The 60948-nt window shown below is 33.7% G+C and overlaps 4 protein-coding genes across 5 annotated transcripts; 2 read left to right on the top strand and 2 right to left on the bottom strand.

The window, feature by feature from the left end:
- Positions 1–2974: 2974 nt before the first annotated feature.
- On the bottom strand, positions 2975–4771 carry LOC134699870 (uncharacterized). The gene has a single exon (XM_063561275.1). It carries the CDS (start codon positions 4769–4771, stop codon positions 2975–2977), a length of 1797 nt encoding a protein of 598 aa, XP_063417345.1.
- Positions 4772–4817: 46 nt separating this feature from the next.
- LOC134699868 (uncharacterized) lies at positions 4818–6614 on the top strand. Its single transcript, XM_063561274.1, has one exon. The coding sequence runs from the start codon at positions 4818–4820 to the stop codon at positions 6612–6614; it is 1797 nt and encodes a 598-aa protein (XP_063417344.1).
- An 8762-nt stretch (positions 6615–15376) lies between these two features.
- LOC134699809 (uncharacterized) lies at positions 15377–21996 on the top strand. Of its 2 annotated transcripts, none has more exons than XM_063561225.1 (4): positions 15377–15552; positions 18732–18946; positions 20498–20641; positions 21709–21996. In XM_063561225.1, the coding sequence occupies exons 2-4, from the start codon at positions 18739–18741 to the stop codon at positions 21912–21914; spliced, it is 558 nt and encodes a 185-aa protein (XP_063417295.1). In that variant the 5' UTR covers positions 15377–15552; positions 18732–18738; the 3' UTR covers positions 21915–21996. The 2 variants fall into 2 exon arrangements, with proteins under 2 accessions (XP_063417295.1, XP_063417294.1); XM_063561224.1 differs by having other exon boundaries at positions 15377–15556.
- An 824-nt stretch (positions 21997–22820) lies between these two features.
- LOC134699867 (GATA zinc finger domain-containing protein 24-like) lies at positions 22821–23435 on the bottom strand. Its single transcript, XM_063561273.1, has one exon. It carries the CDS (start codon positions 23433–23435, stop codon positions 22821–22823), a length of 615 nt encoding a protein of 204 aa, XP_063417343.1.
- Positions 23436–60948: the final 37513 nt, after the last annotated feature.

Below are 60948 nucleotides of genomic sequence, written 5' to 3'. Positions count from 1 at the left end.
CTGCGTTACAAACCATGTACAATGACGGTCACATAAATGAGGATACAATTGGTTATTTAAAGCCAGAGAATGCCAAGCCTGGTCGATTGTATCTTCTTCCCAAAATACACAAGGTTAACAACCCTGGTAGACCCATTGTATCCGCAAACGGCCATCCGACTGAGAAAATCTCGGAATTCGTCGATTTTCATTTAAGATCTCATGTAGAAAATCTTCCTTCCCACATTCAAGACACTACAGATTATCTTCGTAAAATGGAATCCATGAACCCTCTTCCTCCGGAAACCCTCCTTGTCACTTTAGATGTCACCTCATTGTATACCAACATACCTCATGATGACGGCATACAATCTTGTAGGGAAATATGGGACTCGCGCCACATTTTAGAACCACCTACTGAATGTTTAGTCCAGCTGCTTACTCTGGTCCTGAAATGCAACAATTTCACCTTTAATGGTGAGCATTACCTTCAAATTAACGGGACAGCGATGGGGACGAAAATGGCACCGTCTTACGCCAATATTTTCATGGGCAAATTAGAAAAAACAAATTATTGCAACATCTTTATCCAAACCTTTGTCTTGGTTCCGTTTCATTGATGATGTTGACATGAAATGGATTGAATCTCAACAAAAACTGGATGATTTCATCAGACATGCAAACAACGCCCACCATTCAATTAAATTTACGTATGAAATTTCCGACTCTAAGATATCTTTCTTAGACACAACCACATCTATAAAGGACGGTGTCATATCAACAGACCTCTACTGTAAACCCACAGATAAACATCAATACCTTTCTCCCCAAAGCTGTCACCCAAAACACTGTACAAAAAGTATCCCGTACAGTCAAGCTCTCAGAGTCAAGCGGATTTGCTCCTCTGAGGAGGCTGTCACGAAACGGTTACAGGAACTTCGCGGATTTTTGACAAAACGAGGTTATAAGAAATTGGACATAGATAAGGGGTTTGCGCGCGCTAACAATAACAGCCGCAATGACCTCTTACAGTACAAACGGAAGAGGCGCAGCAAAATAGTCCCGTTTGTTCTTACATACAATCCAGCCTTTAATAACCTTTCACGTTTGATCCGTGCCAATTGGCAAACTATTGCCAAACACCCTAAATTATCCAAGATCTTTCCCAATCCTCCTGTCTTAGCTTTTCGGAGACCAGCAAGTCTGAAAGACTTATTTGTTAGAGCTGACGTTTCCTCAAATAAAAGCTGTTCAACTGCAGGATGGTGCAAGTCATGTGGTAACAGACGTTGCCTGACTTGTCAACAAATACTGAATACTCAAACATTCACTTGCCACTCGACTGGGTCTGTGTACACTATATATTGCAATGTAACTTGCAAAACCCAGAATGTTGTATACCTCCTTCAGTGTCGATGTGGCATGCAGTATGTTGGCGAGACAGAGCAGCCATTTAACAAACGCATGAATGGTCATCGAAGTGACTACACTTGCAAACCCGACCTACCCGTAAGTCGTCATTTGAGATCACCTGGACACACACAAGCTGATCTCAAAAACCTTACCATCACGATCATAGACCACAACGAGTGTTGGTCGAAGGTCGACAGAGTCGCTCGGGAAAGATTTTGGATAAGAAAGTTACGGACAGCCTCCCCAGAGGGCATAAATGAAAAAACATAGAACGAGTCCCTCATTTTCTGTGACCACCTGTTTCAAACAACGCCAGATTTAGTACTGGCTTTACAGTTCGAAATTATTTTTAAAATTACCGTTTAAATTACAGGTTTTCATTGATTCGGGATGATGTATAAGTACGTTGCCACGTTCAATTATTTACGCTCAATATACAAAACTTATTTTTTCAATCACTATTAGACTGCTATTCGTTTGAAAGGCTTTAATATGTAGTTTCCGTTGTAATTGCCCTACCGTTGTCTAATCTATACCATCCTGGATCGGTAAGGACATTTTTGATTATTTTGATTTTTAGTTTGAGGACTGCCCTCAATGCAGTTATTACATCTCAACTGTCACATCCTTTGGAAATCTAAAGTTGTGCCATTTCACATCGTAAATAACTATTTTTATTTTTGGCATATTTCTGTAGTCTTTGCGGTGTGTTTGGAAATTTTAAAATTGTTCCAGCGTTCGCTTAAATTGTATAAATCAAGATTTTGATAGTCTCAATTTGAATTGACACGATTCATTTGACATCGTGCTATTATTGAAGAAGGATATCTGTTATCCGAAATATCTAATATTTGTATATTTTATAGTTATTTTATGGTGATGTTGTACCCTTTTTGACTTGTTATATATATATATATATATATATAATCGAGTCTAAATTGAAAACTACGTTCAAACCTATGACTGCGTTGGATAAAAACCGCAATTTTTATACGTGTGCATGTCAAACAAATTTCGTTGTAGAAGGGTCTAAAAACAGCACAAACAACATTTTCCAAAAGACCAAAAGAGTGAAAAAGTATATTTAAACAAAACGCATTTGACTAACAGGTCGAACAACTGATGTTCTTTAACCCTGCTGACTGCCATTGGCGATATATATATATATATATATATACAACTCGTCTAAACATCAACCCAACAATGTTAGATCTGTAAATTTGCTTTCACGTACTTATATATATATATATATATATATATATATATATATATATATATATATATAAGTGTCTAAGAATGTAACTTTAACACACTAATGAGTGTTATAAAATTTGGTGTTATATTTTATATATTATTCACGCAATATTTCGCTAAACAAATTAGCTTCATCGGGCGTGTGCATCTATCTAGGTGAAATCGGATGCATGACAAAAAATATCTTTGTAGCTTGAGCTACACAAAAGTTTAACATATTGATTAATGATCTGTATAAAACAAATTTTTGCCGTTTATTGTACATAAACATTTTTTCAAAAATTAAAACAAATAGTTGTTTTAATTAAATAGAAGTAAAATTTATGAGTTATTCCTTTGGTTTCGGGTAGAACTGTTTTTCATCCCTCTCATTAAGTCCATCAGGTTCAAGAGTACGTAGCTGATGCATCCAGAACCTTTCTCTCTTTTTTCTCATTTCTGAGTCCCAATTTTGGTTTACCTCAATTATTTGAAAGGTGATATTTTCAAAAGTATGTCCTGTTCTTAAGAGGTGTCTCGTAATTGGACAGTTTCTTCCTTTAGTATAGAACGACCGATGATTGTTTAGTCTGATGTTGAATGTGGTTTCTGTTTCACCAACATACTGCAGCTTGCAAGTTCCACAAGTAAGAATATAAATACTATTTTCCGTTTTGCAATTAGATGTAACATAGATGTTGTATCGCTGCTTTGTTACTGTGCTGCTGAAAGAGTGGTCAGTGTTGGCGGCTTTACAGCACTTACAGTTCCTTCTACCGCATTGTTTGTAACACCCAAATTTTGAAGTTTCTTGTTTCTTTACTTTTGATGTCACAAGTATGTCTTTGAGATTTTTGGGTCTGCGATAGGCAATAAGAGGAGGTGATGGGAAAATTTCTTTTAAGGAAGAGTCATTTTCGATTAGACTCCAGTGCTTTCGGATAGAAGATGAAATATTTGTCAAATCGGGATGGAAAGTTACAACAAACGGAATTCTATCTGCACGGGTCGCCTTATTTTTATATTCCATGAGGCTAGCTCGATCTTTTTCTTTAGCTTTATCAAAAGCGTCTGTGATGTTTTTGGTTTTATATCCTCTTGATTTCAGCTGTTTTTTTAGTTGTCCCAAACGATAGTTAAGTTTGGATTCAGAGGAGCAAATTCGCTTTAGTCTGATGGCTTGACTGTAAGGTATACTCCTGGAGCAGTGTTTCGGGTGACAACTTTTTGGAGAAAGGAACTGGTGTTTATCAGTTTTCTTTGTGTGGAGGTCAGTTGTCATGACCCCGTTTTTTACAAATGTGGTGGTGTCGAGAAAAGCAATTTTCTCGCTTGAAAATTCAGATGTAAATTTAATTGAGTGATGGAACTGATTACAATGATCTAAGAAATCTTGCAAATGTTCTGCAGTATCGTTCCATTTCATGTCAATATCATCAATAAAACGGAGCCATGACAAAGGTGTGTATGGCACACTCAAAAGGATGCGTTCTTCGAGATCCCCCATAAAAATGTTGGCAAAAGAAGGTGCCATTTTTGTTCCCATACTAGTTCCGTCAATCTGTAAAAAGTGCTTGTCGTTGAAAATAAAGTTGTTATTTTCAAGAACTAGCTTGAGCAATTGAACTAGACAGTCAGTTTGGGGATGTTTATCCTTTCGAGTATTCCATACTTTTTCACACGCGGCTATTCCTTCATCTTTTGGAATATTTGTGTATAAAGAACACACATCCATTGAAACCAAAATTGTGTTGTTGGGTAAAGGACTTAAGGAATTCATTTTCTTCAAATAGTCAGTCGTATCTTGAATATGAGATGGTAGTTGTTGAACATGTGGTCTGAGATGGTAATCAACAAATTCTGAAATTTTTTCGGTGGGATGGCCATTCGCTGATACTATAGGTCTCCCTGGAATTCCTTCTTTGTGAAGTTTTGGAAGTAAGTAAAATCGACCGGCTGTGCACATTTCGTCTGGGCGTAGATAATCGTACGTATCGTCATCAATTTGTTTATCTTTATTCATTTCTGAGAGGGCGTCATTAATTTTTTTGCTGATTTCTTTTGTTGGATCACATGTTAGTTCTTTATAAAATTTAGCGTTTGAGAGTTGACGATTTCCTTCTTCGATGTAGTCTGCCTTGTTCATCACTACAACGGCACTTCCTTTGTCAGTTGGAAGTGCCGTTGTAGTGATGAACAAGGCAGACTACATCGAAGAAGGAAATCGTCAACTCTCAAACGCTAAATTTTATAAAGAACTAACATGTGATCCAACAAAAGAAATCAGCAAAAAAATTAATGACGCCCTCTCAGAAATGAATAAAGATAAACAAATTGATGACGATACGTACGATTATCTACGCCCAGACGAAATGTGCACAGCCGGTCGATTTTACTTACTTCCAAAACTTCACAAAGAAGGAATTCCAGGGAGACCTATAGTATCAGCGAATGGCCATCCCACCGAAAAAATTTCAGAATTTGTTGATTACCATCTCAGACCACATGTTCAACAACTACCATCTCATATTCAAGATACGACTGACTATTTGAAGAAAATGAATTCCTTAAGTCCTTTACCCAACAACACAATTTTGGTTTCAATGGATGTGTGTTCTTTATACACAAATATTCCAAAAGATGAAGGAATAGCCGCGTGTGAAAAAGTATGGAATACTCGAAAGGATAAACATCCCCAAACTGACTGTCTAGTTCAATTGCTCAAGCTAGTTCTTGAAAATAACAACTTTATTTTCAACGACAAGCACTTTTTACAGATTGACGGAACTAGTATGGGAACAAAAATGGCACCTTCTTTTGCCAACATTTTTATGGGGGATCTCGAAGAACGCATCCTTTTGAGTGTGCCATACACACCTTTGTCATGGCTCCGTTTTATTGATGATATTGACATGAAATGGAACGATACTGCAGAACATTTGCAAGATTTCTTAGATCATTGTAATCAGTTCCATCACTCAATTAAATTTACATCTGAATTTTCAAGCGAGAAAATTGCTTTTCTCGACACCACCACATTTGTAAAAAACGGGGTCATGACAACTGACCTCCACACAAAGAAAACTGATAAACACCAGTTCCTTTCTCCAAAAAGTTGTCACCCGAAACACTGCTCCAGGAGTATACCTTACAGTCAAGCCATCAGACTAAAGCGAATTTGCTCCTCTGAATCCAAACTTAACTATCGTTTGGGACAACTAAAAAAACAGCTGAAATCAAGAGGATATAAAACCAAAAACATCACAGACGCTTTTGATAAAGCTAAAGAAAAAGATCGAGCTAGCCTCATGGAATATAAAAATAAGGCGACCCGTGCAGATAGAATTCCGTTTGTTGTAACTTTCCATCCCGATTTGACAAATATTTCATCTTCTATCCGAAAGCACTGGAGTCTAATCGAAAATGACTCTTCCTTAAAAGAAATTTTCCCATCACCTCCTCTTATTGCCTATCGCAGACCCAAAAATCTCAAAGACATACTTGTGACATCAAAAGTAAAGAAACAAGAAACTTCAAAATTTGGGTGTTACAAACAATGCGGTAGAAGGAACTGTAAGTGCTGTAAAGCCGCCAACACTGACCACTCTTTCAGCAGCACAGTAACAAAGCAGCGATACAACATCTATGTTACATCTAATTGCAAAACGGAAAATAGTATTTATATTCTTACTTGTGGAACTTGCAAGCTGCAGTATGTTGGTGAAACAGAAACCACATTCAACATCAGACTAAACAATCATCGGTCGTTCTATACTAAAGGAAGAAACTGTCCAATTACGAGACACCTCTTAAGAACAGGACATACTTTTGAAAATATCACCTTTCAAATAATTGAGGTAAACCAAAATTGGGACTCAGAAATGAGAAAAAAGAGAGAAAGGTTCTGGATGCATCAGCTACGTACTCTTGAACCTGATGGACTTAATGAGAGGGATGAAAAACAGTTCTACCCGAAACCAAAGGAATAACTCATAAATTTTACTTCTATTTAATTAAAACAACTATTTGTTTTAATTTTTGAAAAAATGTTTATGTACAATAAACGGCAAAAATTTGTTTTATACAGATCATTAATCAATATGTTAAACTTTTGTGTAGCTCAAGCTACAAAGATATTTTTTGTCATGCATCCGATTTCACCTAGATAGATGCACACGCCCGATGAAGCTAATTTGTTTAGCGAAATATTGCGTGAATAATATATAAAATATAACACCAAATTTTATAACACTCATTAGTGTGTTAAAGTTACATTCTTAGACACTTATATAATTCAATTTAGTAACTGCATCAGTTTATTTACAAACTGATCCACACCTAGATAGATTGAATGTTGATTGTTGCTATTTTTAGACACTATATATATATATATATATATATATATATATTAAGTAAAAATAACATTTACTTCTACCATTTTTTACGATATTTTAGAGTATGAATGTTGAACAGGGCGGTCTAGGGACAGTCCCATGCCATTTTGGTTGTTTTGGACCATTCAGGAATCAATATCTTAGCAATCCCTTTAAAAAATTAGCTGTTTCTTTGCTTAAAAATGTTAAATCTAATTCAATGTTCTGACTGCACAAAAAATTACTTGCAAAGATCAAACACATTTTTTTTAATGTAGCTAGGACAAGAAAATACTTTTTTTATTAAAAAAAACGCCCATATAATAAGAAGAAATAAGGTGCATTTAACTTGTACTGACTCGCTGCTGAGGGGAAGCTTTTCTAGGTCGTGTACTCACTGGCAATGAAAAAAGACCACATGATGAGCAAAATTATTTATTCCAATCTTTTTTTTAGCGAATTGAGAGAAACAAACAATTTTGACTAGAAAAGTTTATAACAGTCGATTGATGAATGAAGTTTTTTGGTAAAATATTCACTCATAAAACTCACCTTACTCTATGTACTACACAAATAACACCGATTGATGAATGAAGTTTTTTGGTAAAAGTTACAAAATATTCAGAGTCATAAAACTCACCTTGCTCTTAGTACTAAACAAATTACACAGATGGATTCATGACAAATGATTGTGTTTTAGCCGGATGGTGATGTATTTGTAGATCGTACTTTACTGAACATTCTTGCTACTTACAAATTTCTCCATCTATAATAAACTTGGCCTTTTCGTTACAGAGGAAAATAAGTTTTGTAAAATTTACCAAATTAAAACTAGAGGCTCTTAAGAGCCTGTGTCGCTCACCTTGGTTTATGTGAATATTAAACAAAGGAAGCAGATGGATTCATGACAAAATTGTGTTTTGGTGATATTGATGTGTTTGTAAATCTTACTGTAATAAACTGTCTTGCTGCTTACAATTATCTCTATCTATAATGAACTTGGCCCAGTAGTTTCAGTGGAAAATGTTAATAAAAATTTACCAATTTTATGAAAAGTGTTAAACATTGACTATAAAGGACAATTACTCCTTAGGGGGTCAATTGACCATTTTGGTTATGTTGACTTATTTGTCAATCCTACAAAATTTCCTTAAAATTACCAATTCAGGGGCAGCAACCCAACAAAGGGTTGTCCGATTCGTCTGAAAATATCAGGGCAGATAGATCTTGACCTGATAAACAATTAAACCCCGGTCAGATTTGCTCTAAATGTTTTGGTTTTTGAGTTATAAGCCAAAAACTGCATTTTACCCCTATGTTCTATTTTTAGCCATGGCGGCCATCTTGGTTGGTTGACCGATTCACGCCACACATTTTTTAAACTAGATACCCCAATAATGATTGTGGCCAAGTTTGGATTAATTTGGCCCAAAAGTTTCAGAGGAGAAGATTTTTGTAAAAGATAACTTAGATTTACGAAAAATGGTAAAAAATTGACTATAAAGGGCAATAACTCCTAAAGGGGTCAACTGACCATTTCGGTCATGTTGACTTTTTTGTTAATCTTACTTTGATGAACATTATTGCTGTTTACAGTTTATCTCTATCTATAATAATATTCAAGATAATAACCAAAAACAGCAAAATTTCCTTAAAATTACCAATTCAGGGGCAGCAACCCAACAAAGGTTTGTCTGATTCGTCTGAAAATTTCAGGGCAGATAGATCTTGACCTGATAAACAATTAAACCCCATGTCAGATTTGCTCTAAATGCTTTGGTTTTTGAGTTATAAGCCAAAAACTGCATTTTACCCCTATGTTCTATTTTTAGCCGTGGCGGCCATCTTGGTTTGTTGACCGGGTCACGCCACACATTTTTTAAACTAGATACTCCAATTATGATTGTGGCCAAGTTTGGTTTAATTTGGCCAAGTAGTTTCAGAGGAGAAGATTTTTCTAAAAGCTAACGACGACGGACGACGACGACGACGGACGACGGACGACGACGACGGACGCCGGACGCCAAGTGATGGGAAAAGCTCACTTGGCCCTTCGGGCCAGGTGAGCTAAAAAATTGATAAAAATTGACTATAAAGGGCAGTTTCTCCTTAAGGGGCCAATTGACCATTTTGGTCATGTTGACTTATTTGTAAATCTTACTTTGCTGACCATTATTGCTAATTACAGTTTATCTCTATCTATAATAGTATTCAAGATAATAACCAAAACTTGCAAAATTTCCCTTAAATTATCAATTCAGGGGCAGCAACTCAATAACCGGTTGTCCAATTCATCTGAAAATTTCATGCTAGATATATATTGACTTGATAAAAAACTTAACGCGATGTCAGATTTGCTCTAAATGCTTTGGTTTTAGAGTTATAAGCCTATAAATCTACATTTTACCCCTATGTTCTATTTTTAGCCATGGCGGCCATCTTGATTGGTTGGCCTGGTCATCGCACACATTTTAAAAACTAAATACCCTTATAATGAGTGTTGCTGAGTTTGATTAAATTAGTTTCAGAGAAGATTTTTGTAGAAGATTACAAAAATTTACGAAAAATTGGAAAAATGACTATAAAGGGCAATAACTCCTGAAGGGGTCAACTGACCATTTTTGACATGTTGACTTATTTGTAAATCTTACTTTGCTGAATATTAATGTTGATTACAGTTTATCTATATATAATAATATTCAAGATAATAACCGAAAAACGGCAAAATTTCCTTAAAATTACCAATTCAGGGGCAGCAACCAGACAACCGGTTGTCTGATTTATTTAAAAATTTCAGAGCAGATAGATCTTGACTTGATAATCAATTTAACCCCCATATCAGATTTGCTCTAAATGCTTTTGTTTCAGAGTTACAAGCCACAATCTACATTTTACCCCTATGTTTTTTTTTAGCTATGTCGGCCATCTTGGTTGATTGGCCTGGTCATCGAACACAATTTTAAAACTAGATACCCAATGATGATTGTGGCCAAGTTTGGTTCAATTAGGCCCCGTAGATTCAGAGGAGAAGATTTTTGTAAAAGTTAATGACGACGGAGGACGACAGACGACGACGGATGCCAAATGATGAGAAAAGCTTACTTGGCTTTCAGGTGACCAAAAATGAATTCTCAAAGTTCCTGAGAACTAAATATTCATGAATATGCATATGAATGAATGTAACTACCTAAATTTTATGATCTTACGTGACCCCTTACGTCACACCAGCGACATATATCAATTGTATTATACATAGGCTTTATTGTTTAGTATTTGTCAGGAACTGGAAATGAGGAGGGGGAGGTGGCTTTTAATTTTTATATTCTTTATATTATTCATAATGGCATTTTCTTTATCTTTTACAATAACAATTATTCTGCAGAATTCTTATTCCAACAGAAGCTCTGGCAATAGAAGGATCCACAGTGCACTATCAACCATAATGTGCACCAGAAATCAACACCATAGACAGCAGCCAAGTGTACATAGTTTTAATTGTATATATCTCGGAACGTTTTATCTATAAAAAGTTACAAGCAAATTGCTGTCTCGTTCGTTTTCACGTCAATCCATCCTTCAAAAAATGTATTAAAGAACAGTGAAAAATGGTAAAAAAAACAGAATGAAGAATAATAGGGTGCTAAAATATATATCTAGAATTACTACAAAAATTAAAAGAATTGTATACAAAATAACTGACTGATTTCTTTCTAAGCTTTCCGGCGATATCAATCAAATTAGTTTTCTTCTTCAAAATTTTACACTATTAAGTATAGGGAAAATCCAATCTAATTAAAATATAAATCTCTGATTTCGTTATATTACGTTATACAACTCATTGCTCATATATAGTATAACGTAGTATAACGAAATCCTAGATCTATATTTTAATTAGATTGAGGAAATTTAAATCTAGATTCAGAATATTAATTTTTCTCATCTGCTTGCATGACCACACTATTTTTTATAGGAAAAAAAACCATATCCCTACCTAAGTTAAATAGTCATTCCCTGAAGGAAAAAAAACAAATATGACGATAACAACAATCAGCAACCACCACTCTAATACAGGCTCATGACTCATGGACAGGCACAATTAAAATGGGGCGGGGTTACACTTGTTTGAACGCACCAACCCTTCCCTAACCGTGGACAGTGGTGTAACAGTACAACACAAGAACAAACTATGCAAAACAATAAAAGAGAAAAAAACAAATATGTATGATTAACAGCACTAAACAACAACCACCACTCAATTACAGACTCCTGACTTTAGACAGACACAAATAGAATGTGGCAAAGTAACACTAGCTTAAAGGCGTCAACCCTCCCTCTAACATTGGACAGTGGTATACAACACAACACAAGAACACAATATAAAATCAATAAACGAAAAAAAAAAATACGTTAAACAGCAACACACAACAACCATAACTCAATTACAGGCTCATGACTTTGGATAAGCATATATAGAATGTGGCGGGGTTAAACAAGTTATAACCCGGGAAAGATGTGTAGCAGTACAACATGTGCATTTCAATTCAGGCAATCAACATTAACCCATGACACCTTTGACTACATGAGATCATCTTCATTGAATTATACGGGTATTTGAAATTGTTTAACAAACAACAATAATTTATTTTAATATTTGGTAACGTATTGATCAACTATACAATGCCATATATACGATAACATTCAAATATATTTTGGGCCAATGAAACAAAAAGGTTGTGTGGGTTTAGTCAGAAGATAACATGACAATTATATGGTACTTGTGTGTGCGTACTAAATTTGGGTTCGATATATTAGATCACCTGAATTAAAAGGCATGTAAAAAGTTGAAAATGTTTCTACTCATACAAAACTAATTATAAAGTTGTCTTTCTATTTTTTCGCTTAATTTGTTTAATATAAAAAAGAAGATGTGGATTGATTGCCAAATGAGACAACTCTCCACAAGAGACCAAAATGACACAGAAACTAACAACTATAGGCCATCGTACGGCCTTCAACAATGAGCAAAACCCATACTGTATAGTCAGCTATAAAACCCCCAAAATGACAATGTAAAACAATTTAAAAAAGAAAACTAACGGCCTTATTTATGTAAATACACAATGTAATATTCTTGCGATAGAAGAAATGTATTTTCTTATAAATTTATAATAAAATGTTTGAAAATTTAAAATACAATATGTGAAGAATTACGGAAGCCGATAAGGGCCATTAAAAAAAAAATTATGTCGTAATAACGACATCGCTATATCATTATAACAACCTTAGCCTTGTTACTTAGAGCATTGAAACAGTATGGGAAACAACATTTTCATCTTTATTTTAAGAACCACTTATCAGAATTGAATCAAACTTGACATAGGTGTGCACTATAAGGTCCTATTCAAGTGATGTTACTTATAGTTACAAATTGGTTAAAACTCATGACCGCCAAGGGACCTTAAAAATGTTCAAAATATTCTTCTCTGAGTTTAAACTTAGTATAAATATACATTGTGTACCTAGTATCCGATGTCTTTAAAAAGAGCTGTTGCGTTTGACATGATCCGAAGTTAAATATGGCCGCTAGTGAGGACAAAGTTTTATCAAAACCCTATTGTAAACATATTCATTTTCTTTTTGAGAATGACAAACTCTGAATTCAATCAAGCTTGATTGATATTAAAGTTATTTACTCTATATGTCTGCACATGATAAAACTTTATTTCATAATTAAGTCGAATAGGACCCATATAATTAAATTAACGGTACCAATTTTCTTGCACCAGATGCGCATTTCGACAATACATGTCTCTTCAGTGATGCTCGTGGCCAAATTTTTGAAATCCAAAGCTTATATAAAAGATGAAGAGCTATAATCCAAAAGGTCCAAAAAGTATAGCCAATTCCGTGAAAGGAATCAGAGCTATGCATGAGGGAGATACATTCCTTAATTTATAATAATTTCTAATATTTTGTAACAGCACATTTTAATAACACAATAAATCCGTATTTTCATGCCAGTACCGAAGTACTGGCTACTGGGCTGGTGATACCCTCGGGGACTAATAGTCCACCAGCAGAGGCATCGACCCAGTGGTAGTAATTAAATTAACGGTACCAATTTTCTTGCACCAGATGCGTATTTCGACAATACATGTCTCTTCAGTGATGTTCGTGGCCAAAATATTTGAAATCCAAAGCTTATACAAAAGATGAAGAGCTATAATCCAAAAGGTCCAAAAAGTATAGCCAATTCCGTGAAAGGATCAGAGCTATGCATGAGGGAGATACATTCCTTAATTTATAATAATTTCTAATATTTTGTAACAGCAAATTTTAATAACACAATAAATCCGTATTTTCATGCCAGTACCGAAGTACTGGCTACTGGGCTGATGATACCCTCGGGGACTAATAGTCCACCAGCAGAGGCATCGACCCAGTGGTAGTAATTAAATTAACGGTACCAATTTTCTTGCACCAGATGCGTATTTCGACAATACATGTCTCTTCAGTGATGCTCGTGGCCAAAATATTTGAAATCCAAAGCTTATATAAAAGATGAAGAGCTATAATCTAAAAGGTCCAAAAAGTATAGCCAATTCCGTGAAAGGAATCAGAGCTATGCATGAGGGAGATACATTCCTTAATTTATAATAATTTCTAATATTTTGTAACAGCAAATTTTAATAACACAATAAATCCGTATTTTCATGCCAGTAACGAAGTACTGGCTACTGGGCTGGTGATACCCTCGGGGACTAATAGTCCACCAGCAGAGGCATCGACCCAGTGGTAGTAATTAAATTAACGGTACCAATTTTCTTGCACCAGATGCGTATTTCGACAATACATGTCTCTTCAGTGATGCTCGTGGCCAATATATTTGAAATCCAAAGCTTATATATATAAAAGATGAAGAGCTATAATCCAAAAGGTCCAAAAAGTATAGCCAATTCCGTGAAATATTATTAATTCGTATATATTTTGACAAATTTGATTCGTTTAGGGATAGTCACATGTTAAACTATATTTTCGAAGGTAGAGAGAAAACGGCGGATAGCAAAAAGCATATTGACCGGCAAAAAGCATATCGCACGGTTATTTTTAGAATATCTAAAAACCCGATATACTTTGTGACGTCATGTAATATATTACAGGATATTGTGAAAAAAATCTTCAAATACATAAGGATGTCCCAAAAAACAGGTAAATGAAATAACAACTAATATGTTGTTATTGTCAAGGAGACAATGTAATATCTATAAAATTCCAACAAACCTAAATGACGATTTTGATACAAATATGGTCGGAAATTAATAATATAACAAATATAGCCTTTGTATGAGGTCAAAACAGGATATATCGACCCAAAGAAGTATATCGACCTCGGACTTCGTCCTCAGTCAATATACTTCTTTCAGGTCAATATATCCTTGTATCGACCTCATATAAAGGCTATATTAGTATAATATTAGACACAGTCAACTTCCTTAGGTGATAGGCGAACGTCAGGGGATTCATTAGGCTCGAGTATTAGGAGTCCAACGACGTTTAACATAGGCTCCAATGGACAAATCTTTGAAAATCTTCTCCATAAGAACTAGCAGGCCATATTGGACCAATCTTAGTGAATGGATGATCATAATGAGGAGTAAATACAAAAAAAAAAAGATGTGGTATGATTGCCAACGAGACAAATCTTCACAAGAAACCAAATGACACAGAAATTAACAATCAAAGGTCACCGTACGGCCTTCAACAAGTATCACAGTCCATACCGCATAATCAACTATAAAAGGCCCCGACAAATGTAATACAATTCAAACGAGAAAAACTAACGGCCTATTTTATGTACATATATAAACGAAAAACAAATATGCAACAGATCAAGAAACGACAACCACTCAATTAAAGACTTTGGACAGACACATACATAAAGAATGTGGCGAGGTTAAATATGTTACAGAATAGTTTTGAATACCCATTTTCTTTTCTAGCCTATAGGGTGAACATGTAGACCGTTGCAATCGATGGTAGAGAACTTAAAACTTTATAACAGAAAATAAACACGAAAGGAAATATATTTTCTATAAATGTATTTAAACAATGTTTGAAAATTTTAAATACATTGTTTAAAAATTTAAAAGGCAATTTTATGAATTTAAATACAATATTTGATGAAAAATTTTGAATACCGATTTTTTTTTTGCTGACCTATATATATGAAGAATGTAGACCGTTGCAATTGATAGTTGAGAATGTAGAACGTTGCTTTTTATTTCAATAACAATGGATGTTTAGAAAAGAAGTGAAGCATGATATTTAACATTTCGCTCGCTATTCGTTAATTTGTTATTTCTCTCACTCAGGTTGTCTCGGACTTTGACGTTTTTAATTTTCTCCAATAACAATATTTATTTATGCTATGACAACTGAATGCTTTTTTTTGTATAAAAACGGAACGCTTTTCAGTATTGCTCTCATCGTACTCATTCAAAGTAATAAAATAAGAACCAAACATTTTTCTGCATTATTCGGATTAACTTCTTGTGTACGTAAGTACTTCAGCATGTAGTAGATTAAGTAAACTTATGAATAAAACGTATTTTTGTAATTCACTGTACATGCATCCTTATAATTCAAATTAATTCCGTTCGACTTTATGTTTTTTTAGCGATGATTGGAGTTTTGCAGAAACGTCCTATTCGTAAAATCATTTTGGGACTATTCGTTGGGATTATCAATTGATTTTTGGGAGATGGGATTGTAAAGATTTTTTTTTTACGGATGTCATATTCATTTTCAACTGTTGCAAGGCTGCTTTACAGTCATATTCGCCAGCCAAGGGTTACGATCCGGCCAGTCCCCTCAGACCCTTAGAATAACTGGATCGTAAGCCTTGGCTAGCGAAGATGGTTGACAGTATGATATGGTTACATATAATTGTTAACTTCTAATGTCATTTGGTTACTGGTGGTGACTTGTATACTTTGCAATCTTATTTTTATATTATCTATATTCATTTTTGTGCACAATTATTCCCTGTGTTTTGTAAGGCAAATATTCATTTTTAAGCTGTGTTGCAAACAACAATTTTGGAAGTACTTTTAATGCCAAGAAAATTATATACCTCTTCCCCTAATGGCCGGCCCCTTAACTCCTCTAAGTTTTAAGCATGATTTAATGTCGCCTGTACCTTTTCAGATTTTTTTATATATCGACTTTGCATCATGGTTTCGTGCTAGTATACATCTGCGAGCTATATATATATATGCATTTGTCAGTTACTTTTTTGTATGCATGAAACGGCTTTTAACAATGAACAAATCCCATAACCGTATAGTAAGCTATAAAAAGTTCCTATTAGACAAAATAGATTCAAACGTCAAAAACAATGTCCTGGTTTATTTGTATAAAACCATTAGTTAAAATAAATAAAATCAATTAGTTAATACAGAATCAACAACAGCCATTGAATTACCATTGTATTGTTTGGACAGGCACATACAATGTAAAGCATGGGCATGTTAGGCAACCCACTCACAAACAATTTCCCAAACAACAGGCACATAAAATGTAAAGCATGGGCATGTTAGGCAACCCACTCACAAACAATTCCCCAAACAACAAAAACAATCTGAGTTATCACCCTTAGTCCATTGAGTTCTTTAATTTCCAATATTGTGTGGTAAACGATTTTGTTAAATAATCAATACTATGTAGAACGTCGTAGCTGAATTTGTCATGGAATTTGTAGAACGTCGTAGGTGAATTTGTAGAACGTTCCTGAACCACATATTGGACAACGAAGCTATATATATATATATATACGTACATTTATCGAGGAACTATTATAAATATAGTTGGTTCATACCAGGTTCAACTAAGTACTTCTAAATATAAAAAAAAGATATATAACAGTTTTTTCTTTTTTCTTATTTTAAAAACGAAATATTTCACGTACAACTTTTCGTTTGGAAGATACTGTCCTCAAAAAGCCCTCGCTTTTAGGATTTCTCTTCATAGACATCGAAGTTAATGACTATAACACAGAAACAAAAGTTTTTTCGACGACAAATGTCAAAGACATCGAAGTTAATGACTATAACACAGAAACAAAAGTTTTTTCGACGACAAATGTCAAAAACTGAAATAGTATTTTAAATGATAATTAAAAGCGGTTGCTTTCTTCTGGTTTGTGACAAACGAAAATCAATGCATGAGGAGAAAAAATAATCCAGGTTTACTTTTATGTAATTAATGTTAGTTTATCGTACATTTTGTAACTATCTAAGAAGGCTCGCCGGGGTACAAAAATTTTATAACAAATTTTATTTATTACACTATAAGTTATTACTTTATGATATGATACAAAAAATAACCCAAAAAAATCGATTCGGTTTGGCCCCAGATGACTTTTAAAATGTTTATATCATTGAAAAAGCTCCAAATTATCTCCATTTGATGCAAAAATGCTATTTTTTGGCATCAACATTGAAATATTTTTTTTTACTCATCGGTGACCTACTAGTATATTTTTTATTATCGTTTTCAAATAAGCTATACATTAACTAAATTTAAGCGATTTCTGTAATTAAATTCTTTTTTTATTTCGATATTACCTCTTTTTCTCCTATTAGTTCAACAGGAAAAAAGTACTTTTACAAAAATGTATGCTTCTTTCGAAGGCAGATTGTGAGCGTAAATGATCGGTGATCCCTCTTTTTCATTTTCTTTTTCTTTTAGGTATAAGATATATAAAGTTCATTTATAGAAAAAAATAGGGAAATCTTATGTTAAATAAAAAAAATGATTTAGACCCGCGAGCCCTTAATAAGTAATACCATTAAGAATGTTAATAGCGAATGTGTCAGCGCAAAGAAAAAACCACCGACCAATGAGCTTAAAACAGTCCAAGTAAAACATTAGGTCTTCAACACAGCGAGAAAACTCTTCAACCGGAGTTGGGCTTCAGCTGGACCCTTAACAATGATATATACTAGTTCAACGAAAATTGACGTCACACTAAACTCCGAAACATATAGGTGAACAATAATTAAAAAAAAAACCCATCACACACACACACTACTTGCAACGGCTTCATTAGAAGAAAGACGAAAAACAGATGCATTCCTTACTTATGGCCTATAGCTAGAAAAAAATCAGACTCATTATTTTGGTTCAAATCTAATTATTAAAAAAAATAATTTAGATTACATTCACCGGCATATTCACCTACATTTGTATTACTATTTAACAATTATCGAATGAGGCAGTGCAACGAAGTTAGTCTATTCGAAAATAAGAAATGAATAAAGAATAACAATAGTTCGATAATTGCTGAATCATTTAAGCGTGTATTATTCCAACTTGAGCGTTCTAAACAGATAAAATCTACCAAAAAGACATATTAGACCGTAGGTTTTCCGGATTGAAAGTTTTACACTAGTCATTTTTATCCCTAGTGTATAGGTTGCTGTTCGGTGGGCGCCTAGTCACTGTGCTGAAGGCCATACTTTTACGTACAATTCTTTACTTTTTACACATTGTGATTTGGATGGGTTTGTCTCATATGCACTCATACCACATCTTCACATTTCTATATAGCGGTATAATTTCTTATGACGTCCTTTAACATAGTTTTTTTTTCTAACAATTTTACACTCTACTGGTATTGTTTTAAATTGTAATAAACTTTTCACTATCTAATGTTTATGTCCATTTTTCCAGATAGACAATGGCTATACAGACATCGAAACCATTACTGATCAGCTTTATAATGGTTCTGGTAGCTTACCTGTTTGATATTATCGGGTTCTCCACAACATACCATACCGTTATTGATGGTACCAGTTTTGATGTCCATGGCGGACTATGGAAACAATGTGTAACAGTCAATGATGTTACAACGTGTTCAGACATTTCTGACTCCGTTGCAGATGAAGGTACTGTGTTAAAGTATTGTTTAATTAATAAATCTGTTTAAAAAGAGGAACAAAAGATACCATGCAGAGGGACATTCAAACTCATAAATCGAAAATAAACTGATAACACCATGGCTAACAAGATATAAGAGACATTTAGTCAAACAATAGAACATAAAACACAACATAGAAAACTACAAACTTAGCAAATATAAAGCCCACCAAGAACTGGGAAGATCTCAGGTGCTCCGGAAAGGTATGCAGATTCTGCTCCACATTTGGCACTCGTCGCGCGTGTTGCTCGTGTTAGTACAAACCCGAGCAAAAGTCTAATTCAGTATACCGGTATGTCACATTTTTGAAAAGGGGTCGGGATGTAGTCTCGACATTTTTTAAATTCCTATAATGTCTAGTAAACACAATCCTATCGTAAAACCATAAGTTTGTTTTTATTTTATTTGTAAAATGGTCTGAAATTAAGGGGACAAAGTTCTTTTGATTTGGATCATTATTTTCTATTCTGTTACCCTCATCAGCACCTTCTTATGAGAGTTGTTTTTGTCAGATTTGTGCATTTATTCTCTGGAATTGAATGTAGTACCGGTGTTTGATATGATTAATTGCTTAACGTCCAGTGGGAAATATTCCACGCGTGTTCAAGACGAGAACAAATTCACAATAACGCTAATATTTATAGGTCCCGTAATACGTCGGGGATCAAGGTCGGGGAAATGAGAACTGCCACTGGAAAATGGAGTATTAGAATAGGAAAACAATTAAGCCTTCCAACCGCACACTTGAGAACCCCCTGTAAGATATGTCTCAAGGCCCGTTTTCGAAAACGTGCAGAGATCGTCTCAGTCTCTCTTTTTAACGTCCCCATTCTGATCGTTACGTGGATGCGTATTTATACATCTAGCACAGCCAAAAGAACGAGTCTATCTGTCAAGGATGATTACTGTCGCGAAGTAGTACTACTATCGAAGCAGACAACATCGGGATGACACGACAATATTGGATATGTCACTTCAATGGATCGGAATCATATACATGAAAGGCAAATGTTTTGTCTCGAAAGATCCTTGATACAATTGTTTTCTGATATTGTTTTACAGTCTAAATCATATCCAAATGTATATAAATAAAATGCGATATGAGGGGTTCGTCAAAGAGAACAGCACCCAAAGACCTAAAAAAAGAACAGCACCCCAATGGCCTAAAAAAACAAAAAAACAATCCAAAGCGCGAAATGATCTCCCAAACGCAGATACCAAAACATGGCAAAATTATAGGAGCATACATCTCTTATTTCTAGCAGTAGTTGACTTTGGAACGCTACAGGACTCTACATATATATTGACAATCAGCACAATTATATAAAGATGATGCAAGCATATTTACGATATAATTAGTTTCTTTAAAGTTAAACTTAAAGGTAAAATATTTAGAAAGTTGTGAAAATTGAAAAAAAGGGTTGACTATAATAAGGGTTTGTAATTTTAGGTCTGACACCTATACACCATTGCTAGTCCAAAAACAGACTTTAATGATTTTAATTTGTGTTGTTATCAGATTGGTTCAGATCTTGCCGAGCTCTAAGCATCATTGCATTGATATGTTTCCTAGCTGGTGCCATTTGTACTGGGTTAAAAGTGTTTGCTCTGAAGGAGAATAAAGCATTACTCATCGCTGCAATTTGTACAATACTAACGGCAGGTAGGTAAAATTTATATTAAAAGCCATGTTATATGTGTTAGTGTAAGTTAAACACAAGATTAAACAAAAATACAACAAAGGTAAATCTTAAAAAATGAAAACAACTGTCATATTCCTTACTTGGTACAGGTATTTCCCATCAGAACGATGTGCTAAACCTGATTTTATGGCTATCTAAACCTCCTACTTATATGGAAGTTGATGTAAATATCATTTAAATAAACATCATCATGTTCACGCGTAAAGAAGGAAACTCCATTTATTCAGTCACGTTGTTGAAATAGATTTTAATGACAGTGTACATGATATTTGCAGAAAGTATATTTTTCCTCCGTTAAATGCCGACTCTTATTTGAAACAATTTTCTTTTAAATGCTGACCATTGCGCACACCGTTTATGGTGGCATGCAGAACAAAGCATAGTGTTCTGTCTTTATTAGTGGTGACGTTCTTGGGCATTGTTCTTGGGACTTAATTATCAAATTAATTATACTAGTAACTATTACCGCTTAAAAAATAAACAGCTAAAGATACAAACAATACTTATCTAAATGGCTACTCGGACACCTCACTGTCAATAACAATAAAATAGTACTATATGGTCGACACCGCTGGATGGGACGTGCTAGTCCTTGGGGCATTTTAAGTGCAATAATATTGCATAGGAACTGACAAGATTGATAGTGTGATACATCTGTTACATTCGCATTTATAAGAAAGTTAGTTTCTAACTCCTTCACGCAAAAGTGACCATAAAATGCAACAGAATAGAAACCATGTATACATGTAACATTTTGGTCAGTCAATATAACCTCTAGCTCCGACCCTGAGACAACTGTGTTATAGTAGTCCTAGACTGAGCTTAGATGATATTTGTTGCTTAGGAAGATAATCAAAATAAATTGCAGTGAACTTTTAAATTTATAATTGCTATCAACTTGCATTTTGTATATAGTAAATATTTGCTGAGGATTATGTTAAAGTTGTAATAACTTGTATCAAATCCATAATAGTTGAAATTAAACTAGTAAATCCCAATGCCCAAAAATCACGTTTTTATTTTGTAGCAATTTGTATTCTTACGTCAGATATACTTTTAACACAGAACATCGATGATTTTTCGGTCAATGGAGTTGATGCTGTCTACGGATGGGGTTTCGCTTTAACACTTGTAGGAATGGGTATCGCTGTGATCGCCGTAATCATAATGATTGTAGATCTGGTTAAAAGAGGCAGTAGCGGGAAAGTGAACAGTAATGATGAAGAAAAATAAACTACATGTTTACTTTTTCGAAAACAGAAAACCAACAGAAGACTCTTATTTATCATATTCATTTTTTTATCAATCAAACGTCTTGTACCCATGTTCTTTAATAAAAATATGAATACAAGGGAAACTTGCATATATGTATCAACGACACGGCAACACAAACCATGATTTGATTATCAGGATTCAATATTTCTATGTAACTTTAAAATGCTAAAAAATATGTTCACACTATTTGACCAATGCTCGGACAATTACGTCCTCCATCTTTTGGCCTCGATGATGTCATCGCCGGAATTTTAAATGACGACGGGTACCACTAGTGGAGCAGATCATATCTCTATTAACTGATATCTGCTGAGGTTCGTGTAGCTCAATCTTATTTTTGTGTGTGTGTAGTTGTTCATTGTATGTCTTTTGGTCTTCCGGTTTTCTTTCATATGTTTGCCTCCATTAGTAGTTTTAAATGCCCTCTTGAAATATCCTGCCTTATTATATTACAAGGAAGCCGCATAATTAAAACTTCATTTAAAAAATAAATAAATTCAGCTTCTATTTTTATAAGTTCAAAAGCTCGAACTAAGGATATGATTATATCTTGTCATTGGTAATCAAATACATATGATATGACACACAGTTTTCATTTTCATTATCTGAATATATTTATCCTGTTTTGGTTTTAAAAGTAATGTTTAATCATATAAACATAAAAGCGAATCACAATTTTCTACGAAAGTTATAAACCATAACGCATATTATATGTATTTTTGTCTAGAAGATATCAAGAGAAAGCAGCAAGCAGCGGCCAAAAAACAACATAATTAACAAACAAACAAACAAACAAACACACACACAAAGAAATAGCGTACGATGTTTTGTTGAGGAGCATTAGTAAAGATTATAATGAGTGTTTTAATTATGATCATACACAGAGTCATCTCCCTTGTCAGCTCTTCTATAATCTGTTGTATTGTATGTTGCATCATAGTCGTCACGAAAACCGAGAGCACTGTCATATAAATTGTTTGAACCTTTACCACTTCGAGGCCTCACATGATTAAGCTTGTCATATTCACTCTCTAACATATCGTCGGAATTTTCTCCATTCGTGCTACAATTCTGCTCAACCTCCTGATTACTTGATTGGCTCTTCTTTACCACGACCGCATACTCATTATTTCGGCTGTTGCTCGAAATATTTCCACTTTGAGGCCTCACATGATAAACCCCATTGTACTCGTTTTCTACCAGATCATTGGAATTTCCTCCATTCATGTCACAATTGTGCTCAACCACCTGATTAACAGATTGGTTATTCTTAACCACGACCGCATATTCATTATTTAGGATGTTGTTAGAACTGTCGTGGGTAACGTCTAAAAGTCCAAACCGTGTATCATCTCCACTAACTGTGTGGATATCGTACATTGTATTGCGAACATCTGGAGATGATTGGTTGGAAGTGTCGTCGATGTCTTGAACATTTGAATCATTAATTGGATTATCATCACCAAATCTTTTCTTCATAAATGGCCCAAGGCGCCTTAAATGAGTTACAAATTACAATAGAAAATAAGTATCATGTATGTTCGAAGCTCATTTATTTATTTGGAACATACAAATCAAAGTAAAAAAAGAAGGACTTGTATGAGTAAAAAAACTTACTGTGTCGATAAAGTAAATATCTCATGTTATGCATGCATCATCCACCATACAATCATGCAGTTACTTCACAACACGGAATAGACACTTAGTAAATTTACAAATCAGACGATTATTCTGGTATTTAAAAGATCTATGTACGCGAAAATTTGTCGTTCAAATTGAGACTCTCAAGGCCATTTTTGTATTGATCAAACAATTCACGATGGTGAACGTTCGTCCTTTGTTGTTTCATATCATTTGTTCTTGTTCTTCTGCATAACAATCTTCGGATAGTATTAGTGCTATGAAGGTACATACCCCTGTAAATGAAGTCCGTACAATGTGTACATGACGCGGTTACCTTAGCTATTTATATTTCCCAACGGTTCGATAGTATAGTGGGAAATTATTGTAACAACGGTACTAGTGAATACTATTGATACGGGTAATTATGTTCACGTATATACATACATGTATCACGTGATACTGATATTTAGCGGGAATATTTTTCCTTGATGGTTACTTCTAGCCAAGCATCAGACTGGACAACAGTGAAATAAATTTCATTTTGAATTAATTTGTATTTATAAAGTAGCTTGATTTATTATTGATTCCATATAGTATATTTATTCAGTTATATACAGTCCAAGTGTACCTCTCGAGACGGTCCTCGAGCATTTGGGTTTGGACACAGGTTTCCAAATATTCCCACTTATTTAAAATGTAGTCTTTTGACTGCAGTTTAAATGGATTTTGAACCGAGGTAACTCGTTTTTGTTGGGTTTTCCTGGCCGGCGGGATCGTTGATGACAGAGCCCATATTTTTTTATCACAATTTACTCGTTTTTCTAAAGAATTCCTTATGAAAGTGTATTTATAGTGCATTGTTACTTATGCTTCATGTATATTGTGTATATCTATTATATTTATATTGATAACATATGGGGTCTACCAGTATTGCTGGGCTATCGGCTATATATAGTATTTTAGTATTTATTGATATGCCTAGAAATAGTATTTAGTAAAGTTGATACTGTGATATATACACGCCATACGATAAGAATTAACACATTTTTAAGTGTTCAAACGTGAATGTCTATTATACAAAACAATGTATGTATAAATTGTTAATAGAATTGTGAATTTTCCTGTGTCGGTTTTTTTATTAACAGTATTGTTTGTCGTTTTGTCGTTTCGCTTTTGCACTATTAATTGTTTTATCTGCATTTGAGACCGCTTTTTTTATATCTAGAAATCAAAATTCGAAATGTAGTTAATCAATTTGTTTTGATTAAAAAATAGTTAATGATAATAGAACCCAAATTGCCAAATCGTGTATGTATCTTTTAAAATTACATCAGAAGAAAATAGATTTTTTACTAGCTGTCCATTTATTCAAAATATCTCTCTTACAACGACAAAAAGAATACAAACCTCAACCGACAAATAACAACCAGGACAACAGCTACCATGATAACAACGGCCGCCGACAATGCACCAATAATTACACCTGAAACAGTGACACGTTTTTTAAACATTGTTAACAAATAACTAAAAGGATAGATTAAGTATTATAGGCGAGTGACATTCAGACCTAAAAAATATTTTTAATGCACCTATCTAACACACGGCTAAATTATATATCTTTGGAAAGGGGAAAATGTGTAGAATGCATTTCACCCGGTCGTAAAAGTGAAATATGGTGCATATTTTTTTAAATCCGGGTCAAAGGTCAGACGCGAAAATTATCGAAGTTCACATAATTTTAGATTAATGAATTAATTTGAATCAGCAGTGCTACGAAATATATTTTATTTTACTTTATACAACATAATAATGTTGTTTGTCCGATTAAAAAAAACATACGCTGTATGCAAGAACGGTAATTGACGTCATTTTGAGGTTTCTACTCTGATATCAGAATACGATTCTTTTGGCAAGATATGAATAAATACGAATGAATTTGGCATTAAAAATACTATTTTATGTTGCAATGTTTGTTCTAGCGTGCGCAATAATGATGTTTGTTCAAAGATACAAGTATAAAAGTGAGATAATAAACTAAATACAATGGTGTCAAAAGTAGACGTCTTTGTCGCTTCAACTATAAATAGGGCATCCTGTTTGTGTAAAGCCTACCAACCACGTCAAGGTCGGAGACCGTCTGGCAGGTTATTTTTTTAATTTCTTTTTATATTTTTCTATTTGTAAAATAATTTTAGGGTACACCAAAGTTGTTTTTTTTTATCTTAAAAGTGTTCATGTCCATCTCTTGGAACACATTGTAAAAAATATAATTACAAAATGCGACATTTCATCTCGCGATATATTTACATTAAAACTCATTTTTTAGAATTTAAATCAAGTCTGAAGAACTTCCTCTTCTTCGTCATCGTCAGGGCTCTGTTGGCTTGTCAATATATTACAGCAGAGATCGCTTCCCTGACAAGGACATAGTTCTGTACAACAAAGGTTTTGTTCAACACAAACACATTCTCTACTGCAAATTTTTTTTCCTTTGCAAGAACAAATTAAATCCTGAAGAAAGTCTGATGACATTAGTCCAGTGAACAGAATTGGGGTTGGACCATTGCAACTTTTTTTCCAACCGTATTCATAGGGTGAACCTATTGGTGGCTTTGCCTGATGTGATGTCATCCATATCTTTGTTTGAATGCTGGCTCTTCGAACATGTTGTTTAAATGAAGCTTCGCTTGGTGGAAGGCGAACAAGAGAGCAGTCTTTGCTAGTTGCAAGTCTAACACGTAACTTGTTCAAATCATGGTGACTTGACTTATATTTGCCTTTTGGATCATACAATGTAGATACAAGTTTTCTGGCAACACAGATGGAGGTATCGATATCTGAGTTACCCAGCTGTGATAGACCCGCCAGTTCTGCAGATGACGACTTTAAAAGCTTAAACACAGACTTTTTCCCAATGCCAAATAGACTTGATGTGGTGTCACAACCAGTAAGAGCATGAGCTGCTGGTAGTATTTCACGGGTAATGTTTGTAAGGGAACTGCACAGGTCATGCACTGGGATGTATCGCCTACCATCCTTACCACTAGTGACAGCACCCATGTATAGCCATAGCTGATCCGTGTTAAGCATCCGAGGGAAGTAATGCACAGCGAGAACTAAAACATCAGTGTCAGAACATTTAACAATCGTTCTCCCTCTTACATTACACATCTTAAAGTGTTCGTCAGCATGAAGGGCATGTAAAACTAGTCTTGTGTCGGCTTCCTCTTGTGTGCTAAATAAGCTGGTACAGTCAGTTATTTGATCGTTAGTTATTTTTTTTACGATTTCTGGATTTGGGAAAGTGCCTGCAAGAAATAATGTTTGTCCGACAGGCAGTTTGTTACTTGCACAATAAGATTTTGAAATAAATTCCCCGATGAAGCAGACCAAAGCTTGTTTATTTCTTTTGTTTGCCAGAAATTTTTTCCAGTCGGGGATACTGCTTCCTTCATTTACATGATAGACCCTGTGTCCACCAGCTGCTTGAGACCGACGTTCCCTTTCAGCCGATTTGATAGAGTCTGGTATGTCATACCTATCAAACACATCTACAATTGTTGATGCCGACTGAAAGAGAGTTGACAGCTGCTTCAAATAGAAATTAAGCAAATTACCAAAACTAGAAAACCTTTTCACATCTAACGATTGAATAATAGCCATGCCATCCCTAATCAAAACCGTGAGTGATGGGTCAAATGCTGGAAGATTAAAAGATGGACAAATTTCGCGTTCGAGCTCATGTGCAAGATCAGATTTAACACATTTTCGCATCGTTCCATCGTCATGAAAAAGAGAAGTGGGTATGGGTCCAATAGGGAAAGAGAGCAATTTTTCAACGGTAACATCATCTCTGCATTTCGTCAGTGCTAGGGCACGACGAAATATGAGCTCTGGGTTGATGTTACCTTGAACTGTCTCACCTGATCTGCATTTTAACTTTGTTTTTTTTGTTCATATCTGAAAACGTCTTTATATTAGAGCGTTGAATGGGCCCATAGAAGCTTCTAGACATTCCTTCAGACAAGGCAGAATCAATGAACTTTTTGGACATTTAAGTACCCGTGTCAACTGCATTCAAAAGTGATTCTTGGACTTCCTTTGAAGCTTTAAGACCAGTTGAAATATTGACTAACTCAGGAGGATGCTGTTGAATGTCAAATGGATTCACCATTGTTTCGTGTAAGTGACTTATTAAGTCGATGACTTGCTGTTCATCCCGTTTCATAGATGCAGGTCTGCTTTCGTCATGCATGTTATCATCAGCAGTAACCAAACCTGATCTCAATTTCATTGAAGCACTGAAGTGGCCTACTATGTATCGTGTTACATTCCATCTTATCAGTGCAGATTTTTTTCTGGTCAGACCAACAATACCACCGTTCCCTTTACTGTCTTTAATAATGCTTTTTTCGGTGGCCATATCACTCCAGACTCCATTGAAAGAACCAGCTTTTTGACGAACAGCAAAAAATCCGTCATTAAAGCGTGCTTCAACTTCAGCGGGGAGATTGATCATATCAAGAAGGTATACAGGAGTCCATCTTGAATAATTATTCCTGTTGGTCACAAAAAATAATGGGAGCATAGCACGGATGGAACTCAAATGAAGTGGCCATATACCATTTCTTTCTGCTCGAATGTTTTGTAGCAAAATACTCACAGAATTCAGGAACATGTCCCAAAACCTGACTGTAGGGGACACAGCACAGCTCCATTCCTGAAATTCTTTCATTAGAGGCACTAAATGCATGTCAACTAAAGAGGTAAGGGTGGCTATATCTTGATTCCATGAGGACATATCACCAGCAAATATATCATAGCACCGGAAAAGGGCGTCCCAAATAGTTTCTGGTAAGTTGATTAAACGATTTGTGGTCCTACACCAATCAAAAAAAGAGGATACCCATAGCGACATCATTGCCTCATATGTAAGAGTTAAAGCTCTGACTGCTCTGTTAAATTGTTTTCCAGAAAGCATCTGTTCATATGTACACCCAGCGTATACTCCAGAATCAACTAGTAGATCTGACAGACCCCCATCACCCCAGAGTTTCCCAATAGAAGCAATAAAGCATGCTAAGGTGTGAAACCCTCCTAAACGAATGATATGACTCTGGAATTCAAGAGGCCTGGACCATTTGATCTGCTGTGCAATAGCATACAACTGCTGGTCAAAGGTCTGAACAGAATACTGCTGGCCGGCTTTCATACACATATCAACACACCTTTTCATTGTAGTATATACAGTAGCCATATCGCTTGGTTTTGAGTCGACGATCGGTGCATATGATACTATACTGAATGATCTACAGTACACAGATGTTTTACGATGATAGCCTGTCCAAAAAGGAATAATTTGTTTGCCTCCAGTAGGCAAATGGTTCCTAATTGGAAAGTCAACAGTCTGTCTTGACAGAAGCCTTAAAAATACCCAAGCTATGTCGGATGTTTCCGCACCTCGGTCATCACATTTTTTTATTTTTCAATAAGCATCTTCGTGACGTACAGGTTCCATCCGTTCTTTTGGTTTGTCGTACTGTAGACAACTGATTAGAGCAGCTGTAGTCTCTGTCACTGGAAGGGAACACAATTGATTACGTCTGATCTTCATTTGATTCACAGCTTCGTTGGTATGAGACAGAGACTGAACCTGAAAGACCGCCCTAGCCATAGAGTGGAACGTATCTTTACCATCGATTGTTTCGGTATTGATGTCAACATTGTCTGCTCCTTCTTGAATGAGGGTTACATCCCCAGGAGATGCAAAAATACCTTGAGGAACATATGTGCCATTCTCAATCTTTTCGATCTCATGATCGGCTAAGCTAGTAAGAAATCGTCTCAGCTCGTTGTAAGAAGCACAAAATCCATGACTATGCAAAGTTTCGATCAGACTTTTAGAACCATATACATGATGCATTTGTAATGCTAAGCCAAGATTGAAAGGCGTGAATGAATTTCTACTGATTGAAACTATTGTTTCTGCTAAGGCCAAACATTTTCTCAATTTTTCCGTTGGTAGGTCATTGTCTTTATTTACCGTTTCATAGGAATCTCCATCTATTAGCCAGCATATGAATGTTTTTAAAATAGTTGGCATAATTTTCTGAGACTGACTTAGAGAAGTATCTGCAGGTGACGGATATGCATCACTTTGGATTACAACATCGCCAATATGCTTACGCAATATACCAGCAGCTTTGTGTAATATCAAATCTTCGTCACAATCAGGAGTTGAAACCGTACATAAATCATGAGTTCTAAGAGGTTTCATGTCGGCTTTAAGACGGTTAGTTGTACTGATGGCTTCAGACAGAGAAATTGAGCTACTGTAAACAATATTGGACATGCCTTGTCCTTGTTGACACTGTATGACAATAGTATTTCCAAAGTGTTTTTCCAATTTTTGTTGAAGCCTATACGTTGTGTAACTTTCCCGCAAATTTTGGGGAAGAAAGGGAGTAAATAGTTCTAGTAAACCGTTCATGTAGAATACCTTCTTATACACAAGCAAATCTTCCTGGATTGTTGAAACAAATTCAGCAAAGGCACTTTCATGCTCTGACTTTAAAGGTTCTTCAATTTCAAATTTAACCGGATTTCTCAACAAATATTTTGTGATGCAAGCTGAGTGGTATAAAGCATTTAGAGCAAACATCTCTGATCTTATTTTCAAAACCATTTCACTGTCGGATATATTTTTTGCAGTACGCATAATGCATTGGATTCTTTCGGCCGATGATATCTTGCGTAATTTTTTATCTTGCCTAAACGATTTGTATTTACAAAATATGCAAACCATCCAATCTATCTCAGGCAATCTAGATCGTGTCAATATGGTAGACTGAGTATCATCTTTGCACAAGGGTATTTTTGTACAGGAAGATGTAGATTGTCCTGTTAAATTATTGTCTGCAAATGTGGTCAAATTTTGTTTACTTGTAAAAGCTTTATAACAGCTTTTATGATATTTTATTCTATCAAGTGGTGCTTCCTCGACCGTTTTGTATTCATCAACAAGTCTCCTATAAACGGTGTCCTTCCGTTTATTTACGGCAGAAAGAAAAGTTGTTTTTCCCTTCGCAGCTGGAAAACATAGCCGCTCTGTCGTAAATACTTGACAAACGATACATCGTTGCCAGTCAATGGACAGTCTGCCTTTTTTAGCTGCAGGAGGGGTTAGTTTAACAGGACTACACGTCAAGTTTGACATTGTCCGGAAAATACTAGAGTTGTTCCCGTTAATTATTTTTCTATTACTGTGTCACAATAACTTTCAAACTAATACTTATCAAATACCCCTATAAAACACTATCTTTATTAATGTAATAAATTCATTGAGTTTACATCCTTTATTCAATCAATTTAAGAAATTTATATTTCAATTCGTCTTGTGAGTTTTGTCAAATTGACATGCTCCTTCTTCACGAATAAATGATTATAATATACAGGTAAAGAAATGAAAACGGACAAAATGAATTCCGTAATTGCGGGTGAATATTGATGAGTGCGTAAAAATGCAAAAAATACAGAAAAATACAGTTAAAACAATATGTATCAAATTAGTTATGAACTTGGAATAATTAATAGATATGATTCAACTTTAAAATAAGATCAAATAAGAAAAAACGACCGAAAGAAAAAGAAAAGAAGTGGTCGGTTTTTGAAATAATGACAAAATTGTTTCAAAAATGATTTTTTTTATGCAAAAAAACGCAATATTATTTTTTAAAAACTATTTGATAATACTTAAATATGCAATGCGCTCAAAATCAATGCATTTCAGTTATAAAAATGAGAAGTTTAAAGCAATTAATTTACGTTGAAATACAGGTGGTAACTTTTAATTTTGAAAAGATTTCTCGATTTTAATTCAATTTTTACAAAAATTGCACCGTACGATTTTTTTTACGACCGGGCAAAAAATGAAGTTCAGATATTCATCTATCACTTGTTAAAAATTCAGCCGTGTGTTAGGTGGGTGCATTAAAGTCGTTAACTAGACGTCTTTTCTGAAAATGTCACTCGCCTATTAAGATAAGTAGACAATTTGAAGTAGTGTATAACAAACAAAAAAAACCCTGGTATTACTCACCAATTCAATTAGCTCCCTAGTAGTTAACAGTTCTGTGTTGACATGTTTTATCATTGGTATTTCAATAATTATATTTGAAATACTAAGGATTTTTAACCCAGGAATATATTACTTTAGTCGTGTTTCTCACAACTTTTCGGAATTGTAGGTTCCTATAACTTTTCAATTGTTGACTTTATTTGGTCTATTCACGTGTTTGATTAATTTCAGCGTCACTGATGAGTCTTTTGTGGGTGTAAAGCAATCCTGGATTACACAATTTTACTCCTAGTGTCTTTAATGAGTATATATATCTATATTTTATAATGTAAACAATATGGCGAAGTCAAAGTTTTTGTACAGGAATTAACTAAAAAGAGAAAAAAATAAGAAAAAAATAAGAACAGATTAAACGCTCTATTTTGAGTAGTGATTATGGTGCAAAGTGCGGACTGTCAAAAACTAGTTATAGTTATTTCTCTTTTGATACTTTAACTCAAATTATGTTATATCTGTACCTATTCTATGGTGACTATCTGACAGTGTCTCTGACACACCAGTTGTGCTTTCTAACATTTCCCCGTCTTTAAGGACACTTGGATTATTCCTGGTATACGAAGGCTTTATATGTCGGCTTATTGTCTCGAATTTATTTTTGGCGCTAGTGTGTACCGAGGATGTTGTAGCTACCTGAACATTGATAATGTTATCTAGACTTGAATGAGATGACACATCACTTGTCTGCTGATGCAAATTAGATTGTGCCTTAATCTTATTTGTAGTTGTATAGCCAGATGTAATATTTAATCGTGTTGGTTTTGACTTCCCTTCTAGGCTAGATTGTGTTGAGGCTGTACTAACTGATGGATTGTTTTCAACATTGTCTGGACTTGAATGAGAAGAAACATCACTTGTTTGCTGTTGAAAGTTCGATTGTGTCGTAATTTCATATCCAGTTTTGCTTTCTTGATACTGAGATTCTTTTGTTGACACACTTAGAGATTTTGAAGTGGTAGAAGTCGATGTTGACGCATATTCAATTGTTTGACTTTGATGTTTAGTTTCATGTGAACTATTGGTAACTGCAAAATCCAAAAAAAACACATTGAATAATAAAATACAATGTAAAGGAAAAACTAAAAATATTACATTTTCAGTTGTTAGATATCTATCTATTTTACTATTGGTACAACTTATATCTATGCGCAAAGGGTGGATGACTTGTTGTCTAAAAATATTATTAGGTTGATACAGCTTACATTTTTCTGTGTAACTTATTTTCGTGCACGTTAAAGTAATGACTCGCTCTATAGGTAAAGTACTACATTTTGTTTTTTTATATCACGTCAACACTTTCTCAATACATGTTAAAATTTTCACTGAAGGTGCACACCCTATTCCTTCGACTAAAATCATGTATTAATTGGAATAGTATGTTCATGCAAATAAAATTGAGAAAGGAATTGGGGAATGTGTCAAAGCGACAACAACCCGACCATAGAGCAGACAACAGCCGAATGCCACCAATGGGTCTTCAATGTAGCGAGAAATTCCCGCACCCGTAGGCGTCCTTCAGCTGGCCCCTTAAACATATGTATACTAGTACAGTGATAATGGACGTCATACTAAACTCCGAATTATACACAAGAAACTAAAATTAAAAATCATACAAGACTAACAAAGACCAGATGCTCCTGACTTGGGACAGGTGCAAAATTGCGGCTGGGTTAAACAAGTTTATGAGATCTCAACCCTCCCCCTATACCTCTAGCCAATGTAGAAAAGTAAACGCATAACAATACGCACATTAAAATTCTTTTCAATTGAAGTCCGAGTCCGACGTCAGAAGAACCTTACCCACAAATTGATTTAGCTATTTTGTACCATCTTCAACTCTTTCAGAGTTCATATTTAAACATCAGTTTCAATGTAAAATAATACTTGATTAATAATAATGCTCATAAACGAATGAAAAGATATTCAATGAGTTTGATAGTATATTAAATTATCACAAAAAATTGACTACTTGAATAAATTTTGGTACAATAATTAAATATTGTTACCTATTTCTACAACATATAAAATGTATTCCAACTCTTTAAGCGAGAACTTTCTTTCCTGTTCTCACGATATAAGTGTATACCATCAAACTTCACAAAAAACTCCTAATACGTTACATTTATTTTATTGGTAGTCAAGCTTCTTTAGCTCATTTCTTTTGGGCTGCAAGCCTCCTTAACTAACTTAGCATCAGTTTAGTCGATGACATACGATACAAACAATTTGAACACAAACATTAATCTCACCCTTACCGCAGAGGTAACCAAAGTTTGTTGAATTACAGTTCTGTAAACTAATTTGATAAGAGTTATCATTGTTACAAGAAATAGCTTCACACTTATAAACAGCTGTTGTTTTCTCCATGTGATCTACAATAATCGACATATGTTTCAATTTTAGCCATCACAAACGTATATATATTTCGGACTCTACACTTTACGCATTTCCTGAAAATACTTTATATATTTCAATCCCTATGCACCCTTTGGCCCGCAGTGACACTTTGGTAATTATGTTTTTTTCTGCTTTAGCTGTATCATCCTCAAGGTACAAATGTATATATACATGTTCTGGTGTTTATTCTATTCCATCAATTGAAGCTTTTAAATATTCATAAATACCTTCGATAACAATTCATAATCAATACAAATAAATAAAAAATGAATAAAAGCAAAATATTTAAACTTTTGTCCAATCTCTGACAAGATTTGAAACAATATCATATTATAGTACATCTTTTCTTATTTGTTAGTTCGTATCTCGTTTCGTTTTTACAGGATTGATTTTGTATGTTTAAATCCTTTTTTTGTGTGTGCTTTTCAGGTTGGATGTCATAATCTGGTTTGTGTCCTAATTTCGATTATTTATTCATGATCCAAATCGCGACTTGACATTTAACCCAGTTGTATCTAAGAACCAAGAAGAAAATACTAAATTGTAGGCAAGATTTTAATGGCTACAATATAAAGGAAAAATATTGCAGACATGATAAATGAATAATTTCCTACAATAATAATTAATAATGGTTCAACCTCATAAAAGAATTGATCAGAAGTATTAATATATGTTTACCTCTTTTTACTGATGTATTAAATCCAAACCTGAAGTATCCCGAACACATAGTGTCATTTACAGATGTGCTTTTGTTTACATTTCCCTCACAGGTAAACGGTAGTTTATCTTTTGGAATATGACTTTTCAGGTAGTCATAATAAGTACTCTTTGAAATTTGTCCTGAAAGATGAAAAGAGAGACAAAAAAGGAGCAAATGAATCATAATTTGAAAAAACTTTCTTGATTGTAAAAATTGGTATCACAATGTAAACATATATGTCCCAACATTCAATTACTAAGTATTACAACGTAGTAGAAACATATAAAAAGTATGCCTTCAATTTTACATTTGGATGTCGTACAGTGATTTATTTTTTTGTATTTTAATATTTTGTGGATAGTTTATTATAATATTATTTCATCAATTGAAAGGTTACTTTTTTATTTTAGTTATTTACTTATACTTACCGCATACATTATCACATGTTGCCTCAGAATAAAAACAAGCAGGCTGGTGGCATGTCTCGTTACCAGTATTGAAATCATCTAAGTGAACTGAAATAAGCGATAAAAAATATCTAACCACTATTGATTAATATTCCTTTTTGTTTGAGTAAAAAATATGAAGTTATATATATATATATAATTAACTTTAATAAAACGGCAGATAAAAAAAACCCACCGGAGCTATTATACTCTATAGCTATGTAAAAGTTATCCAATGAAGACGCGGTGTGTCAGTATAAGTTCATCCCTATGGCCAGAGTCTTCATAAATCCAGTTTAGAACTCCGAACAATATCATATACACTTTATTTATTCCTGCATAGTATATACCCTTTATGAGCCCCTGACACAATGTTTATAAATGTGAAATTAACAATGAGTTTAAATCAATTCTGTCTGGTGTAGGGGTATAAATCGTTAGTCTTTGTTCTAAAGGCTATTAGGTCGATAACTAGCATAGGCTTTGACCAGCCCTGTTAGAACAAAAGAGCTCGGATGTAAAATATATAACCTTCACTTTATTGTCTATACTGATGCAAACATTCATAAAAATAAAAAAAAAAGTATTCGATTTACATTTCAACATTAATTCAATTTGTCTCTTCCAATTGTGCTTAATGTGTCACACCACCAATTAAACGTCCCTATCTGTTCAACCAAATTAAGCAATTTTCACAGCTTTCTAAATATTTTACCTTAAGTTTAACTTCATAGAAACTAGGTATATCCTGAATTGTACAGGTGTCACCTTTCTGCATGCCAATTTTCAACATACAATCAAAATCATCTAAGAAAGAAGAGAGCTCCCGAAAGGAGGTACCACTAAAAATAACCCCTGGTTTTCAGGAAATCTTAAATTAGTATACCATGGAGCGCATTAATCCTCAATTTTAAATGCAAAATCCTAGACAGGTACAATTTGGCTCAAAATGGTCTTTATATATTTCTCTTTCAACAAAATTCATTTCTGCAAATTTGTTGGTTAGTTTAGGTGAACAATGACATCAAATGCACTATTTTTTGTCCGAGTAGGCCTACTTTCACATAAGTTCTAAATTTGAGGGAGTAATTGGTGGTATGACACCTGAAATGTGCAAGAACACTAAAGATTGCAGTCACAACATCATGTAGGAGGTAAATTAAACTTCGTTAATTTAACCTCAAATAGGATAAATGGTACAAGTTATTAACCATTTAAACTCAAATGTATTATAAATATATTATCTTTATTTATAATATGTATGATGACATATAGAATCTTGCTATTGTATATAATGGGTTGAAATTTACCCATCAACTAAAGTGGGTATTTAGAAATAAGTATCTTGAGGTATGATTTGACTTGAGTAATATCTTTGCATTGCCAGAAATTCTAGCAACTACATATATTTTAAAATAGATAATAACCGATCATGTTTAGCCCACCTACATATCAAAATCTACTAATATCCCATTTGAGAACCATAGGTGAAGAAATTGAAAGTCGATATTTTCTCGACTTATAGAACCAGTAAACATTAGAAAAACCCGCTAAAAGTAGATATTGTACCTCCTATTCTAGACTCTATAGATAAGGTAAAATATTTGTTTGTTCTCTTAAAGAAATTAAATCACATGCTTCATTTACATATTGTTCAACTTATCGCTATGCAGGTGACAGTTGTGTTTCAGTCGGTTTATAAATTGAAATTCTGGTAGTCGTATGATGGGTTTGTAATTATTTTATGGACTTCCCCTTTTTGAATATACCGTTGACAGGTCGGTATTTGTGTTATAACAAGTTTTATAGGTAATCCCGGAATAAACATGGTAAAGTCCTAAGAAAAAACAAATCGGAGTTACAAACTAAAACTGAGGGAAACACATTATATATAAGAGGAGAACAACGACACAACAGCAACACTAAAATGCAACACACACAGACACGAACTATAATATAAAAATGGTCATTTACCTGACTACAATACAAATAAATTGAAATACATATAGGACAGAGAAACACACAAATAAACAATACAATAGAACATTACGACACAGATTAGAAAGATTAAGCAGTAGATCTTTCGAATTTTTGAAAATTCACATCTGGCAAAGACCTCTGGAAGAATATATCTCATCACAATATTTTTGAAGTCCATCTATAACTGTAGAAAGAATAGTAGTCAGTACTTTAGAAAGATGTTTAGTCAAACATTTTGATGATCCAGCTATGTATCGTTCTTTATATAGAGTTTTGTGAAGTTTTATCTAGTATAATAATGAAGGTAAATTTTCTTCGTTTTCTTTTATGTTTATACCAAAAGAAAATAGGACAGATTTGTGATTTTGTACAATTTCATCCTTGGTAAATGATTTTAAAGAATATGTAGGATCACCAGTTGTTCGAATTCACTTTGCTGTCGTCAGTTGCTCCTGTTTCGATGTTTCGGAGTTCTTTATCGATTGAAAATAGACTTCTTTCCTCAAGAAAGTCAAGGAATGTTGTTGTGTCTTTGGTATACCGTACCTTTCTTGGAATGCACATTTCTTTGTGCTATTCGCTGGTTTCAAAATGAACACCAGTTACTAGTTGCATTGCCTCGTTCATTTGGATACACTGTGGCATAGACAAAATCCACAATGATCTCTGAGCATCCGTCATCCCTCGACCTCTTGTGAGACCTTCAGTGGTTTTAATGCAATCTCATCAGAACCTGCTTGATGACCAGATCCGATGATAAACCTGACCAGAACCGATCACTTCTTCTATCACATGAAAGCCTGACATGAGAGCTTCATTAATGACAGGATTTGTTCTTGATAACTCATGGATTTGCTGCAGGTATACATACGCTGATCTGAGATGTCCAGCAGCAGCAAAGTACGGTAACATCTCTTTAATGATTTGAAGATGAAGATTCCAGTTTCCAGTTCTTTCAGCTTTGATGAAATTCCGCAGCAAGTCCACCATATCCATATATAAAAACCATAGTCGAGTTGTCCGGGTTTCGATGTGTGATTTTCTAAAAGTTGATATACTGTCGCGTAATTTTCTCAATATCTCATTTTGATCAAGGGTGTCTACTGGAACACGTCGTTCGAGGATTTTATCCGAAACATTTCTCAGTTCATTTAAATCCTGGGGAAAAGTGTTTTCACTGTGATTTTCAGAGTCTTCAATATTAGTTTCACTTATGTCACCTGAAGTTTCTTCAAGAAATGAATGATTTTATCCATTTTCAGTGTCATTATCTTTGAAAACAGTGGAATATACCTGGAACTGTTCGCACAACAATAATGAGGTTAAAGCATTATACATTAAGAAATTACCGCGTACTGCTCTCGCAACTGACTTTCCGGTTAACATATGCAAAACAGGGTAAGGTGCGTAGACAGTTTCCGTGAGCTCAGCTAGTCCAGATCCGCTCATAATGTTACCAATCGATCTCAGGAAGCTCATTTCTATGTGAAAACCTCCTAATCTGAGAACTATCGATTTCAAATCGCTTACCTTTTGTTCATTGTAGATAATTGTAAGTGCTTTCTAATAAATCGGTTGATCAAATGTAAGCATGGGATTAGCTCTGTAACTAAACATTACATACGAACTTCATAGTCGAAAAGATACATAAAAGGTTTCCCCGCTCAAGGTCTATCATAGGCAAAAAGACTATTGTCGATTTACCAGGGTATGCTCAATCGTGCACTAAATTACACATTGCCGACCACCCAATCTTTTTCTTTGGCCAAATAGTACTACAGAGAAGACTGATGTTATCTGGTAACGAATCCGACTGTTGAGCTGAAGCGATTCTAATTTTAAACGATGTTTTGATGTTCGGTCAAAATTGTACTGATGGAGATCGATTTTCCCTATTTGTTTAATATCGTCAGGCGAAACATTTAATCTTTGCAAAATAGTTTTGTGGTGATAACCAGGTGTGATGCATGCTATTATTCCCATTCCATGGAATGTCCCATGACCGCCAATTGTTCTGATGTTATGGTCCACATTATCTGCCACGTGTTGAATAAATCGTCATTCAATGTCTTGAGGAGAACCATTACCCTGAAGAGCCGAATTCACGCCGTGTCTTTGAACTTTCTTATAAGATGACGAAAAGCCAAGTTGGTATAAGGTATCGAGGAGGAATTTTGACCCAAAATGTTGATGCATTTGAACTCCTAGACCTAGCTGTAAAGGGGCAATCAGAGGTCTTGTCGCTTGCTTGATAGACTGGCCAATGACTGCCACTTTAAGATCGCAGTCTTTTTCTAAAAATATACCACCAAGTAAGTTTTCAAGACTATCAGGTAAGTATGCGACGCTTTCCTCACAAGATGCTATTGTAGCTGGTGATGAATACAACGACCTTGAAAATTCCATTGATTTTATATCAGATTTGATAAGTGTAGCTGCTGTTTTGATAATATCTCTTTTTTTCTGTTCCAGGATCTGAAGTTTTTTTACTCTTATTGAATTCTTGCAGAAGAGCAGATGCCGTTTTACGAAGAGTGACCACATTTGGTTTTCCACAGACGTCGGTAATAAAAGCTTCATCACCAAAGTGTGTTTTGATCTTTGATTTCTTTTGTACTGTTGTGTATGCCAGATCTCCACAAAACTGTGTCATTTGATGAACAAGGTCTTTTACTGTCAATTGGTCTTCTTCATTTTCTAACAAGTAATCCATGGTCTTAAGAAAAGCTGTATTTGCTTCAGTGTGATCTGGTCTACCTTGCTTTTTCGTTTTTGATCTGGTGTTCCACCAATTGGTATATTTCCCCCTGTCCTGAAGTCTACGCTACATATCTGATGGTAAATCGCATTTGCTGCAGGTAAGTCTAGTGCATATTCAAGTTTTGCAAAAACGTCAGTAGCCCGTGAATCCTTTCGGTCTTTGCGTATTGACTCAATTTTGTGTTGGAATTGAAAAGTTCTCACTGGATATACTTCTATTTCATATTTTCTATCCGAATTTACAGCAGAGATTTCGGTCCTGTGATGATAAATAAAGGCAACAGTAGTATACCGCTATTCGAAATTCATAAATCGATAGAGAAAAAACAATTCCGGGTTACAAACTAAAACTGAGGGAAACATATCAAATATAACCCACAACAGACACACTAAAATACAACACACACACAGAAACGAACTATAACAATGGCCATTTTTCTGACTTGGTACTGGACATTTGAAGAAAGAAATGGTGGGTTGAACCTGATTTTGTGGCTAGCGAAACCTCCCGCTTTTATGTCAAGGTTAAATATAACATTAAACTTACAACATTATATGACAGGGCTACAATAGACATAAATTGAAGAACATACTGGACAGAGAAACATTCAATTAACCAATACAATAGAACATTACGACAGGCTTATAGTTATGAAGATACCAGGCTTATAATTTAATATGCCTGACGTGTGTTTCTTCTACATAAGACTCATCAGTGACGCTCAGGTCAAAATGTTACCATTTCCCATATTGTTTGGGTTTTATGTTTCAAGTGGAATACACATTTGCTTAAAAAGAGAGCATATTTTGATGATAACAAAGCCAGATTGAGAAACATCAACAAAGATGACAGACGAACTGAAGTTTCGGAACTTTATTTTGATTTTAGCATATTTTTCAGATAATTTTCCCGACCTATTCACATATTTTCAAGCTTCAAAAGGTGAACTATTCTAGCGACAGTGCTATCACCTTCTTTATAGGAAGTGGACATCCCGAGTACGCATAGGTTTGATCAATTTTCAAAACATGTACAATATTTAGTCAATTTTGGTATCGAATGAAAGCTGATCATGAATGACTGATGATCATTTCAGAATAGTTTTCGACTTTGCATTTTGTATTAAAAAAAATAGTGTATGAAATTTTTAAACGAGGGTACATTTTGCCTGTTTATAAAATCCGAAGTTCCTGGGACCTGTTTATTCTAATATGCCGCTAAAGGTATGTTGATTCTTTCTAGTACATTATCCTATCATGCGTTTGAACTTCAAAAAACCTTTGCGTGCTAGAAATTGAGGAATTTATCATTGAATGCTTGGAGCCATGAATTAGTGATGTACTCCCTAAAAAATATACATGATATCTTAGCGCCTTATAAATAAGAAGATGTTTTTTGAAGAATTGGGAAAGATGGCCAATATCGGATACATTGTACTAACCTTTATAAACCCACCAAAAAAAATCTATTCTTGAGTCGTAACTTAAACATTTATTATCTGCATATGCCTTTTCTGGGGTGTCAGAAGAACTATTGTTGAAATTCAAATCACAAATGCAATTGGTTCTAAAAATAGCCTGAAAAAGGCGAATAATTAGCGTGTTAATATATAATTAAGCAAATTAGATCTTGTTTTTTTTCAGCGATTGTAGTGATTATTGTTTATGATTCGATCAGTACAGAGGATATACATCAGATTGTAGAAATATTCATTTAATAAGACACATTTGGAAGATTGTATTCGAGAGCTTGATGCGAGAGCAGATGAAGTTTCTGTTTATTTTCCAGACACTCTATATAAGATAGGATTCTCGAAGATATACTGAGTGTTAAACTTTTTATCTAATATTGACGTAATTTGGTTAATTAACAAATTTAGTTTTTGGATAACGGATAACTATTAATTTTATATTTACAACACAAATATTGTCACAACTATGTTTAATTCAGAATGAACAAAATGATTGTATTAAAAAGCACATGACCAAATCCCAAAATAAAAACAGGTACACACATCCAACGTTGGTTAATCTCGCAACATTTTATAAAATAACCTTTTCACTATTGTTTTCATTTCGAGGACGACGAAATTTAAGCAATACTATGTACAAGAAGCTGACGTTATACGAAAAAAGCCAAATATCGAGTAAAGCTTACCAATTTGCGTAGGGCCTTCATATAAATATCAACAATTCTCAAAGGTTCCTCTTAATTGAAAGAGGTATAGCTTTGTTTCATACGTAGATACAAGTATCTTGTCTTAGGGAGGGATAAATCCTAATTTGTAAAGGATCACTTTGATTCAAACAGAAGATTCTCTGTAACTGACATTATCAAGCTGCTTGATTTCTTGATTGACAATATATTTGTTACTTTGGGGGGACGTGTTTTTCAACAAATAACTGCTATCCATGGGAACCGATTGTGCCCTTCTTGCCGACTTGTTTCTTTATCATTATTAGGCTGACTGCATATAAGAATATTTTAGGGAAAAATTAAGAAGTTAGAAATATCCTATAACTTTACATTCCGCTTTGAAGATTATGTTCTCTCACTAAATCCTTTCAATTTTTGTGACTATGTTGCACGCATCTATCCGATCGAACTAAAGATAAAGGATACAACCGTTACAGCCAAATCTACCTCATATATTGACTTACATCTAGAAATTGACAATGACGGTCGGTTGAAAACAAACTTTTACAAAAAAAGACATAGTTTTAGCTTCCCAATTGTGAACTTTCAATTTCTATGCATTCCAGCAGCGCATGCAAACGGAGTATATATTTCCCAATTGATACGATATTCCTATTATTCCACGAATGTCACCTACATAATTATACTATTTACCATATATGTAATGACATAAACACAACGGGTGACACATTTTTTTGGAAGGGGTTCGTTTTGCTCATTCTTGAGTTTTCTATATTGTGTCTTGTGTATATTTATTTGTTTGCGTGTCCTTTTCCTTTTTAGCAATGGCGTTGTCAATTTATTTTCAATTATAAGTTTGACTGTCCCTCTGGTATCATTTATCCCTTTATCAAAAACACATACTCTGTACGCAAAGAATCCACTCTTATTCATCCGTCCTCTACACAGCTGGAAACATTCGTGTAGTAATTGAAATCCAACTACATTTGTTTTGCTATGAATAACATAACAACCTGAAAATTATAAAAAAGTAAATATTCAGGATTTCTGACTGCAGTAATGACAGAAGATAATTCGATGTTAATTAGATAGTAAGAAAAATAGAATATCGATCAAAATATTTTAAATACTTTACTCAAAATTTTGAATAAATGAAATAATTATCAAAGGTACCAGGATTATAATTAAGTACGCCAGACGCGCGTTTCGTCTACATAAGACTCACCAGTGACGCTCATATCAAATATTTATAAAGCTATAACTTAGTTGAAAGTTGAAGAGCAATGAGGATTTAAAACTCCAAAAAGGTGAAAATTAGACATTAGCCAATTGTGGATAATTTCATGGTAATTCCCGAAAAGAAATTCAGAACCTATACATTATTTGAAAATATTTACGCTTTATCATTCAGTAATCATGTGCCATATTTCATTGAATCGCAACTTCCCTCGATACCTGTTTTGGCAATAGTATCAAAAACAGGAAATGATCAGCCACCTGCCTCTATCCCCAATGTGATATACTTTGACGAAACATATTTTTAGGTTTGCTTGTATTTGTATAGATAATTGTTTGTTAATAAAAAAAAATAGGTCTATTCTTCCCGTTATGTTTCATGCGCTACAATCAACACACGCATTACAACCTGAGTTTTCTTTAAATTTAATAAAAAAAAACAAAATAGCCATTATTATGATGATTATTAAGACATTTATAAGAACCAATTTTGCTCATAAATAGGAAAGCTAAAACAATACTTATTATTTGAAAATATGAATTGAAACATGTTTGCTTAGGTTTTATTGTGTTTATTGTTTTCGCATGACTTAATACTTGTAGAAAACATTATTAGTTATAAATGGAATATGAAACATCTGATTTATCACATACATGTACATGTACTATGGAATATAAAAATAAAAACTAACCTTGAATTGAAATTCTACTGGACAGTTTGTAGAAATTTCCAGTCCAAAACGATTTTGTTATATTCGTCTGGAAAATCGTATTACAAGTTTGGTCTGTTTTAATATCCGAAATGTCAGCAAGTCTTGAATTTTGAACAGCACAATGTCCTAATGCTTCATTCCAAGTTGTCATATTTTGTATGATTCGAACACTATTATCTGAAATGACAAGTAATCCAAGGATTATACTCGTGAGTTGAACATGAAAATTATTTTGCATGGAATATTTTACTAACGGAATTATCAGTACCATAACTGTCCTCAGAAAATATATTGATTATTCAACAATTCATCTTTTCATATACATATTATCAACTCTGTTCAAGCTTATTATTTATGATCTTTTAAAATAGAACAATATATATATAGTGTATATATATTTTTTAACTAAGTATGACAAGAGGTGATCTAAGTCAAAAGTTATAAAATTAAACCATTATAGGTCAAAGCACGGCCTCCAACAACGAGCCTTTGCACACACCGAACTGTAAAGTGCCCCGAAAATTACTAATATTAAACCATTCAAATAGGAAAATAAACAGTCAATAGATATAGGAAGATGTGGTGTGAGTGCAAATGAGACAACTCTCCATCCAAATAACAATTTATAAAAGTAAACCTTTATAGGTTAATGTACAGCCTTTAACACGGAGCCATGGCTCACACCGAACAACAAGCTATAAAGGGCCCCAAAACTACTAGTGTAAAACCATTCAAACCGGAAAACCAACGGTCTAATCTATATAAAAAATCTATATAATAAATGAAAACGAGAAACATTTATGAACCACATCACCAAACGACAACTACCAAACAACATGTTCCTGACTTAAAATTAGAACAGGTGCAAACAAATGCAGCAGGTTTCACGTTTTGTCAGGCGTCACCCTGTACCATAACCTGACGTAATAGTGTAACATCACAACATAAACAGACACAGAATAAAATATCATAGGACGAAAACAGAAGTGGACATTTATCAAAATATTAAATATTTATTAAAGATGATATATTATAAAAAGTGAGATGAGATGTAACACAAAATAAGGAAATATTTAATAAAAAAAAATGCATAAAAAAATGTATCATGGGATATTAACACGAAAAATAAAGATTTCAAATATTCCCAGTTACCGAAAGCTAGTTAAAAGCCAAAAACAACTAATACGAAAACATGCATCAGAGAATTAAATCAACTAAAAACTTTTCATGCTTTTAGTGTTTTAACGTCATGGACAGTCAAAGAAGAAATGTATCGAGAGGCAGTAGGATAGTTAGGATTTATCCTTTGAATAAATATTGATAGTCTTATATTTAGATAAAGTGATCTCTATTATTTAGAAAATGAACATGGATGTGTATTTTTACGTCCCCCCCAAAAAAAAACAATACATGAAAATAAAGTTTAGTTATGTTTTAATTGGTTGATGCCAATAAAAAACAATATTAGTTTCAACATTGATGAGATAACTTTTAATTTTACGTTTGTTAAAAAATCGATGAGTTCACATGGATGACATAGTGATTTCCGCGCTTTTAGTACAATATTACTGATTACCTATTAACATACTATATTGAAAATACTTCTGTACCTACCCGCTCGACACAATCCAAAGCACAACATAATTAACAGTTTTGTTATGTACGACATATTTTTGGTTCATGTTTTCCTACTGTACAATTTTACAATATCACTTCCGCCTCTTATCAATTATTTAAGATAACATGAATCAATATTAGATTTGGGAACGACTGTTGATAGTTTTGTTTTGTTTATGATTAAACATAAGTTTGTATTAATCTCATTCCAATCGACACGTATTTCTAGATATGACTCATAATTCGTGTGAGAAGAAGTGCATGCCTAGCAGGATATTCATAACCTATCATTCTGATGTTGTTCTTTTTGGCAACTTCATTAATTCTTATTTCTGTTTTTGTGTGCATGACAACTGTCACTAATGAGAGACGTTATCGTTATCCAAAAAATGAGATTAATATACTACCAAATAAACTTTGGATACAGATTTTGTATAATTTTGTGAAATGTCTTGTCCTCAACAATTGGTGTACATGTGTTTTGGTAATTGTTACAATACCCCTTTACCTATACACTTACAGAACATTCAAATCAACCATTAAAACCTTTCAGTTTTTACTGATAACCTAGATAAATGTTGGTTTCGAAAAAAGAACTTAACGTGCGATAGGTTGGCTGTTGTAGAGAATAATTCAATGCTCTTCAACTTTGTACTTGTTTTGGTTTCTAACTATTTTGACGTGAGCGTCACTAATGAGTCTTATGTAGACGAAACGCTCTTCTGGCGTAGTTAATTATAAGCTTCGTACCTTTGATAACTATTGACCCACTTAACATTGTTTCACTTTCTAATATGAATCATTCTTTTCAATAAACTTTGTAAAACCGACGAGAAACCAACGACTTATATTTTCAGAGAAGGTATGATTAAGTTTACGACTGGTTTCCTTTGAGTATCTTCTGCTTCACCTTTTAACGTCCCCCCTAAAAAAAAGTTTTCTTAAAATAGTGTTCCATTAACTCTTCCTAATGAACTGTTTCAATTGACGTCTTATACTATCGAACGTAATATTTCCGTAGGAAAACATATACAGTAGCCTAGACAAACATTTAAAAAAAATAAAATTTAGATTTGAAATGAGGATCATTTCAAATAGACAACGACCCGACCAATGAACAGACAGCATCCGAAGGTCACCAATTGGTCTGTGACGCCTTTGAAATGATATTGTCGATTTCAACTGCAATGATATCATCATTATCACCATCGTTGTCATCATCATCATCATCATCATCATCATCATCATCATCATCATCATCATCATCATCATCATCATCATCATCATCATCATCATCATCATCATCATCATCATCATCATCATCATCATCATCATCATCATCATCATCATCATCATCATCATCATCATCATCATCATCATCATCATCATCATCATCATCATCATCATCATCATCATCATCATCATCATCATCATCATCATCATCATCATCATCATCATCATCATCATCATCATCATCATCATCATCATCATCATCATCATCATCATCATCATCATCATCATCATCATCATCATCATCATCATCATCATCATCATCATCATCATCATCATCATCATCATCATCATCATCATCATCATCATCATCATCATCATCATCATCATCATCATCATCATCATCACCACCATCATCATATTTATCAGATTCATCTGACTGCTCTGGATTTTCACTTCGAGTTGATACTGTGGTATCGTTATCATCAGTTTTCTTAGTTTCGAATAATTGATGCTCACTAATTTCCGGTTGTTTTGTAATATTGTTTAAATCTTTCAATTCAACTTTTTTTTTGGAATGTATGTTTGAAAAAAGTGCATTCTTTTTCTGTAATTTAAGCTCACCAGTCCCTTCTTTTGTGTTTGTTTTTGCGCTCCGTAAAATTGCGTTTTCATTTTCCATTAATTGATCATCATCGATATTGACAGTTTCTTGTAATATACTTTTATTTCTATCTGGACTTGCATCTACTTTTGAAACTTTTTGAATATATTCAGCCATTCTTTTGTTATTTCGGTGTTCCATAGATTTTCATTTTCGTTTATTTCGTTTATTATCACTTTGCCCGAACATTATTGATATTCGTGCTTTACTTCCATCCCCGTGTATTGTGAATGTTATAATATTGTCAAATATACTACATGCGTTTTCTAAAGACTTCATCAAATAAACAGGTAGTTTATCCATATTGATATTCTCTAGGTAAATGTCTAGGTCGATGTTACAGTAATTAAAAATCGAATTGGGGGGTGGGGTGGGGTGGGGATATGTTTTTTTTTTCTGTGCAAACTTTTTTTTTCCGAAGAACAATCTATTTTTTAAGGGACAAACCGAAAACATTTTCTTTCTTTCAATTTTAGCATTACATATAGTGGCAGCTGAGGGTGAAACAAACATTTTTTTTTCTCCTTTTATGAATACATCTTATAAAACAGTCTAAGATGTTCTCTAATTGTCCCATTCATATCTATGAATGCATTCCTACATATTTGATAAAAGGTTTAAACCTTTCTAACTTAAAGAAAAAGACCGGAGAAGCTACACTTGTTTCGACTTTCATGTTGTTAGGGTTAATACTATGTGTCTTGATGGTATTCATGTTGTTGTTTGTCTTCTTAACCCATTATGGGTTTGATAGATATTACTTGTCCTTTCTTTAGACGTTAACAAATTCATGCAAATAGATACATATGAATATATACGTGACCGAATACTAGTATGAAGAAAGTCCAAATTGAAAACCAAACATCGCCATACACCATTGGTATTGTACCAACACGTGTATTATTCAACACAATGCACTGGCAACATACCAAAAATACAACATAAAACAACACAAGCACAACAAAACCCAAGCACAACACAACTTGGAAACACAAACATTTAATTTGTTGTTGATGAATTCGTCAACAACTCAAGATCTATGGATATTTGACTTGTGTGTTAAATATTTTTCTTTGTTTCGTACCAATTGAACATACTATAACCCCTGTAAGATTTTCCCATGACGGGGCCATTTACATCTTAACATATAAAGTATGTACATGTATGTGTCTTATAGTTGAAAACTGTACAATGACCTTAGTCAAGTAAGTGTCTTCCTTCAACGTACTTTAGTCTTTCATACAAAGTGTTACAAGTGTTTTATATTTACATATCTGTTTTATATTTACATATTACAGAATGACATCCGTCTTCAATGTATTGAACATATTTAAGATAAAAGTTATGCACTGAAGGAATTGTAAATAGTTTCGTTTCTTTGGTACACATTCGATAATTTGTTAAATTGTCAAGTACTTATCTAACCTAGCATGTTCTAAACACATGCTTACTTAAACAAGGAACCACAAAGAAATCTACAATTAGTTTGCTTCCTCGTATGTATGGGAAAAACCCAAATGATATAATTTCCTTGCTCCTTCACTAGTTTTTGATAGCCACGCATATACAATTATCAAATGTTTCAGACAAAAAATATTTGAAGATCGAACTCTCTTTGGTTAACGTTTATTGAATCAGTTCCATCAATTACAGTAGAACATAAACTAAATGAAAAGACGGACAGTTGACGATATCCATATCGAAGCACGTTTGAGCGTTTAATATACAAATTTGTTAGATGCACATCACAATGGACAATAATTAAGAAATTAAAATTAGGTTAACTAAAACATCACTTCTATGTGTTTTCATCTAGGATTAGAAATAAACTTCAGGTGATTGGGAAGTGTTTTGTGTTCCTTATAATCCTAGCGACTATTAAAAATAGCTAACCTTATAAACGAAGAAGAATGAATTACATGAATGCGTAAGAATGAAGTAATGAACTATTCTACAATCGAACTCGAGATTGAGGATACAATTAAGTCAGCCTCATATCTTGACTTACTTTTAGAAATTGACATTAAAGGTCGGTTAAAAAAAAAACCTTGTGATAAAAGAAATGATTTCAAATTCCCAACTGTGAGCTTTCCATTTCTATGTAGCAATATTCCAGCAGCGCCCGCATCTTCCAATTGATACGATATTCCCGGGCTTGTATTTGCTATCATGATTATCTTGATTAAGGGTTGCTACTAACAATGAAGTTATTAAACCAAGAGTTCCAAATGGTGAAGTTGAAATCATCTCTTCGTACATTTTACGGACACCATAATGATTTGGGTGACCATTATAGATTACCAGTTCATAGATGATATCGGATATGTTCCTTATGTCGTGACTACAATCCCCTTCCCTTTTCATGAATGTAACCTACCGAATTAAACTATTTACCGGGTTTTTATAACATGAGAAACACGACAGGTGCCACATGTTGAACAGGATCTGCTCACCTTCCGGAGACCGTGAAACCATCCCTCAGGTTTTAGTGGGATTCTTAATCCTTAGTCCTTTGTTTCCTATGTTGTGTCTTGTGTACTATTATTTGTCTGTTGTCTTTTTCTTTTTTAGACATGACGTTGTCAGTTCATGTTTTGGTCTAAGAATGACTGCCCTCAGGTTTCGTTTGCCCCACTTTTGTTAAGTGTTGCTCGTTTCTCTTTTTTTTTTAATAAAGATTATACCATTGGTTTTCCCGTTTACATGGTTTTGCACATGTCATTTTGGGGCCCTTGATAGCTTGCTGTACGGTGTGAGCCAAGGCTCCGTTCTTTGAGTTATAGCGGTCTACGTTTACAAATTTTGAATTGGATGAGAGAGTTGTCTTAATGGCAATCATAACACATCTTCTTATAACTATCTAGTTGGACATATTTGACCAGTTTTTTATGATGAGTTTACGACGTCTGTCCTTTTATAGATTTTGTCTTCACAAGAATGTGACTGGATTTCTGACTTGTTTTTTGTGTTTGTAACATGACGGGTACAAGTAAATGAGCAAGGTATACTTACCCTTATGGAGCATCTGCACCGGTTGTTGGTGGAATTGATTCATGTAACATATTCTAATAGCTTTTTGTGTTGTTTTTTGTAGACTATTGTATCTTTTTTTTCTTTTTTATTATCTGTTTGTCTGTTTTTTTTTGTTTTTTTATCTCTCCCAAGTTGATTATTATAACTTTTCCCTTGATATCTTCCGCTGTTTTGTATTAGAAGAGATTGTAATGACTGAAAAATTTTGTTTGTTAAATTAAAACCCCCAAAAAAATTATGAGCTCTCTGTCGATAAATTTACCCCGGTTATTTTTTTTTTGCATTCTTATATCTTGTTATATAAACATCGTCCTGCACATGCATAAGATATTTGCCACTAAAAATTAAGCATCTCAATCAATCAAGTAATATATACACAATTAAGCGTTTTTTTTTAATTTTCAAATCATAAAACAAACTGTACATTGCATGATTTTGGAACAGAACGTCTTAAATTTTGAAAAAGAAGAAATAAATATAAGCCAAGCAAACGAACACACAAAAACATAGCGTATAGTTTGCACTGATGACTGTTGAAATGAATTAGCTTAAAATGTGCGTTTTAAGCATGATCATACACAGCGTCATCTCTCTTGTCGCTTCCTCTATAATCAGTCATATTATATGTTGCATCGTACTCTTCACGAAAACCAAGAGCACTGTCATAAATGTTTCTTGAATCTATACCACTTCGAGGCCTCACATGATTGAGCCTATCATATTCACACTCCTTCAGATCATTGGTATTTTCTGCTTTCATGCCACAATTTTGGTCAAGTACCTGGTTACCCGACTGTTTATTCTTTACCACGACAGCATACTCATTATTTCGGATGTTGGTAGAATTGTCGTGAGAAACGTCTAAAAGTCCAAATTTTGTATTATCACCATAAGGTGTATGCACATCGTACATTGTATTATGAACATTACAAGTTGGTTTGATGGAATTATCATCTTGATACTTTGAATCATTTAGCTCGTTAAGTTGAATATCATCAACAAATTTCTTTTTCCTACATGGTCCACGATGCCTAAAATGATATGTTTGAATAAATATATTGTGTCCCACTGTTGTATAATTAAAGAATGTTTAACTAAAATACCGAACTCCATGGTGAACTCGAAAGAGGGGAGCCAATAACATCTAACATGTCTAACCTAATCCAAAGCTCCACTGTATCAAATAAATGAATATCATAGGTGTACAATACAAAACCTTTCAATACGCATGCAGATACGTTTTATTATGTTTTAAGGGTGTCGAGGGTATAAAAATATGATAACATTGGTGTTCCTCAAACCAACAGTAAAACTTTTACCAAAGTGGTGCGTTTTTTTGGAAGTACAAGATGCATAAGTTCGCATTCAAGTTCGGTCAGAATGAAGAGAGTACATACGTGTCCATAGTTTCCGAGTGGAAGTCCACATTTTTCAACATTCATTCTTATCGTTCACCTGGGAGAACCTGCTATTTGTATTACTAATAAAAATGATTGATAAAAGTTTCTCGTTCTGAATATGCACGAAATATTAACCACTGTACTTAAAGCAACCAGCAGTCATTATATATTTAATTCAAATTTGGTGTCATATATTTACTTCTTACCAAATTTAACTTGGACAAAGCAAAATTACACCTAGAAAAATAGATTTATGGATACAAGATGCCATTAGAATTGTTAACATTCTTAATTAATATAATCAAATTTATACATCGATATAAATACTGAAGAAAATTTAATTTTAAAATAACTGGAATAATTTCAATGAATGATATGTGCATCATTTAGGATCACATTAACATAATTGTAGTCCACATTTATATTTCAATGTGATGTAGTTATTTATGAGAATTAATGATAAATAAACATTATAAACTACCAACCTTAACCTACAGGAGACAAGCAAGACAACTGCTACTAAAATCACAACGGTTGCGACTGCCGAACCAACAATTAAACCTGAACAAAGATAGATTTGTCTTTATATAAATATCTATCAAAGTGTATATCAAATTAGGAAAGAGGCCGATATTTTAAATTTGCACGATTACCAAGACCACAGTTCCGTTACAAATGATTCAACCCAACCTTAACAAAATTTATTGTTTTTAAATTACGAGATATTTGCGGACACCTACATTTTTGCGCTCATCAAGATGCTACCTTTGGACCCTCACCATCTTCAAGTAAATGTGTATAAAGTCCCTTATTGGTATGTAGATTAGGCTGCCATGACACCTTCTATGAACAACTGATTATTGTTTACGGATTAAGCCGCTTCTTTTTGTATGTTATTGTGTGTATTAATATCCCTATTATCATATTCAATGTATTATGATTTTTTTCATAAGTTACATGTGTATGCATACCTATTTTAGAATTACCATGATGACCATTTGGTATCACTTTCGACGTTTGCGTTGTGCTTTCCGCCACATTCATTTTAACTAGGTATGTTGTATAGACGCTGGTATGCAAGGGACTGTTATTCCTGGAAGGAATTGTTGGTAGACCTTCTGAATTTAATATCACTTTTGTACTAGATCGCTTCGGGGAGGTTATCCCGACCTGTGAATTTTCAACATGGCCTGGACTTGAATGGGGTGGTAGAATACTTGGTTGAAAAGTCGTTTGTGTTGTAATCTTACTGTTACTAGTACCATAATTAGCGTTTTCTTTTTGTTCTTTTTCCGTTGTATTTAGGTGGTAAGAAATGGTAGAAAACGTCCGAGAAAATATATTTGTTGTTGAACTTGTTGATTCATGTGAAACATTACTTTCTATATCATGAAATAAAAAAGTAAACATGGTAAACACAAACATACTAAAACGGAACTATATAGTGAAGAAAAATGACAATTTAAACTATATATAGATACTTATTGACGAAGATATTATAGCCAGACTTCTGTGTTACATACATTATCTTTGATAAGATCATACTAATACATAAACTGTTTACAAGACTTTGAATATTTGCAATACTAAAGTTTTCTATCACACAAACATATATAAATAAGCTGTATTTGACAAATCCTTTCGGAGTTTTAGATACTCAATACTCTTCAACTCCGTATTTTATTTGACTGTTTAAATTTCAGTTATCGAGAGTCGCTGATGAGTCTTTTGTAGACGGACTGTGCGTCTCGTACACGATTTAAAGATTTTAAACTATGATGAGTATATATTGAACTTGGAACGAAAACATTTCTTTTAATTGTTACATTGTTTATAGAGAAATAACATGACAACATACAAGGGCGTGGTAATCGAATAGTCAACAAATTCATTTGTTCTATATGTTACAATCAAATCCAACGAGTATCGTAAAAGCTAAGCGATGTTTTTGCACATGTATCATCTTATAAGTAGAATATGCTTAATTTCCATAATTCAAAATTGTTGGACATATCTCTTTGGCTTACTCTGTTTATTAGATAAGGTCAGAGTAATTCTACATTATACCAAGAATGATTATAAGCACGCTGTTTCCTAATCGAATCTAACAAAAACATAAATCTTACCGTTGAAACAAAGGAAACCAGACAGTTTTAATTCACAGTTCTGTAGAAATGTACGATAGCTGTTAAAACTGAAACAAGTTATTGCTTCACACATGTTTATAGATTTCTCTAAACGATCTAGAAAAGCAACAAACAGAATGGTAACAATAAGGATTTTAAGTCATTAATCCTTTATAATTAATCGATAGTCGCGCATAACTACTCTAATCAAAAGCTTCTGCTGTACCTAACAAGCTTCAAAAATTTTTTTTTGTTCGTTTACTTTTTCTTCCTCTAAATTTAGTAAAAAATGGTATTAAGCATATGTTTTGTCTCAAATTGAGTTATACTACAACATTGAGAATTGCATGGTATATGAACTGCATAGGATGGAAGTCGTCATTATGCAAGCGCAGGTATATTTAAAAAAAGAAAATCGTTTAAAGGGTATATACACTTATAAATCCTCAAAATCGCTTAATTAAAAATATTACAATTGCTAAAAGAGGTGCGATAGATATCAAAAGAACAGTCAAACTCATAAAACGCTAACCTGTTTAATAAAATAAATGTGGTTGCCCTTCTTTCGACAAGTGTCATGCAATCAAAAATTTACATGTCCCTGCAATGCCACAAAAAAAAAACATATAAAAAAGATGTGGTATGACTGCCAATAAGACAACTCTTCACAAGATACCGAAATGACACAGAACTTAAAAACTTTAGTTCACCGTGCGGCCTTTAAAAATTAGCAAAGCCCATACCGCATAGTCAGCTATAAAATCATCTACAATGCAAGATTCCCTCAGATTTAGTTTTTAACCCGGATTTGTTTTCTCTGAATCGATTTATGACTTTCGAACAGCGTTATACTACTGTTGCCCTTATTTACCATGTAAACTTATGTATATTAATCCCCCAAGATACTTGGTTCGGTAAGGGTATACTGTAACGGGAGGGATTGTTCTCGATTTTTAATATGAGGAAGGCATAATCCTTAAATCAGTGTAATTTAGGTTTGAAACGGCATGTCATTATCTGCTTGTACTCTTTTGTTAATTTATGTAACATTTTGCTTAGTTTCTTAAGTTACCTATTCTGACATCGGACTAGGACATTTTTTTAAACTGAGTTTTACTGTGCGTATTGATTTGTGTTCTTCGTTGGCTAGAGGTAAAGGGGGAGAGTTTAGAGTTCACAAAACATGTTTATATCCACCGCATTTTTGTTTTAGTTCATTTAAATGTTTTGGAGTTTGGCATGACGTCCATTTTCAATGAACTAGTACACATTTTATACACGGGCCAACTAAAGCCGCCTACGGATGCGGGATGTTCTACCTGTGTTGAAGATCAATCAGTTGCCTTTACCAGCAATAGCCTCTTTGATATATTCATGATATACCCCACTTTTTCTCTCAATTATATGTGTGAGACTTTGAATGATTTTCATGCAGTTACAGATTTTACGTAGATATTTTTTCAACCTGAAATAACCTAACAGATGTACTGATATTAATTTTGGATGAAATCGATTTCTTTACGACGCATCCCATATGTTTATGAGACTCTTCAAGAAGTATGGTATATAACCCTATTTCTATTTCGCATTTATAGTTATAACCTTGTTTTGCAGAAGCCTTTACAGCAAACCGGAAGTTTTCTGTGGATGTTGTGGTATTGGGTTCATTCCTCGGACAAATATACGGTAGTTCATCTTGTGGAATTGGACTTCTCAGAAAATGATAATTTTCCATCGTGTTTTGTCCTGAATAAGAAACAAAAATAGCCAAAAAATATCAAAAGACATATCAGGTTTTAACGGTAACAGCGATGTTTCAATAAAAATGTCTAAGTTTAAAAAAAACGCTATGAATGTGTTATTATGTGCCATAAACAATTGTGGATCTGTTTGCGACAATTTCTTACAACAATAGTGTTTTTCACGCATACTTGCTGATGATGACATGAATTATGATGATATATGCATAAAAAATCGATAGATTTCGATTTTTTATTTAAAAATTAATATTAAAAGAAATATATTTATACTAACCGCAATTAATTTTCCACATAACAGAATCGATGCTTTCTGGTTCCTTACATTTGAGCTGACGGCATGTTTCATTACTGGTATTTATGTTATATTCGTGAACTGTAAGAATTGACAAAACATAGAATCAGGCTGATGTTTTTCAGCATTCCTTAGTGCATGTGTATTAGGGAATATTTTATGTATTTTAAATTCGACATATGTGTATAAACAAGACAGGATCTAATCTGGATGTCCACAAAAGGTCCTCATTAAGTGATAAAGTGGCTATACCATTTGTCCACCCATTAGCCCCCAAACCAGTTCTGAACAAACTGTTTCAAGAAACAGTCGTCTTCAACGACGACTATTCTTATTGAATCAGATGTGTATAGCATATATCAATCTAATTAAAATATTGATCTTTGATTTCATTAAAGAATAAGGGGGTCGTTAACATCACCTTGATTTAGAAAAAAATAGTTAACAACAAATGCAAAATTGCTGATATCAGTTAACACATTGGGTTGAAAACAGTTAACAATTTAAATTTATCTTATATAACAGTTAACAGGAATTAATAACGTGTTGTTTTCAATATTTTACATCACTGGGTCGATACCTCTGCTGGTGGACTATCAGTCCCCGAGGGTATCATCAGCTCAGTAGTCAGTATTTCGGTACTGACATGATTTAACAAACTTTTCTAAAATTTGTCCGTTTATAAATTTATAAATTATTCAGAAACTAAGGTTTCAACTCCCTCTGGCAAAGTTGGCTTTATATGAATTTGGCTATTTATTTTAGGTATTTTTGACAAACAGCTCTTCAACGGTTTCGGTACTTATACATCTTCGGATTTCAAATGTTTGGCTTTGAGCGTTCCTGATGAAGGAAAATCCAGAAAAGCGCTTCGGACGCAAGAAATTAATAACGTGTTGTTTTCAATATTTAACAACACCTTGAAAAAGTCAAAAACAGGTTAGCCTAAAAAGGTATTGCCCCCCCCCCTCATTAAAGAAATCTGAAATCTATATTTTAATTAGATTGTAGCAGATAAATGACAGGTTCTTTGTAGAAAAAAAGCAAAGGTCTTTTCAAAATTTTAATAATGATTATCATTTGTTATCTTTTTACGAAAACAGCGACTTTTAATATATTTCTATATGGATGCTGTTTTAAGTGTAAAATTATTACACACATATATAAATGTATATCTCGTAAATATCAACCATGCATTGCCAAGATGTCATGTTTCTAGATTTACGAAATTGGAAAAAATACATCAGAAAATATGCTTCTTACTCTAAGAAACATCAAGACATTTAATATAAACAGGCAACTCAAATTTACCATAAATGACTTCCATTTCCTAACTATGATTTTTTTCATTTCTTTGTAAAATGGTTAAACGAATAAACTCATGATTTGGTTGAACGGTTTTGAAACTTATTTCACATGTCGTTGATACAGTCATGCATCAGTATTTTTCGATTAGGACGTTAATTCAATTTTTCTAGCCAAATTGAAAAACATGATAATTTGTCATTTACAGAAAAGAAATTGTGTACCCTCCAATTTTCATTTGGTTAGTTTTCCTGTAGATTTCTATGTTTTATTTCGTGAATATAGTCTGTCATGGCTTTTCGTGGTTTCCGTTTACACCATTGTGTTTTCTGACTGTTCATTGACTTCTCTCTCTAGGTTTGTGATTGATGTTTATTCATACGGAAGCAAAATAAATAAATACGAATATCGTAAAATTACCTTTATAAATCCACCAAAAGGGATAATTTGCCATACAATGGAATGAATCGGGCTTTTCCATACCGTGTATTTGATTATGTTCACGATTCAGACCGCAAACACAGTTTGGATCATAACCAGCCTTAAATAAGAGATATACATTTATATTTATATAAAATTAAAATCGGTATGCACTACGATGATTTGTGTTAAAATTATGTTGTCAACTTGCACATGTTTTGACGTTTTGGTTAGAAAAATCATATTACAAACTGGACACAACCTTGTTACTAAATACTGTCTATTGGGAGCTATCATAAAACTCAATATTTGCACCACCCCAAAAGCAAAAACACGGAAATGTAATGACACCCGACACATTACTGTAAATAGTTATCAAAGGTACCAGGATTATAATTTAATACGCCAGACGCACCTTTCGTCTCCATAAGAATCATCAGTGACGCTCAGATCTCTATAGTTATAAAGCCAAATAAATTGAAGAGCATTGAAGACCTCAAATTTCAAAACGTTGTACAAAAAACGGCGGAGGTAATCTATTCTTGGGATATCAAAATTACTAGTAATTCGTAAATTTCATACTTTTGTAAACCGGAAATATATACAATGACCTCTAAATTGATATGCATGTCAACACCGAAGTGCTGACTACTAGGCTAGTGATACCCCATGGGGACGAAACGTCTACCAGTAGTGGCATCGACCCAGTGGTGTAAAAATTTATGGATTATAATTTAATGAGCTCGACGTGCTTTCCGTCAACCGAGAAGAATGTAAACTACAAGAGTTGTCGTCTTACACTTCAGATTTCAAAAAATTGCATGTTTACTAATAGTGTAGTATACGCCTTTACACAATCTTAAAAAGTAGTATGGTTTTCATAAAGTGTGTATTGTATTAAAATATGGAAAAAAGAAGGTTTGATTATAAAATCATAAGGTCAAAATAAAAATAAGTCCAATAGTTCTGGTTAATATCCAACTTCAACATAATGTTGCAACGCGCATATCATGAATCAATCTGTGCCGTTTGCTTTATTGAATGTTTGTTGTCAATTTTACCTTTAGAGATGTCGTACTGAAGACATAAAATTATGCTTTATGGCATTCACAGAAGTGACCCCAATAATCACTGTGATTAAACATAAAATAAAAAAACCAAAAAGACATCGTCATATTGCATGGAAAAATTGCGTCAAGTTTTGTCCTATATTCATGTAAAATGGTCAAAAGTTGTATGAATGATAGACTTTATGCAGATATACAAAGATGATTTTATACAGTTCAGCATTTAAAGATGCTTATAAGAATTAGTTAAAACATCCAGTTCATTTATTTGATTTTTTTTTGGTCACTAAATGTGTACGACATATTTGGTTCAAAGTTTGATTTAGAAGAAACACCGACATAGCTAGATTAATTTAGATAGAATAGATTATCTCATTACTACCACAATTTGATTTTTACAGTTTGTTTCTGCGTGTCTAACTTTTTAATGTTGTGTTTCAGTTGTATCGTAGTTCTCCTCTTATATTTGCTGTGTTTCCCTCAGTTTTAGTTTGTTACCTTGATTTTTTTCTCTCTCAATCGATGTATGAATTTCGAACAGCGATATACTACTGTTACCTTTATTTGTGAATATGATGGATGAATCTTACTATTCAAATAAGTAACGGATCACAAAACGCTATAAAAAACCCAAACCAAAGCAAAATATTGAAAAGTTTACACTATTGTTTTAACAAAATATTGAAGTGTATCGGATTAGAAATCTAAAACATAAGAATATACAACTACTGCTTATGTGTTCCTGTTAGTTTCATTCCATTCTTATCTAATTTAAAATGCATTAAACACAATGATAATCATATAATAATCAAATGAAAAACATATTTGAATGAGGCACAGAAATGAGTCTTCGAATTACAAATGATGAAAACACAATGTTTACAATGTTGATTTAGTTCATGTATTTTATAAATTTTTATAAAGGACAATCGGACACAACGTCTAAAACAAAGTCCGAGGACCAACTGCAATGCCTGGTAAACCATTATATTTGAAAGGAATAGTAAAGCATATAATCAACGGTTCTACATTATACATTATGTTAATTCTTAAAACATGTTAAATTATAATGAAAATACTTATCTTCAATTGAAAAGTATTGTATTAGTTGAAGATCAAAATATTTGCACTAATACAGAACATAGTAACATACTATTCACTACATAACGTTTTGTTCTTAATATCAAACAAATGAATACTATACAAGGAAACGCAAAAATGAGAATCCGGAAGTGGTGAAATAGAATACTGTCTAGTCCACCTACACCCTCAATAGAAGGCATATATTTTTCTGGGGTCCACAGCTTTGGATGAAGGAAGAACATCTGGATATTTGTGGGATCGACCGTTAGGATGTACTTAGTTAAGATTGAGGAATTTGTGGTAGATATTCAGACTCCTTGTTTTTTTCAAAAAACACAGGATAAAGTATTATGCTCTCATAACCCTTTCTTTTTCTTTTTCACATACGACTTCAATAGCTGGTAAAAAGTCATTTACCAAAATTTAAGCCAATTCTTGATATTTGTTTTTTCGATTTGAGACCTAAATAATACCAATGCAAACATAAAATAAACTAAATCGTCCAGTACTTCGGTACTGGCATGAAAATACGGATTTTTTGTGTTATTAAAATTTGCTGTTACAAATATTAGAAATTATCATAAATTAAGGAATGTATCTCTCTCAGGAAATGCTCTGATTCCTTTCAAGGATTCGGCTATGCTTTTTGGACCTTTTGGAATATAGCTCTTCATCTTTTATATAAGCTTTGGATTTCAAATATTTTGGCCACGAGCATCACTGAAGAGACATGAATTGTCGAAATGCGCATCTGGTGCAAGAAAATTGGTACCGTTAATTTTATTACTACCTCTGGGTCGATGCCTCTGCTGGTGGACTATTAGTCCCCGAGGGTATCACCAGCCCAG

Source organism: Mytilus trossulus, unplaced genomic scaffold (genome assembly GCF_036588685.1).
Source record: "Mytilus trossulus isolate FHL-02 unplaced genomic scaffold, PNRI_Mtr1.1.1.hap1 h1tg000085l___fragment_1__unscaffolded, whole genome shotgun sequence".
Lineage (NCBI taxonomy): Eukaryota > Metazoa > Mollusca > Bivalvia > Mytilida > Mytilidae > Mytilus > Mytilus trossulus.
Note: the sequence above shows the minus strand (reverse complement) of the source record. Positions and strands in the feature narration are given on the sequence as shown.

What these genes read in the sequence shown, in the direction of transcription:
- LOC134699870 (XM_063561275.1), bottom strand. Translation starts at nt 4,771, where the DNA reads ATGAACAAGGCAGACTACATCGAAGAAGGAAATCGTCAACTCTCAAAC.
- LOC134699809 (XM_063561225.1), top strand. Translation starts at nt 18,739, where the DNA reads ATGGCTATACAGACATCGAAACCATTACTGATCAGCTTTATAATGGTT. An exon ending in TGACTCCGTTGCAGATGAAG is followed by an intron (nt 18,947 to 20,497) that starts GTACTGTGTTAA and finishes TGTTGTTATCAG; the next exon opens with ATTGGTTCAGATCTTGCCGA. An exon ending in TTGTACAATACTAACGGCAG is followed by an intron (nt 20,642 to 21,708) that starts GTAGGTAAAATT and finishes TTTATTTTGTAG; the next exon opens with CAATTTGTATTCTTACGTCA.
- LOC134699868 (XM_063561274.1), top strand. Translation starts at nt 4,818, where the DNA reads ATGAACAAGGCAGACTACATCGAAGAAGGAAATCGTCAACTCTCAAAC.
- LOC134699867 (XM_063561273.1), bottom strand. Translation starts at nt 23,435, where the DNA reads ATGAAGAAAAGATTTGGTGATGATAATCCAATTAATGATTCAAATGTT.